The sequence below is a fragment of the Nelumbo lutea genome, chromosome 1 (genome assembly GCF_056320005.1).
Source record: "Nelumbo lutea isolate HS-2025 chromosome 1, American lotus-T2T, whole genome shotgun sequence".
Lineage (NCBI taxonomy): Eukaryota > Viridiplantae > Streptophyta > Magnoliopsida > Proteales > Nelumbonaceae > Nelumbo > Nelumbo lutea.
This window is the reverse complement of record NC_142684.1, coordinates 71,601,788-71,661,853: the sequence shown is the minus strand read 5'-3', so window position 1 is coordinate 71,661,853 and position 60,066 is coordinate 71,601,788. Positions and strand designations below refer to the sequence as shown.

The window sequence follows — 60,066 nt, the reverse complement described above, 5'->3', positions numbered from 1 at the left end:
ATGCCCCATCTGATGTGATAAAATCCGACGCCAATACAAACATAATAAATAAATAAATATCTGATCAGAGATCATGAAACATTCTTTTGATACATAATTGGGCTTGTAACCAGAACAGCTTTATATTGGATCTAGAGTAAGTCTATTGGAGTCGGATAAATCTAAAAAATCTTATCAGAGGTCAAACTCGGATGCATTATTTGTACATAAGATCAAATTTTGGATTAGATGCCTTTAACTCCAGAAGAAATGGGAGTATGATGCATGGTGAAAGTGGAGCAAAACAAGAAAGAAAAGAGGGAGTGCCAGAGAGAGAGAGAGTGGGTGGGTGGGGCACGAAACGCTCTTTTTATTCGTTCAGAAAGTTCCAGTTAATGGATTTTAGACCATGTCTTACACGGTTATCAGTTTCTTGATCCCATATTCATTAATTTTCTTGATCGAATAATCTACTGGTTACTTCAAATGAATACGTCAATATATCTACAATGTTTTATTTTTTTAGTCAATGCAAACAAACCTCTAAAGAGTATCCAAAACTGATGGCCCCAAGAAAACCTAGATCCAGGGTCCATCCTACCTTCAGTTGAATGAAGCTTGTATTCCAAGTTTTCAACCTTAGTTGTAGACCTCCAGTTGCTGGAAAATCTAATAAGAATAAAATAAGAGACTGGACAATTTTTTTCCTCAACAATGTAGTAGGAATAGGAACTGAAAATAACAATTTTTTTAAAAAAACATGTTGGGTGATCTTACCTTTTTAACCTCGTATAATTTGTTTATGTACCACCTCTGTCAATGAAATTCTAAGGGACTCTTTTTTGAGCGAGGGTTGGGGGTTTGGTTTTTCTTATCTGCAATACTAAGTAAAGCCTTCCGGCGGTTCAATGCACTCTCAATGTATTCCTGGACCGGTGGAAGACGCCCTTGCTGTGCATCACTTGGTACTTGGCCTCGAATTATCTATAAATCAAGCATGGTTTATTGATCAAGCCACAGAAGAAAGAAACAAAGTAAAAGTGATGAACAAAATTTATACCTTTGAAGCCCAATGTCTCTCTGCTTGTTGGCAAATATCCCTGATGTCTCTTCCTGACATTCTAAAAGTGGGAGGCATTGATTGCCATCAGAGATTGTGTTTTTTTTCTTTTTGTCAGCAATATGAGTGCATTTAACAAGGGCCCATGATATAAAGATTTTATTCTCACCAAAGATACATTATCCATTTTACAATCAAGGTAACAGAAAAAATTACTAGCATTTTCAGACATATGGGATTGGATGCAAGGAAACCTTGTCAACACCAAGGACCTTAGAGGAAGTAAAAAAATTGACCTATCGTAACCCATCTGATTCCTAGATTAATCACCAGATACTTTTTAATTTACAAGGATCAACAAACTAATGTGAAGTATTGATTCATGGTCTCCCACTGCAAGTAGGACGAATTCAGTTCAGTTGAGTTTAAAAGCCACACCACCCTAAGCCCACCACTTGGTGGGAGAATTTATTTGTAGAAAAAGGGGCCATTGCCCAAGGTTGGTCCTGCCTACCTGGGGTCTTTGGAGGGGAGGACCCAATTTGTCATTTCCTAGCACAAAGTGGTGATTTTCAAATATAAACCGGCATTATCACACTATTGTCAGGCCGAGAGTCGCTGCTCAACCAAGCAATGGCCCCTTGAATGTATTTGTAGAGATATTTATTTTTTCCTCAAGGGGAGGTCACATGGTCAGGAAAAGGCTTTGCAAGTCCACAGTTCCTAGATGCTTCTATTCAGAATATAGGTAAAGGGTATTCAAAAAGCTTACTCTTTTGTAACCGAAGCAAATTCAATCAACTCAGACTTTTTAAGGTGTTTTGCATACTGTGCTGCTATTGCCTCACGGTTATGTTGATCAGGTAGACCGAAAGTAATCAAGGAATCAAACCGACTGAGAAATCATATTAAGAGACATAATTAGTTACACAATATTAGTTTAGGTACAAACAAAATAAAGAACGAAGAAAGAAAATGCAAAGTTACCAATTTACCTTATCAGGGCAGGATCAAGGTCTTGCTTTCTATTCGTTGCAGCAATTACCACCACTCTCCTCTCCTGCTCAAATCCATCGATCTTCCCCCACAAAAATAAACAATGCATCAAGGACATCATAGAAATATCTCTGTGCCAGATTCATATAAATACTGCCTAAATGTGTTAACTGGATCTAATGTCACTTTACAAAGGTATTATAAAATTCTTGCCACCTTTTAAGATAGGAGAAATGAATGTTAGGTTTTTAAATAAAAAAAAAAAAAAACCTGAATAATTACATTATCACATTCTGGCATCTGTGCAATACTGATAAAAAAGCCTAGCATTAAAGCAATGAAAGATATATCATCTTACCTGTCGTAGTAATACTGATAATATCCTACGTGTAGCTTCATGCATTTCATTATCACGAGCAGCAGCAAAAGAATCTACCTATAGAATTGTGAACAAAAATAAGAGGAAACAAATACATTTGAGGTCTCAATTACTATGCATAATACAAAATAACAAAAAAGGAATGTGAATGGTCTAACCGTAAGTGGAAATACCTCATCTAAAAAAATGATTGCACCATTAGGAAGGCCATTAGCAAGCGAGAAGACGGTCCCTAATAAGCGTTCACTTTCACCATAATATTTTGACATAACAACCTCAAGTGGCACATATAGCAAGGCGACACCCTGACATAGAAATTTGTTACTGAGAGTTGATTAAATTGCCTCATAAAATTGCAGCATCCTGCAGATTTAGGAAGAATAACTACACTGCAATAGCTTCTTCATTGTTTATTTAGGTCAACAAAACACATCCTCTATGCAAACAGATGAAGAATAGATAATACAGTATAGTTGTTTATTATTCTGTACTGTTTCATGATATACAGTTATTTATATTCTTTTTCGTTTAGTTCCTGAAGGGGCTATGTTGTACTTATAAATACTTTTCCTTTTAATATAAATAGAACTTTCCGAGTGGGGTTTGACTCGCTTAGACACTCCATGCAACCTTCATTCCATATTGGACCTAGACGTATCTAAATGCAAATACACATGACATGCAATTAAACTCTACAAGGTTTGAATATAACCACATGCTATCTAAGATTTTATTTTTGTAGATTATGTCACAATGAGGACAAAATTAAATAAAAAGGTCAGAAATAAAACACTTAATCTGCATCACATCAGACAAAAGAGGAGATATCAAGGATAGCAGCTTGATAAGAGATCAACTGTGAAAGTACACCATTAAACTATGATCACCCAGTATTTTTTTTTCTTCTCTTATTATTATTATCATTTTCTTTTTGCCGGGGGAGGGGGGGTGTCCAAGGGGAGGGAGGTTAATAAAAGCTTACCCACAAGGAAATAATATACTTGTCTTCAACCATTCCTTGCACAAAAAAATCCTCATAAAATTTTCATCAAGGGTATGCGGTTATTCTTAATTAATCCTAAGCAGTCAAAACCACTCATTTTAATATTCTTAACTAATCCTAATGTACACGATCAGTAAAAATCAACAGAAGTAGTTTTCTGAAGCAAGGAAGTTTATCTAAATAAAATACTTCACATATTTGATTTAGATTGATAGTGAAAAAGAGACTGGAAATTATTATGGTCCAATAGGACTAAAGCTCGAAAATTTTCCATTAATGAGAGGAAAAAGAGAAAATCAGATTGCATGAAAGCTTCACATTCCATGTTCTGGGGAAAACTTTCCCTACACCCCCACATTAAAATGGGAAATAAAAGAAAGAATATGAAATATGAAATTCCAAATTCTCTTAAGCAGATTATTTTTACAAGAAGTTACAACTCTAATACAAGAATCAATATGGCCCCAAAACATTATGACCTATCAAAAATATAGATACGACCAACAGCCAGACAAATACATGGGAAGATATTAGATTTTTTTGTGACAGATTGAACATTCTGAGTTGGTAACAAGTTTCAGTAAGAAGCATTAAATAAGATTAACATCATATAGGTATCTGAATTTTTATGTGAGCAACATTGAACAGAAGCATAGGAAAAACAATGTGAAACACAGAAACAAACAAAACTAGTAGTTCAGCTGACTGAGAAGATCAAATATGAAGTGCAAAATGCTTACCGCTTGGTTAGCAATTACCCGAGCACAAGATGTCTTCCCTGTCCCTGAAAGTCATAGCACATTATGTATAAATTTGGTTGTCGTGCTGCAGAACTTAAAAGGCTATCATAAACCAAAGTGTGGGGATCGATGAAATTTATAAAGGGTGGCACTGGAAGGTACAATGGAGATGCAGATACAATCATACAATCAAAGTCATTGGTCCTTCTCAAAAGAGTAGAAGTGTAGAACACCTGGATATGCTTAAATGCACTTGTACCAACAAGTTTTCATATTTGCAACTAATAGCAAGTTTGTGTATTACTACACCCAATTTTTTATTTCTCCACTGATAATAAGATAAATTCAGAATATATAGAACACAAAAACACTAAGAAAATTTGATGGCAGTAATAGGGAAAATCCAGGGCCCTCAGGAGTGGGAGGCATTTTCAGGAATGAAGCCCACGTAATTGCATTGTTCTCGGCTCCTATTGCCATTGGTGATTCTTTAAGGGCAGAGATAATGGCTATATTGAAATGTGTGCAAAGAGCAAGGATATGAACGTGAATAAAATGATTATTGAAGGAAACTCACAACTGGTAATAGGGTGGCTCCAATTTATTATTATTATTATTTTTTTTATCAATAACAATTTCATTAATTCACCAAAGAAGTTACATAAGGAAGACAAACACACTCATCTTCCAAGTACAATCAAGAAAACAAAAGAATAGGTAGAGACAAAAAAATACAACTTAGCCCAAAACATTGAATCCCTTTTTGCCCCTTGTTTAGCTAAGCCATCAGCTAGAAAATTGGTTGATCTTTTGACCCAGCATATTTTAACTTCCATCTCCTGCACCAGCCACTTAAATTTCCTCCTCTGATTACTGTACCTCCATAAACCATTGCTGTCTGCATTCAGCCACCCTATCACCACCTCCGAATCCCCTTCAATTAAGATTTTTCTGATGTTCATTTCCTTGGCTTTCTGGACTCCTTCCATAACTGCAAAGATCTCAGCACTAAGGGAGTCACCCACTCCAATTGGGCCAGAGAACAAGGCAAAAATGACCCCATTCTCATCCCTAAAGACACCCCCAATCCTTGATTGTCCAGGGTTCCCCCTACTACTACATCAAAATTTAATTTCATGAACCCAGCAGGTGGAGGTGTCCAAGACACACTCATTACTGACTTGGTCTGTGTGCATTTTGCTATTTCACCCCACTTCCTCAACATGTCATCCACTATATAACGTGTGAATAGTTCCAAAGATTTCAGCCACTGTACAGCCCTAAAACGAATGATAGCCTTTAGTTCTTCCACCCCTCTCTCAGCCGCTGAGAATATCCTGAAGTTTCTTTCTTCCCATATTGTCCAACATACTACAACCCTCAGACCTCTCCACATAGTCCTTCCCCTTTTCCTACGCCACCTGAAGACAGAAGGGGGAAAAAGGCCCTGCAGATCTGATGGAGGGTTCCATCTACACTCAAAGAGGGAAAAAGCCCAGTCCCAAATTGACCTCACAAAATGGCAAAACACCATTAGGTGAAAACTAGTCTCACAATCCGCTTTACATAGAAGACACCAACGGGGTGACAAGTGTGGCGAAATATAGAGGGAGGAAAGAAGAAAATTTTCTTTATTGATGACTAAAACATATTGAGCATACAACTTAAATAAGAAAATATAGGAAAGAAAAACCCCTAGAATCTCTCACAATCAGGGATAGACTAAATCTTTCCCTTAATCCTAGGATATGACTTTCCTAAATTTATACAAATCTAATCCTTCCTAAATTTATTCAAATCTCTTAACCAATCAAAGCATATCTTTCTTAATTTGCCGCAAATCCTATCTTTCTTAATTTGCCAACACTCCCCCTCAAGTTGGTGCAAAGATATCTATCATGCCCAACTTGCTAACTTGAAGCTCAAATGGCTGTCTCAACAAGCCCTTAGTCAAAACATCTGCAACTTGCTGCGTGATTGGTACAAACGGAGTGCAAATTATTCCTTCTTCAAGCTTCTCCTTTATAAAGTGTCTGTCAATCCCAACATGTTTAGTTCTGTCATGTAGAACCGGATTATGAACAATGCTGATAGCTGCCTTGTTATCACAATACAGTTATATAAGAAAACTCATTGGTCTCTTAAAATCCGGTAGCACCCTCTTTAGCCAAAGAACCTCAACCCCTCTCTTCTCATTTTTCTTGAAGAAGAGTCCTTTTCCTGGTGTGCCTTTTAGATACTTAAGATATCGATACACAGCTTCAAGATGTTCTTCATACGAGGAGTGCATAAATTGACTCACCATGCTCACAACAAAGGCAATATCAGGACGTGTATGTGACAAGTAAATCAATCTTCCTACTAGCCTTTGGTATCTACCGTATCTACTGGAACCCCATCTTTAACTTCTCCAAGCTTAGCATTAACTTCTATCGAAGTGTCTGAAGGTTTGCATCCACTCATTCCAGTTTCTTTCAAGAGATCTAGAATATATTTTCATTGTGAAACCACAATGCCCTTCTTTGATCTTGCCACTTCCATTCCAAGAAAGTACCTTAGCTGGCCTAAGTCTTTAATCTCAAATTCCTTGGCTAAGCTCTGCTTCAGTCTGCTCATCTCTTCAATATCATCTCCAGTCAAGATTATGTCATCAACATAGACAATCAAAACCGAAACCTTGTCTTTGGTGGATCTGTTTGTGAAAAGAGTATGATCAGATTATCCTTGACTATATCCTTGACTTTTAATGAACCTTGTGAATCTTTCAAACCAGGCTCTGGGAGACTGTTTAAGTCCATATAGAAACTTTTTTAGCTTGCATACCTTAGTTCCAAACTTCTCAATGAAACCAAGTGGAGGCTCCATATATACTTCTTCTTCCAAGTCTCCATTCAAAAAGGCATTCTTCACATCTAGCTGATTCAGTGGCCAGTCAAGATTAGCTGCAACAGATAAGAGTACTCGAACTGTATTTAGCTTCGCCATTGGAGAAAAAGTCTCAAAGTAGTCCACTCCATATGTCTGAGTAAAGCCTTTAGCTACTAGGCGAGCCTTGTATCTTTCCAAGGATCCATCTGAGTTGTACTTCAGAGTAAACACCCATTTACAACCAACAACTTTCTTTCCATCCGGCAGATCCACTTTCTCCCAAGTAGCATTCTTTTCCAAAGCTCTCATCTCCTCAAAAACATTTTTTTCCACTCAGGAACATTTAGAACCTCCTGGATACTATTAGGATGGATACACTAGACACTTGTAAAAAAAAGGCACAATATGAAGGTGAAATATTTTTGTAAGATACAAAATTTGACAAAGGATGTTTTGTACAAGACCTAACACATTTCCTAAGAGCAATGGGAAGATCAAGCTGACTAGAAGAATCAGAATTACCTAGAGGAATGTTTTCAGGAATTTTTGGAGAATTATCATGAATTTCATGATCCAACCTCTGATCAGATTCTTGTTGATGTTGCGGAATAGTGCCTCTCCTTTTCTGTGCTAGATATTCCCTTGAATATACAAGGCCTTTATACTGTTTCGCACGTATCTCTACTGTTTCAGCTTTTTCATTTTGAGATGGCATCACTGAAGGTTGTTCATTGCTAGACTCAACATTTTCAATATTTAATTCATTTGTTTCCACTAATTTTGTATTTTTTGCCTCTCTTACGGTGACCGGTTGTGAGGAACATCATTATGGACAAATTCAAACATTAAATCAAAACCATCTAAAAAACCATCTTTACTAGTGTTGCTCTCCCCCTAAAGATGGGAGTTGTAGTACGAGGTTCCTTCAAAGAATGTGACATCCATAGACACAAACATCCTTTTCAAAACTGGCCCAAAGCATTTGTAACCTCTCTAATTAGTGGGATAGCTTGCAAAAATACATTTATGTGCTTTTGGATCATGTTTTGAACGTTTAGGATCATGGTTATGAACGAAAGCCACACTTCCAAAAATTTTTGAGGGAATGTTTGTCACTAGCCGAGAGTTTGGAAAACAGTCAGTGAAAACCTGTATGGGTGTTTTAAAATCCAAAATTCGTGTAGGCAGTCTGTTAATCAAATAAGTGGCTATTAAAACGACTTCTCCCCAAAGATATTTAGGAACCTTAGTTTTAAAACTTAGAGCTCTAACAACTTCAAGGAGATGTTTGTTTTTCCTTTCAGCCACCCCATTTTGTTGAAGTGTATTATTACACGAACTTTGGTGTACAATTCCTTTCTCAGCAAAAAAATTCCCTAACACATTGTTTAAAAATTCCTTTCCATTATCACTTCGAAAAATTTTAATATATGTCTGAAATTGTGTTTGAACCATGTAGAAATTTTTTAACACAGTTTCAGCATCGGAATTCTCTTTTAAAAGGAAAACCCAAGTGACCCTAGTATGATCATCAATAAAAGTAATGAACCAATGTTTTCCAGAAAGAGTTGTTACTCTAGAAAGACCCCAAACATCACTATGAATCATGGTAAATGGTTTTGATTTTTTATATGGTTGAGACTGTAAAACAGCACGATGATGTTTTGCTAATTCACAAGATTCACACTGGAAAACTCAATGATTTTTATTCATGAATAACTTGGGAAATAGATGCTTTAAATATTGAAAGCTAGGATGTCCTAATCGATAATGCTATAACAAAACTTCATTGTCACTAGAACAGAGATAGAACTGAAACAAGTCTGTCGGCCTTGCCTTCCAAAGGTTGATCCTTTATTAAAGAGGTAGAGGCCACCATCCTGTTTAGCACCCCCAATCATCTTCCCTGAGGTTAAATCCTGAAATTCACAACGAGAAGACCAAAAATTAACTCAACAACTATGATCAAGGGTTAGTTTACTAATAGACAAGAGATTGTATGATAGGTTAGGAACATGCAGAACATCTTTAAGGTTTAGAGAAGGGGAAATAGACAGTTCCTTTCCCAGCAACAGTAGAAAAGGAACCATCTGCAATTTTAACCCTTTGATTCCCTGCACAGGGTGTATATGAAAAAAAGAATTGTGAAGTGCCGGTCACATAATCAATGGCACCTGAATCTAATATCCAGGAGCCATTAGATTTGGTACAAGCAATGGCTGCAGTGAAAAAATTACCTGACTGAGCTAGAAAACAGGATGGGTTAGAGTTTCCTAACAATTGAAATTGAAACATTTTATATAAGTGCTCTATTTGTTCCTTTGTGAAAGGAAGAGACTCTGAGGATGATTGCTGCCCTGGATCCGAATTGCTTACTTGAAGCGCGCGAACATCTCCCTCTGACTTGTTGTCACTGCCTGATTTTTTCTTCCAACCCGCCGGTTTCCCATGCAGCTTCCAGCACGTTTACCGAGTATGCCATGGCTTTCTACAATGATCACACCAAGGCCTCTGCTTTCCTCCTCGTCTATCTCCGTCTAAGTCTGCACCTTGGGCCACAAGAGCGGACCCTTCATTCTCTGTTTTTGTTTCACTAACACTCTTCAACATCACTTGTCGCCGTGCTTCTTCTCTACACACTTCTAAAAAAACTTCTATTATAGTAGGCAAGGGCTTTCGCCCTAAGATACGTCCCCGAACCTCATCGAGTTCTTTATTCAAACCAGCCAAGAAGACAAAAACCTGGCCTCTCTCTATCTTCTCTTTGTACCGAGCACTGTCACTCGGACTTTCCCATTCTTCTTCAAATAAATCCAACTCCTGCCAAACAGCCATCATCTCATTATAATAAGCTGTAACTTCACGTTCACCTTGTTGCATCTTCCACATTCGAGTATTCAGTTCGAACTGTTGTGAATGATTGTCCAAATCTGAACAGGTTTCCCTAACAGCTTCCCACACATTGTGAGCCGTCGGCAGGAACATGAATGGTTTTCCAACCACCGGATCCATGGAGTTGATCAACCAGGCGGTAACCATCGAATTTTCAGAACGCCACTGCCTGTACTTTGGATCATCAGTGGCTGGCGGTTTCACTTCGCCGTTCAAATAGCCGAGTTTCCCTTTGTCATCGATCACCAACCGCACGGACTGAGACCATTCAAGATAATTTTTTCCATTCAATTTGTGAATGGTAATTTGAAGAGAATTCTCAGAAAGAGAAATAGTCGCTAACTGAATACCTCCCTCCGAAGACGTCACACTGTTGGTAGCATCCGAAGAGGTTGAACCAGAGCCAACCATGGCGGCCTTAAAATTCATGATCGAACCCTAAAGCTTTGATACCATGTGGCGAAATATAGAGGGAGGAAAGAGGAAAATTTTCTTTATTGGTGACTAAAACATATTGAGCATACAACTTAAATACAGAAAAGACAGGAAAGGCAAACCCCTAGAATCTCTCACAATCAGGGATAGACTAAATCTTTCCCTTAATACTAGGATATGACTTTCCTAAATTTATTCAAATCTAATCCTTCCTAAATTTATTCAAATCTCTTAATCAATCAAATCATATCTTCTTAATTTGCCACAAATCCTATCTTTCTTAATTTGCTGACAACAAGTATTGGGTCGCTTCTTTTGGAGTAGATCACCCAAAGAGAGAGCTGCTTTATCTATGAAGAAGAAATTGTATTATATGTACTCTTCCATGTTTGGAAGCTATCAATAAAAAAAAAAAAAACTAAGAAATTGGCATCATCATTATCTAGTATTGCTTCCCAAGTTGTCAATGTCATCATCCAACATATCACCATTGTTGCACTGAACTGTAGAACAAATCCTTTTTGTGAAAACCATAATTACATGATGGATTACAGGGTGACATTTCTACAGTAGACACTTCCCCTAGATGAAGAGATGATCAACATCAATGTACTCAATTCAAGCATGATAAACAGGATTCTCTAACAGCTGGATCACAATTTGCACTCACAAGTCACACCTGCCACTCAATTATAGGGTCTGCTTCACAAACACTTGCCATATTCAGTGTCCAATGTGCCAGTCCCTGGATTCAGGATCCATCATTTATCTCAAGCCTAATTCTGAACCAACTGCCAAGTACCAAATAAGCATACCTCTCCAAATATTGAAACTCAAGAAGGGAAGTAAATCTATGATCTTCCTGATTTTAAACTCACTCTTATATTTGTCATTTTTTAAGTCATACTTTATCTTTTTTCTGGAAAACATATCAATTTTCATATTCCCAATTAGTGCTGATTACTTGTGGGTCAAGGATGGAACCCCTTATATCATACTTGGACCTGTGCCTGACAAGACCCAGAACCAATGTATGTATAGGCTAGTCCTTGCCAGAATGGTTCAAACCCCCTACCCAAAACCCATGCAACAGCAAGAGTTGTCATCTGCAGTGCATTTAATATCTCTACAGTCCACTTGCATAATCTACAGTTCAAGCTCTATCAGATAAACTACTCCATCTTCAGATTGTAAAATAAATATTCAATGCAGTAATTATCAAAACATTAATATATTAAATGCTCTCCTTCACAAATCAATTAACACATCATCTTGAGATATCCAATATAGTTGATAGGAAAGTCAACAAGATAAAGAAATTTTTGAAGATTGCCCCAGTTTATATTATATTATTCCAGGATTGACAGTCTCTCAACAACAGGACTTTATAAGCTCCCCCTAGATTCAACTTTTTTTATCCTTATGGGAAGCAATTTAATACAAAAACAAATGGATAATCATCAAGTGATGTGAAATACAAAAGGAATTCAAAGGTTGAAATGCTGATATAAATTCTTTTTTGTGTACTCGTGATACTGCTTAACAATTTTGCTATGTTCTCTATAAGATGGCAAGTTAAAACTTTCTTGGTGTATACTTCATAATGGGCTTTAAATAACATTTTTTGGGTAAGTAAATAAAATTGTCTTACTAAATAGAAATGAAGAGGTGCTCCCAAGGAATATGAATGATAAATTAATGGGCCTCTCTCACAGTATTCAATTCCTACACCTATCCCATGGTCATTTAGGGGGCATTTAGTTTACTACAGATAAGTACTTTTGGAAACCAAACTATTGAATAACTTTGACAAGCAACTTAATGTGATAAGTTACCTTTTGAAAAGTAACTTATCATAAATCTACTATGAAGATGGCCCATTTTTTTCACTTAGTAGCTTATTTTGGTTAGAAGGCAAACCTGGTGGGCCTTCAAAAAGTACAGCTCGAGGCCTGTTTGTCTCAAATTTGCACCTAGTACCACGGGCAATGTCATCATATACTTCAGGACTATGTAGAGCCAATAGTATGGTATCCTCTATTTCTCTGTACAGTAATAGACAAAAAAATGATTTTCTACAAAAGAGTTTATTCCAAGTTGAAAAATAACTAATTTGACCATGCACATAATGAAAGTATTTGCAAATTGCTTGAGTGTCAAATGGAAAAATGAGGGGCAGTTCAAATTTATGCATGTTAACAACATACTAATTCTAGAAGAAAAAATTACAAGATTGAAAAGCATTGTATCATCTAAAACAATGTAGGATGGCTATCTAACCCTTTTTCATCTTTAACCAAATCTTAGAAATTGCCATGTTCCCTAATTGTTTGCTAAATTATCACCCATAGTTGTCAAGGTGTCACCTAGGCACCCGCCTAGGCAACAAAAATGACAAGGTGGGTGCCTTTTATAATATCATTTATATTGTTGTATCTTATTAATGTATGTGTTTATACATTTTATTATATGCTATATATATATATATATATATATATATATATATATATCAATTATACTTTGTTTTAATGTTTTACTATTGAAATTTAAAAAATCAAAGGGTTTTGAGAAGAGAAAAAGAAAGAAAGAAAGAAAGAGGAAAGAAAGAATAGAATAATAAAGTTATTTTTTTCTATTCTATCTCTAATTAAATAAAAAAAAAGGGACTCCATCCTTGTTTTTTTTTTCTATTTTACTTTCCATCTTAAATACTTATCATATAAAGTTAATGAACTTCTTTAGCTGCTAATTAATATGAATTTGCTCTATTAAATACTTATTATAGTAATATTATTTTTGAAAATAATGAAATCAATATATGTAAAAGACTTTTATCTTTTAGATGTGATGATTATTCCACATTTTTAGAGGAAATTTAATCTTCTTAATAAAAGGAATTGCTATTTTTAAATTAACATACATGCTGAATGGTATAGAAAACTAAGAAACAAGCCAAAAGTCCACTTTTTATATTATAAAATTTGTATCGCCTAGGCCAGTAGGCACCCCAGTGTCACCCAGAATCGCCTAGATGCCTTGAAAACTATGTTATCAATCATCTTTTTCTTGCTATTTGAAACTTAGGGGTTATGGCAAGAGAAACTTAAGATATATTACCACACAAGGAAACCTTGATATATACGGAATTGTTTCTAACTCAAGCCAATGTTATGCAGACAAGTACTCACGATTATGGATAAGTAAACTAAGCATCTAGAAGAAGACATCTATGGTACATGTTTACTGATGGTAGTCTTTCATTTCTTTTTTTTTTTTTTTGAGAAAGATTACTTTCATTGAAAAAAGATACTTTAATTGGAGTCTATTGCAAATTGCTTAGAGTGTTCCATCCCGTCTTGGCCCTTGACCTATTTAGGATTCCCCCTAGGTGCTAACCCAAAGGACAGCCGGTTTTGGAATCTAGTTATGGAAAGTTTGAAAAAAGATTGGCGGCTTGGAAAAAGAACTACATTTCCTTGGAGAGTAAAGTGACTTTGATCAGGGCCACACTTGGCAACCTACCAGTTTACTTTCTATTTGTTTTTAGGGTTCTTTCTAAGGAAGCTAAGAAGATAGAATTATAGAAAAGCTGATAGGGACACTTTTTATGGGAGCTAGGGGGTAAGAGAAGAAGGATCATTTGATTAGGTGGGAGGTGGTTAGTCAAAGGAAGAAGGGGGTTTGGAGTTAGCAAATCTTACTCATAAGAATGAAGCTCTCCTAGGGAAAAAGGTTCTAGAGACGATCTTTAGAGAGGGAGAGGTTGTGGCACAATTTGGCCGCTAGTAATCATGGTGTTCTGAAAATGTTGGAATGTTGGGGTATCTCAACGAGCTACTCCAGCAACACCTTGGAAGACAATACATGGTATTGCCTATAGAAATCATGTTCTCTTTCAGGAAGACATTTGGGTGGCCAATCAACCTCTCAAAGATCTATTTCCCTCTCTTTTTTCCATTTCCCTTTATAAAAAAAAAAAAAAAAAAGTGTCTATTTATGGTTTTGTTTCTAATAAAGTTACTTTACCTTTTCAAAAAAAAAATTCTCTCCTCCCCAATTCCTCTGTCTTTAAATTGGGATTTTGGATTCTGAAGAGGGTTCAAGGATGATGAATCCGATTGTGTTTTTGAGATTTTACTTTAATTTGACTTTGTTTGTTTGGACCCTCTCAAACTTGATAGAAGGATTTGGACCTTGACCTCTAAAGGTTCTTTTTCTTGCATTTCTTTTTTTCAAATCCCGTCACTCTAACTATGTTCCTTGGGCATTCCCAGTCAAAGAAGTTTGGTCTATGCCTATTACCCCTAAATTAGTTGTTTTTTATTGGAAAGTTGGCTATGGTAAGATTAATAGATTGGAAACTTGCAAAAGAAGACTCTGTGTTTCTCCCCAAATTGGTGTACTCTTTGCAAAGCACAAAACGGGGATTGTTACCATTTATTGATATCTTATTCCTTTGCTACAACTATTTGGAATTGGGTTTTTGTTTTGTTTGGGTATAGGTGGAACCTGCCATCTAAAGTAAATATGTTGTTTAATCCATCTACCTTTGGGTGGCCCATGAAAAGAGGAAGAATTATGTTGAAATGTACTAAAGCAGCTCTCTTGTGGACTATTTGGGAAGAAAGGAATTCCAGAATATTCCAAGAAAAAGAATGCATATTGACAAGGGTATTTCTTTGGCTGAAATCTTTAAAACTCTTTAAGAGTTGCTCCTTTGATGCTATACAGAGGAGTTGGTTAGCAGTGGCTATTACTTTTTCTAAGAAGAATAGAATTTAAACAAGATGGACACCTCCTAATGGAGGGTTTTGTAAAGCTAAATTTTGATAGTAGTTAGGGCAATCCAGGACCTTCAAGCATAGGAGGTGTTCTGAGAAATGAGGACAGCAACATTCTCACTTTATTTTCAAGCTCAATGGATATAGGAGACTCTACAAGGGCTGAGCTTTTCTAGCTGTTGTACAAGGGACACAGATTGCAAACCATCTTGGAGTGGAGAATTTACTAATTGAAGGAGATGTTGAGGTTGTTGTGGGGTGGTTGTCGAACCCAAATACTGTCACTTGGGGCTATAGGAACCAAAAAAGTTCAGGGAAAATCTCTTAAACTACCCCAACTGTTCACAATATCCCTTACATTACCCTTAAGTTTTCTGACAATTGGCATCGCCATTAAACATTAACAGAAATATTGAAAATGTCTATTTTACCCTTCATTATTCTTCAAATTTTCAAATACATGTCACACCTTTGACAGTGTTAGAGCAGCAAATCTAAATGAAAACCTTCAAAATTTTCAAATACATGCCCTCAAAATTTTAAGGCAAAATTGGGTTCAACTTGATTCCCCTGCCTTCAAGATTTCTTGCTACCAATTCCCTCATTCATTATCAAAACCTGTCAAACAAAGTTCCTTTCTGAGTAATAGGTCCACAGTTGCACCCATCCCACACCATATTGAAGCAAATTAAACGGAAATATACCCTGCCCCTAGTATAAGAGCTCATTTGGGTAATTCATCCAAGCTCAAAGCCTCATTAGAAGTGATAGTCAATTCCTGCCCAGGGATGTGTATGCTGGGCTATGCCATGCCAGTGGCAATCAGTATATGCTTTGTAGAATAATACAGTTCAGTGTCATCTATTTGTATCACATCAACTTCATGAGGGCCAATCCGTTACCTTCAAACAATTTAACCCCGGAATTTGGCATTAACCTCTTGTATATTCCATTTACTCTTAGTATCTCCCCCTGAAGTTCACCTTCATAAGATGCTCCAAATACCAATATCTTTTTAAAAACACAACCATGAATAACGCACGTTCCGCCAATTCCACCTTTTTCCTTCTGATCTGATTGAGTTAAATGGAAGCTCACAAATTGAAACCTTAGCTCTGAATCCAACAGAAGTTCTAGTGGTGTGCACTCCACCGCTTCCAGTGCTGATTACAAACAGAGCAAAATCATATTGTGCATCTTCTTCATTAGAGTTGCAGACCTCTTCATCAATGAGCATCTTCCTCGACATGGTTCTACAACCAAATAAACTGAACAGAATCCATCCAAATTTGCTTTTCTTTGTTTACTTTTACAAAGAGAATCAAATGAAATAGTGTTTGATTGGTCAATCACAAGTTCTAAACCCACTATTGGAAACAAAAAAAAAAAAAAAAACAAAACAAAGGACAAACAAAATGTAGCAGTCATTGATATGTGAAAACCTATTTCCAATGAGCACATAAAATCAAATTCTAAATAGATTATTTAAAGTGGACCAAATCAGCCAACTACAGGAGCAATTGTAAGTAACTTTTCTGCAGCCATTTGGAGGAAATGATGGAGACCCAAGAATAGTCATACGAGGAAACCCAAAAAAAAAAACTATGCAGGGATACAGAATTGGGTAGCACCTTGACAATACTGGGTATTCTTGAAAATATTTTCTTAAGACCCTACAAAGGAAAATAGCAGAATTTTGACTCCTTCGGGTTTCTTCTCTTGTGCCTCATTTTTTAAAACCTTAACTCAACCAGTTGCTTCTCCTGGCTTGTCTTTCCCTATTAAAGAGGTTTGGTGTACGCCTATTCCTCCACAGGTTGGGAGTTTTATTGGGAAGTTTTCCTGGAAAGAATCAACACAAGTGATCTGCTTCAAAGAAAGAGACCCAAAAGTTGTTTATCCCCACATAGGTGTATTCTCTGCAAGTCTAATGAGGAAACTGGTTATCACCTATTTGTATCCTACCATCTTGCTAAAACTATTTAGGAATGGGTTCTCTCTCTTTTTGGGTGTAGCTGGAAACCCCCACTAAATGTGCAAAGCTTGCTTACACCTTCTTACTTCAGTTGGCCAATGAAAAGAGGAAGGATTATGTGGAGGTGTGTAAGGGTTGTTGTATGTTGGCCTTTATGGGAAGAAAGAAATTCAAGAATCTTCTCAGGCAAGGAGAGAATCCTTGAGAATATCATATAGCTAATCCACATAAGAGTGGCATATTGGCTGAAATCTTTGGACTTGTTCACAAATTTCACTTTGGATGAATTACTAAGAAACTGGAAAGAGATTGCAAGTCAATGGATTTATAAAACTAAACTTCGATGGTAGTAGCATCAGGAATCCAGGGCAATCTGGTATTGAGGGGGTTTTCAGGAATGAGGATGGGAATGTATTAACTATTTTCTCAGGCCCAATTGGAGAAGGTGACTCTCTTAGGGTTGAGATCCTAGCAGCCTTGGAAGGAATTCAAAGAGCTAAAGAATTGAATATTAGTAAGTTGGTAATTGGAGGTGACTCAGAGATGGTAATAGGTTGGTTAAAAGAAGACAAGAACAAATTGTGGAGTTACAACAAGGAAAAGAAGAAACTTAAATGGCTCACTACGGACATTGAGGTAAAGTGCAGTTAGGCAAAGAGAAGTGCTAAGTCATTTGCTAATGGTTAGCCAAGCAAGGGGTGAATAAAGAATCCTTGTTCTGGGCTCACTTCTAATTGTTTTTTTTCTTTTTCTTTTGGTGGTCTCAACCTCTCCTGGGGGAGTTAAGATTGTTTATCTCCCCCTTCTTGTACTTAAAGCTTTTGATTAATTATTTGTTATTGATCAAAAAAAAAAGAGAGAAAATGGAGATTATCTTTAGAATCCACTACCTTTCTTGTCGTTAAAAAAACAAGACATGCTTAAGTCAAAGGATAAACAATATCACCCAATGAGTGCATGCCCGGGTGAAGGCATGTCTGTTGTTGTTACACCAAAAGATACAAGAATAACCCACTACATATAAAATAGAGGCTACCTCTAGGATATATTACCAAACTTAACTATGACAATCAGGTAATACCAAGGTAGCTTAATGTGTAGAGTGATGCCTAGGCAACAAGGCACTCATGGAGGGTTGCCTTAATCACTAAAATGTTTTTCACACGGTGCTGCTGGATACTTTTGTTTTCTTAACTTTCAGAGATTATGATAATAAACCAGACATTATTAAACTGATTTATTTAATTTGAGTTAAAATACTAGTTTATTATTATTTTTCTTATTTGCTCAGATTCAATCAAAACTTTAAAACCTGAATGAACAAGCATGGAAGAACTCAAAATCTTGTCCAATCAACAAATAGTGATTTTCTTGTTTCATCCTTTCTTTTTTCTTTTCTTTTCTTTTCTATTTTTCCTAGTACAAAAGTAGAGATGGTTGTTGTTTGCTGTGCAACAAGAGGAATTACATTAGGATTCATAGTTTTTATTCAAAAAAATCCCATCACCTAGGCAACTAGGTGACAAGGCACCCTCTATTGCCTAGATTTGCCTTGGTGCCTTGAATGCTATGGGCATCACACAAAGTGTTTCATTACCTAGGCATGTAAGGTGTAGTTCATAAATGCAAGAAGCATAAGCCTCCTCAAGAGGAAGAGGAGTTCTTGCTTTTCTTGTTTCTTTTTAATGAAATATGCCTTGTATTAAAAAGAATGAGGATGCATAACACTAGAAGAAAGGGTGCTAAGCCCAGACTTGCGCATGATCATCCCTACCCAATGTCCACCAAAACAAGAGGAAGTCACGTCTTTGGTTTGATCTTGTGGGTTAAAGATTAGCAACTTAATTTGTAGAAAAACGCAAGTTTGCTGCTCAGAGAAAGGGAAAAGGAAGAACAAAAGAGTCATATGGAAAGAGAGGTCAAATATTAAGAACTTATGATTTAACAAAAGCTATGGCCCTAGATAGGATTGAATGGCAACTCGGGTTCTAAGCATATGATTGTCAAAAGGTAAAGTTTCTGACAACTACGTTTCAGTGCATATGGCATTTCATTAATTTCTTGTAGTGATATTATTGGAAGTAATAAATTATTCATGACAACTTTTCCCTTTAATGAAATATTTATTTCACTATAAAAACCCATGTCAACTATGGTTGCAAAGAAAACTAATCCTACTAAAGTTTGCATCTTCAATTCTGTCCCAAGACCCTATCATATAGTGCACTGAAATCTTAATATAAAGGAAAGCGCAATCTAAAAAGAATACTGCATTCAGGAGCAACTCGAGTTGTAGTAAAAATATCATAAATATTTCTTTCTTTACAATACCGTTTTTGCTCATCGTATCCTGCAATGTTGTCCCATGATATCCCATCATTTGGGGAGCCAGCAAGGGGTTCTGTAAGTCCAAAAATTCTCACTCCCATGGCCTCAAGAGTAGCTATAGATTTCTCTGTAGAAGGTAACTGTGCAGTATCTGCTTTCTCCCGTTTATCCACATATCCCCTTGGCCTTCTTTCCAAAGGTTTCCTTGCACCTGCTCTTACGCCAGCTAATTTTAATGCAGAAACTAAAGCATCAAGTTCCTTTGCACTAAAACTCCCCTTCTTGATGAATTCAATTTCCTGAAACAATTCATATTATTTATTATCTTTTCTTTTAGGTAAATAACATAATCCAGTATCAGAAACTAAAACATAACAAAGTTCATAATCATGTAAGGATTCAACCTGAAAAAAGGGAAAACTGCTTCAAAATATATTGCTGCTGAAAATATTAGAAAAAAAAATATGAACTAACCGCATTGTCAGCACTAATGAGCGACTGAAACACAAGAATGCATAGATCTCCCCCACATTCATCATTGGCATCTATAAATCCCCCATCTCTTCCAACCTCCTGCTTTTGGGGCTGACGAAGTGTTAGCTGCCATGCAACTGCACTGAAATATGTAAAAAAAGGGGGGAAAAACTTTTTATCAGTTCATAGAATCAAACTTATTTTTTATGAGACATATAATTTCAGTTTTAAATTAAAAATATATATATATATCAGCCATGTTTAACTAGTAAAGAGTGAAAAAACAAAAGAATCAAAAATTGCTTCAGGGAATTTTAGGCCGACTCTCTTTCAAGAGAGTAGTGTATTATCGTGTTCTCTTGCCAACTACACTTTGTGATTGCTCTTAGTGGGCATTGACTGACTCTGATATTGAACTCAAACCAATGTCAGCAAAAGCTGTGCTGCATCTTGTGTTAGGGAACCATTGGTTTGGTGATATCAGTGATTTAAAAGGCACGCCTAGACGCAGAGACGAGGCGCATTTTGAGGTATGTGCATCGCCCAGCTCCTAGGTGCACCCCTTTGAAAAGGCGCACCAGGTGTGCACCGGATGTGCCTTGCACCTCAGCCCAGGTGTGCGCTTTTTGCTTTTTTTTAGTCTAAAAGCTGGGTACAAAGGCGCGACCCATAGAATCAAGAATGCAATATGTTTTACATCACATTAGCTACTTGAAGCAAATAGGTTTTTTAAAACATTTATTTTAAAATTTATGTTTATATTTTTTATTAACATTATGTTTAATATTTTTTGAATTTTTGGCATTTTTTTTAATTTTCTGACTTTTTTCATTTTTTAGCTTTTTTTTTGTAAATTTGCGCCTTGCTTAAAAAGGCGTGTGCCTCGCCTTGCACCTTGCACCTCAGGCGCAAATTGGCCCTTGCACTTTTAAAACACTGGGTGATACAATCAGATATAACCATGCATCCCCTCTAATCCTTTTCAATAGACTTTGAGAGGATCAAGGCATTGATCTTTGTTTTCAGAAGATCATTACTGAGGGAAACACATAGATTTCCATTGGTTGGATGACAGATTTATCTTCAAGAACATAAAGAAGGCTTGGCCTCAGCTGTGGTGTCCAGACTTAACCCCTCATTCCAATGGGTTCCAAAATCCAATAACTTAGTTATGGATAATCTTGCTTCAGAGGATGTGGAAGAGTGTGTTGTGGGGGACTAATATTGCTGATTTAGAAACTTTGGGTTAGATAGGGCATTGTAGATCATAAGGGCTTTCTACCTTCCTTTCTTCTTCTTAATGCAAGACTTCTCTATTTGCCTTAGAAATTCCTTTATTTTGGTATTTCATTTTTTTTTTGATAAGTGTGAAAGTATTTCATTCAATAAAAGAGAGGGTGAACCATCCTCAAAATCATGTACAAAAAGATCCTTTACAGACATATCTTTAACCTCCAGCTATACAAAGGATAACTACATCAAAATCATAATAGAATCCCATCTGTTTAAGAAACCATCCAACGGGTGTCTCTGAAAGGAGATAAAACCTGCACCAACAGCCACTCTATTTTGCTGATAACACCATCAATGAGAGCAGCCTTATTTTCAAAAATGTGGCTGTTGCTCTCCTTCCAGACCCCCCAGCAGAGAGCAAAAAGGAAGAAGACCCCATAAAACTTTTTTCCTCTAGTAGAAAAACCTGCTGAGGGCCAAGAGGCCAAAAGAGATGGCAAATCAAGGGGAAGCACCCAACTTCTGGAGAACATCTGGAGAAAATGTGCCCACACTGAATAGGTAAATGAGCAATGAAGGCAGATGATTCACTGACTCTTGCTTAGAACCACATAAACAGCACAAACCCTCTAGCATGCCTCTATTTAGGAGATGATCAGATGTTAAAGCCTTGGCCCTTGCTGCAGTTCACAAGAAAACCACATTGCGTGGAGCTTGGACTTTCCATAACCAGGCCCAAGGGACAGTGGGAAGTGAAGGTGATAACACCACATTGTAGCAAGACTTGGTTGAAAAAAGACCAGATCTGTCCCCAATCCAAAGTCTACAATCTGCCTCCTCAGGAAAGATGCGGAAGGCTTGTAACCTGGCCAGTAAAGCACTAAGATCCTCCATCGAGGGGAACCAAACCAGCCAAGGGTCAGTGTTGTTGAACTTGGTCCTTTGCAGTTTGACATCACATTGAGAAACCAGGTTTTTTCTTTTTTTTCTTTTTTTTGTGGAGAAAAGGTAATGTAACTTTATTAAACTCTAGAAAGAGCAGAAGTACAACAACAACAACAACCCCCCAATACAAGATTAGATTTCAATTAAGCTCCTTGACTTCAACAGAGACCCTAGGCCAGAGGTCTGAAGCCCTTTTACAACTGAACCCCAAAAAACCAGTTTTCCAAAAGAAAAGGAAATTAAAACATCCAAATCTTTAGAGACATTATGGAACAACCGTCTATTCCTTTCAGACCTGTTAGTGTCGAGTTTGTAGGGGTATTTCTGTCTTTGTGTTTGTGTTTAAGTGCTGATGTGTAAGTTCATGTTAGATTTAATGTCCCTAACTTAAGTAGGGGCATATGTGATTTTTCCACATTATTTTAGTAATATAAAATACATTTGGCCGAATGGGAGAGTGTGCTTTTTCACTCATTCGAACCAGAATCTTTTCTCCTCGTTTCTCTTCTACTCTTCTCCTTTCTCTTTCTCTCTTTCTCTCTCTCTCCTTCTCTCTTCTCTCTCTCTTCCTTGACTGTTATCGGTCTAACAGGCAGACCGAACACTAACATGGTATCGGAGCTGAACTGAGCAAATCGGATCTGCCCAGAATTCTGTTATCTGCACACCCAGCCTAGGGTTTTCTCTTGTTTTCTTCGCCATCAGCTAGAGATAAGGGAAGGGGCTGAAAAGGAGTGATCGCCCTCTTCCCTTGGAGGTTTCTATGCCTCCAGTTATGGTGTTTGTGGTCGGTTGGTGCAGTTTCTAAGAAGCCCTCCCCTAATCGATGAAGAGAAGAGGGCTGATTTGTGTGATGCAGTGGGTGTCTTGTGTGGTCTGATTTTCGGGTGATAAGGTAAGAGGCTTTATGCATTTTTTCTTGGTGTGAATCAAATGAGAAATCTATTTCAGACTGTATGGTGGGATTTCAGATTGTAGTGTGCTAGGGTTTGTGTACCCTTCAGTATCATTTGAAGGGGGGGGTGTTTCTCAAACAATGTTGTGAAGTTTCAGGCAGTCGTGGAGTTGGGTTTGTAGTGTAAAGAGCGCAATTTGCAGCAGTAGTAAGTGCTCAAATCAGTGTGTAGTGCGATCTAGTGTGCAGTTTGCCGAATTCAGCCATGGGAGACAACAGTGATAGCAAGACTAGTGTGATGGTCCCTACTGACTACCTAAATGTTCAAATGACCTCCATTAAGCTGAATGGAGAAAATTATGTACCTTGGGCCAAATCTATAGAAGTCTTTCTTAAGGCAAAGAAGAAGGTGAAGCACATAAGGGACGAAAAACTTTCCACCGATTCTCATGAGTATGATGATTGGGAGCAGGCAGCACATGGTTATGGAATAGTATGGAACCCAAGATTAGTGTAAATTTCATGTACCTTGATACTGCCAAAGAAGTGTGGGACCATGCTAAGAAGCTATATTCGGGTCAAGACAGCACAGCCAAAGTATATCAGTTGTACTAGGAATACTTTAATCTACAACAGGGTAATCAGAGTCTTGAGGAGTACTATGCTAGTATGAGAAACATTCGTAATGAATTGAATGTTTATCACCCCCTCACTTCTGATGTCAAAATTCAGCAACAACAAAGAGAACAGCTTGATGTGACTCGGTTTTTTGTGGGGCTGAAATCTGAATATGAACCAGTGCGGGCTCAAATACTAGGAGGGTCAGCTCTCCCTTCCTTAGAAGAGGTGTTTGCTCGACTCAAGAGGATTTCCATTGGATCTACCGAGAACCCTAATATTTCCGATAGATCAGCCCTAGTAGTATCCAGAGGCCGTGGTGTTAGAGGTGGAGCTCGGGGAGCTCAGTCTAGCCGTAGTGATAGTAGTGGACCAGCATATGGCCGGAGTGGTGGTAGTGGACCTACATACAACCGTGGTGGTGGTCGTACTGGAGGTTGAGATTCAAGGGGAGCCCGTGCCAGAAGACGTAGTTCGGGTCCAAGGAGGTGTACACACTATGGTATGGATGGACATACCATTAATTATTGCTATGACTTGCATGGTCCACCTTCAACTTGGGCCAATCATGTCGTGACCAGTGACAATAGCTTCAGATAGGAGAGCCATTCAGCTGATCAGGTACCTCCTACATCCACAGATGTTACTGAAAGAATGGTAGTATCCATCTAATGGACGCCAAAAAGATTGCAGAATGGGTGGGCGAATTTCAAAAATTTTCCTACCTTCTCCCAACTGGGAATCGTATTCCCTAAATTTAGAATACAATATTCAAGGATCCTACTTGAACCATAATCGAACCAGATCTAAACCAAAAAGAAAAAAGGGAGAATTATACCTAATCCGGAGAAGCAGTATCTCCCAAAGTTGGTGTTCACGCCCAAAGAGGATACCAAGATCCGCTCCTGCTGAAGATGACACCACTGTAGGTGGAACGGAACTAGCAGAGTGCGTCCTACACACTGGATCCTTCTCAAGAACCCTCTGGAAACTCTGAGCACCAAATCTTTTACAGTCTTTTCTACAAGACTGATGTCAAGAATTGATTTCTTAATTTCTTTCTTCTGCAAAGATCGAATCTTGCAAGAAGGAATGGCGGCGGCTAGAAGAGAACTCCAAGGACGAAGATGGCTGAATTGCTTCTCTTCTCTCTGGAGTGTGTATGAAATCTAATCTCAATTCCCATGATGCTTTCTTGCTTGAACCCTTGGTTCGAAAAATCTCTTTTCTCCCTTAGGGTTTCTCCTCTTTTCTTCTTGATTAAGAAACCTCCTAAATTAGGAGTTATCCCAATCCAAATCAGTATTTGGATAGGGAATTATCTTAACCCTATCTCCAGATTCAGTTAGCTTACTCCTGATCTTATCAGGAGGTTACCAGATTCAAATACGATTTGAATTTGGTCTCCCAGAGTGGATAAGGTTAAAGGCCCAATCCTTTTGCTAACATTAATCTCAGATCCGCCCCATAGATGGATGATCATATCAGCCCAGCTCGAAATGGGCTTTTGGCCCATTAAGTTTTCAGTGCTTAACTAGTTTCCAATCTGCTGCCCAGTTGGACTTCTTTGTATGGTGTGGGACCCAAGCATTGATCTACACACCAGCCACATGGGTTCGGCCCAGCCTTTATTACAAGGCCCAGCCGAATTCACTGAAAAACTCAGTGAACCCCTGAGCCCATCACATGGACCCTATGGGCCCAACACTTACATTAAGTGGTCCCTGGGCCAAGCCATCTTATAAAAACCCAGGGACTGTGAGCAGGTGCAAGATTAGCCCATCAAGTACTATCCTAAATGGTCTTACACTTAACCTCTCAGCCCTTAATGATCAAGCACTGCCCGACAAGAGAGGACGTTTCCCTTGGTTGCAAGGGACAATGCCACACTCTCCACTCACATGGATCCCGGGAATTAAAACCATTTGCAAACATTTTGAAACCGTACAAATATATATATAAGTATTTATTAATTTTGCAAAATAAAATTCCAATGATTGAAATCAACTGCCGGCAGTTTGGTTTCCATCAGAGAGAGTGCATTCCCGATCATTACCTTTGTCCGACAAAGGGGCTGGTCTTGTCACTATGATCACCCACTCAAATGAATTCTCAGACTGTTCCAACATGCCCAGGTTTTGATCCCCGCTAAGGATCTCACTGATTGGCATATCAAAGACCGTCCGATCCGACACCTAGTGAAGTGTCATAATCGAGTCTAGGGGTCAGGTGTAACTTTCCAGATTTGCCTATCTGTCTCCAAGGTCCAGGGCAATACTGAAAATCTGGTACGGTTCAAGGATTTGAGTAATCTCATACTGCATGTGCCTTGGGTCTTACCCTGGTGGCCGAGACAGGCCATCCCAACACTTGGTGGCACACCAATATCAGCCCTGGCAGGATAAATCTCCCCAGACTTGTCCAATCGGCTGTGAACATTTAAAACTAACACGAGTCTCTATAAGTGTCCAGTTTTAGGGTCTTACACAGAATTATACCAAACAACATGAATCAAACATGCACTTTATTTATTTACACTAAATAACAAAAGTACATCAAATCGGATTGAAGCTAAGAGCATACAAAACTGTCTAACAGTTACTGGGAAAGAGATGATGAGTATTTCCCGTGATGAGTATGAGAATTTGGTGCAGGCGACATCTCAACATATATTAGGGACTGCCTAACTCAGGGACTCTTTCGAGGGAGCCTGCCTCCTAAATGAGAGAGAGAAAGAGATAGAGAGAGAGAGAGAGAAAGGGAGATTGTATTCCCAAATCGATAATCCCCTCCTAGCTTCCTTTCCTTATTTATATACTGCTATTACAATTCTGTTATACCCGCCTCTCCACTTGTCCAATTTGTTAGTTAGTTTGTTCTAGTGGTTGGCTGTTAGTTACATTCTTTAAAGGCTGGCATGGCCTTTTCTTGTACACTTGTATTCCCTTTATTTGTGTCTCAACAATCCCTCCTCCCTTGAAAGCGACCTTGCCCTCAAGGTCAAGATGTGGAAATCTATTCTGTAAATCCAAGTAAGGTTCCCAAGTTGCATCCTCAATTGGGAGACTTGACATACCACCAATGTCTCTGGCTCGATGTGATTCCCTTTGTGTATCCACCTGAAATCAGTTCCTTATGTTTTTGGAAGATCACTGAGAACTTCTGAAGTAGTTGTTGTAGTTGTGTGCGGCCTTCTTCGGATCTGCTTCCTTGGGCTAGGATGGGGTCGTTCCCGTGGGAGTCTATCTGCATTAATATGATGTGGGTTGGGTATGCTGCCTGTTTCCTTAGGGAGGCGAGACTAATAAGTCCTGGACCCTCGGACAGCTGCCCTTGAATATGCACCTGAGAGCTGCCCACTTGAAAATCCATGGTGAGACGGGCCCAATCACATATCACCTGAGAGCTGCTTGTCTGGCATCCACACCCCATCCTTGGATTATTGATTCTGGAGCCTCTGATCACATGATTGGAACTCCATGTGTGTTTTCTTCCCTCTCTTATTGCCCAACATCACAATTTGTTACCCTTGCTAATGGTTCCACATCCTCCATTTGTGGTATTGGTAATGTTGACCTGGAGCCTGTATCTCTATCCTCGGTTTTGTATATCCCTAAATTTCCTTTTAATCTTATGTTTGTTAGTAAGTTAACCAAGTCTCTTAATTGCTCCATTACCTTTTACCCCTCTTCATGTGTTTTTCAGGATCTCAAGACGGGGATGAAGATTGGTGAAGGGCATGAAGCCGGTGGATTGTATTATCTTGATGGTGGTGGAAGTACGTCAACCGCTCTCCAATTGTCCCTCTCTCCTCTCTAGTGGCATTGTCAATTTGGTCATCCTTCACTGAAAGTTTTGAAGTCTTTGGTTCCTTCATTAAGTCATCTTTCTATTTTGCATTGTGAGTCATGTCAGTTGGGGAAACATCATCGTGTTCCCTTTAGTCCTAGAGTTGATAATTATGTATCGAGTGTTTTTTCTTTGGTTCATTCAGATGTTTGGGGTCCTTATAAAGTGATGTCATACAATGGATATAAATATTTTGTCATTTTTGTTGATGATTATTCAAGGATGGCGTGGCTCTATTTAATGAAAGAAATAAGTGAATTGTTTACCATTTTCAAAAAGTTTTATGCTGAGATTTGCAACCAATTTGGTGTTCACATTAAAATTTTTCATTCTGATAATGGCCGCGAATATCTCTTCATCATTTCAAGACTGCCTAGGCCAACATGGCATTATCCATCAGACTTCATGTACCTATACCCCACAACAAAACAGGGTGGTTGAGATATAGAATCATCACCTCTTGGAAACAGCTCGGTCCCTCATGCATCACATGAATGTTCCCAAATCCTTTTGGAGTGATGTAGTGCCTACTTCCTACTTCTTGGTTAACCAGATGCCCACACCTATCCTTGATGATCATTCCCCATTTACCACTTGTTTCCTACCTTGTCTCTGTTTCCTCTCTCTCCTTGGGTTTTTAAATGTGTTTGTTTTGTTCATAATCCGGGGCCAGGAATGGACAAGTTAGATGCACGGTCTATTAAGTGCATCTTCCTTGGCTATTCTCGGACTCAGAAAGGGTATAAGTGTTATCACCCTAGCTCTCGACGTTCCTTTGTATGTGCTGATGTTACTTTCTTTGAGTCTACTCCATTCTTCTTAGGGTCCAATGATGTTTCCTCCTCCTCACCACCTCCTCCCCTTCCTCTTCCAGTTATAGACTTTGTTCCCCTTGTTCCCACAGTGACCAAGTCTTTGCCTCTAGTGCCACCCCCTATTGAACGACCACCGATCCATCACGTGTATACACATCGCCCACGTGTATCGGCTCCTCCTCCAGCTTCATCATCGTCAACAGATCCGGCAACTGTTACCACACCAGCCCCGACCCCAGTATTTGATCTTGATCTTCCCATTGCCTTACGGAAAGGTAAGCGCAATTGTACCCTTCATCCTATTTCTAATTATGTTTCACTGCTCACCTTTCCACTTCCCATCGCCAGTTTATCTCTTTGTATCCTCTGTTGTTATACCTAAGGATGTCCAGGAAGCCCTTGCCTCTCCAGGATGGTGTCGTGCGATGGAAGAACTCTCAACTCTGGCTCATAATCATACATGGGAACTCACCACTCTTCCTCCTAGTAAGCAGGTCGTTGGTTGTAAGTGGGTTTATGCAGTTAAGTACTTACCTAATGGTATTGTAGAGCAGCTAAAAGCTAGATTGGTTGCCAAAGGGTATTCTCAAACCTATGGTTTGATTACACAGAGGCTTTCTCCCTAGTTACTAAGATTGGTTCAGTCCGTGTTGTGATTTCTCTTGCTGTGATGTATGATTGGCCCCTCTATCAGCTTGATATCAAGAATGCCTTCTTGCATGGTGATCTGCTCGAGGTCTATATGGAGCAACCACTGGGGTTTGTTGCTCAAGGGAGGATGGTAAAGTGTGCCAACTACTGAAGATCATTTATGGGCTTAAATAGTCTCCTTGAGCATGGTTTGGCAGATTTAGTGAGGTAGTAAAGAAGTTTGGTATGAAACAGTGCCAAGTTGACCATTCCGTCTTTAGTCATGACTCTTAGGCAGGGAAGATCCTATTAGTGGTGTATGTAGATGATATTGTCATTACCGAGAATGATAAAATGGGCATTGACAGGTTGAAGATCTTTTGCAGGAACATTTTCAGACAAAGGACCTTGGTAAATTGAAGTATTTCTTGGGGATAGAAGTAGCAAGGTCCAAGCATGGTATTAACTTGTGTCAGAGGAAATATGTTCTTGATTTGCTTGAAGAAACAAGTTTGTTAGGTGCTAAACCAGCTGAAACTCCTATGGAAACAAACACTAAACTGGGCAGTGATATGGGTGAAGTGTTTGAAGACCCTGGCAGATACCAGCGGCTTGTAGGTAAACTGAACTACGTAACCATCACTCAGCCAGACATTTCATTTGCAGTTAGTGTGGTAAGTCAGTTCATGCAGAAACCTCTAGTTCCACATTGGGATGCGGTTATAAGGATTGCAAGGTATTTAAAGGGGGCTCCTGGTCACGGTTTGATATACAAAAGTGGTGGAAAACTTGAAATAGAAGGATATACTGATGCTGATTGAGTCAATTCTGTATCTAATAGGAGATCTACTACAGGCTATTGCACTTTTCTTGGGGGTAATCTGGTGACATCGAAAAGCAAGAAGCAGACGGTTGTGGCAAGAAGCAATGCAGAGGCAGAATATAGAGCTTGACACATACTACTTGTGAATTAGTGTGGCTAAGGAACCTTCCATAGGAAATGGGATACACTGTTGATACTCCAATGAATCTCTACTGTGACAATAAGGCTGCAGTTCACATTTCCACTAATCTGTTGTTTCATGAGAGAATCAAACACATAGAGGTTGGCTGTCACTTTGTTAGAGAGAAGGTGCTGAATGGAGTGATAGACACTGCATATGTCAACACAGGGAACCAGTGGACAGATTTGTTTACTAAAGGGTTGAGTCGGGGGAGAGTGGACTTCATATGTAACAAGCTAGGATTATATGATACATACTCTCCAACTTGAGAGGGAGTGTTAGTGTCGAGTATGTAAGGGTATTTCTGTCTTTGTGCTTGTGTTTAGGTGCTGATGTGTAAGTTTATGTTAGATTTAATGTCCCTAACTTAAGTAGGGGCATATGTGACTTTTACACATTATTTTAGTAATATAAAATACATCTGACCGAATGGGAGAGTGCTTTTTCTCTCATTCAAACCAGAATCTTTTCTCCTTGTTTCTCTTCTGCTCTTCTCCTTTCTCTCTTTCTCTCTTTCTCTCTTTCTCTCCTTCTCTCTTCTCTCTTTCTTCCTTGACTGTTATCAGTCTAACAAGCAGACCGAACACTAACAAGACCAAATGGTGCTTATCACTGTATCCCGAATAGACATCCGCACACTACTTGCAACATTTGAAAGACCTTGAAGTTCTCAACACCACAGCAGCTCCAACACTTTTCAGGCATGACCCAAGCTAACCCCAGGGCTGAGAAATAGTGTCACAAATAGAGGAAGACACAGGGCAATGGAGGACCAGGTGATTATTGTCCTCGCAAGCTTGACCACAAAGCACACATAACTGATCCTGGACCTGCACCCCTCTTTTAGCCAGGTTAACTTTAGCTAAACACCTGTCCAACACAGCTGCCCAGACCAGAGAATTGACTTTTGAGGGGAAAATCAGATTCCAAATTTTGGAGGCGGGCACATCAGCTAAGCTTCTTTCTGAAAGCTTAAGGACAAAGGATTTGACTGAAAAAAGGCCATCTGCAATCGAAATCCAGCTCCAACTATCTTCGATACTCAGGTCCAGGGTCTGAAGAGAAAGCAGCTCCGCAACCTTGTCAATTTCCCAATCCTGGAAGTGTCTTCAGAAGGAAGGGCACCAGGAAACAGAGCTGCCACTTACTTCATAACAATCAGCCACGGCAGCATTCTGGTTATCAGCAATCTGATATAATTGTGGAAATAGTTTGATAAAGGCCTGCTGCTACACGACGGATCTTTCCAAAAAGTCAGCCTTTGACTAATGCCCAGTTTAGGACTTAACCCTCTGCTGAATATTGGAAGAGTGTCCATGGTTTTCCTCCATATTGAGCAACCTAAGGAGGTCAAAGATGAGATGGTTAACCAGTCACCTCCATCTGTATTGTATTTGACTGCAATTAAGTTTCTCCACCAACTTCCTCTTTCCTTCTCGAATCTCCAAATCCATTTACCCAACAGAATGTTATTAAACATCTTCATTCTCCTGATTCCCAGGCCCCCTTTCGACTTTCAAGTACATACCTGGTCCCAATTGACCAAATGAATCTTTTTTTTTCCTCCTCCCACCCTTTCCACAGAAAATCCCTTTGAAAGAAGGCAAGTTAGAAAGGGAACTTTTTTAAGAGGGTCATTCTACCTCCCAGGGATGGATATTTGGCTTTCCAAGAGGTGAGCTTCTTTTCCAGGCACTCCAAGACTGGGTCGCAAACCAATGATGAGGTGCATTTAGCTCCCAGAGGAAGACCCAGATATTAGATGCTAGTATGAATTCATTTAATTGAACGATTAGATTAGTAAATAGAACTTGTGATGAGGAAGAAGTTGGCACATCTTACCAATTAGAACTGTTTATTGTATTTTGAGATCTCTATATCCTGGAGGAGTGTAGGACAAGGGTTAACACTCATGTTGCAGTTGGAGTATTCGATGACTCCCATTCTTTCTGTAGTTAACTTATTCCTGATTATTTCTTTCATTGTCATATCCATTGTTAAATTATGAACACTTAAATCATTTCTTACTACTTTGACCCATGTCCATTTTGATTTACCCCTAGCCCTTCTAGCCCCTTCAAATTGCATCCGATAACTTCTTACAGATGCTGTCAATGGTCCTCTATACACGTGATGAAACCATCTTTTTCTTTCACTTTCTCTCATTTTATCACCTAATACCCCAAGGTTCCTTTCAATGACTCCATTTCTGAGCATAGCCTTTTTAGTTTTTTTTTTTTTTTTTATCAATAAGCCTTTTTAGTTTTTTCCACACTCATCCATCTCAGCATACACATTTCTGCAACCCAGTTTCTAGATATGTTGTTTCTTGACCACCCAGCACTCTGCTCAATACAGCAATAATTGGCCTTACAGCTGTTTTATAGAATTTTACTTTTAATCTTAGCATTTGCCTATCACATAAGACTCTGGATGCACCCCTCCATTTTGCCCATATGACTCAAATTCTATGAGCAACATCCTCTTCAATCTCTCCCTTTTTTTGAATTGTCAAACCAAGGTACCAGAAAAGGTCACATTGAGTCATCTCTAGGTCTCCAATCCGAAGCGACCTTGGTTTGTACTCCTGTTATTATTAAATTTACATGTCATACATTCTATTCTAGTCCTACTTATTTTCAAACCTCTTGTTTCTAAGGCATTGATCCATGCCTGATGGTTCTCTATGCTATTTTCTATATAAAAAGAAAGAAACAAAAGAATTTTGTATAGCTGCAAGAAATGTTTGGTGTGCATATTTTCAGATGTTGGGTTTTTTTATAGATTGCAATTTGGTTCTTGATGATTTCAAAATTCTCAATTATAAAGATCTCATTTCCAATCAGCAATATGTTTAGGATGAAGAGGGTGGCAAACTGCAAGGTCATCATTTTGGCTACAAGCCTTTCTACATTTTCACAATTATAAGTCAATAAATTTCTTCAACTACTCATAAGAAAACAAGATGTTTTCTATTATCAAAATTAAAAAGGCACCAAAACTGAGGCTTTTCAACAACCTGTCCCAAGCACGCAAAATCATATCTGAACCACTACCATGCTCATCAGTTTTCAGTCCTAAATGTGACACAAGATCCACAATTAGATGTGATAGTTCACACGTTGGAGGAATTTGGAATTTGACAGTGACCTACAGTGTAGGACAAAAATGAGGTATATCAGAACAACAACAGATTAAAGAAGTAATTTGATTCATATAAATCTAGTGTCTAAGGATTCAGTCCCTTTTTAATTAAACGCTGAGACTTTGCACGGTACATTTCCCTTGGAGAGAACTTCAAAGTCCAATACAAGATGGAGTATAGACTATAGAGTTGATGTTGACTAGGGAAGGGAAAAAGTGTGGCAGATCCAGCCCCCCCCCCTCCCCCATCAATATCCAGAGGCCTCCTGGCAGCTGGCTCCTATAAATGAATAGTAAACCTTTTTTCCAACATATACAGCCTGATAATTACTTCATAGCAAGGAACAAGCAATTGCTGGAACAAAGGTTTACCTCCCATGGAATTTCAAAATAAAGCAGAACTCTCTTATCAGAACAATATTTGTGAAGTTAACTATGGAGTGAAAGTGTATCAACACCCTTGATTCAATTCAAAACTATCCAACCATTTTTCAAGATTGCTTAATAGCTATTATACAACTTCTAAATCTCAGCATACACTTTCTTTCACATTGATCAAAATAAAAAATGCATGCACTTTCTTACACCTTAAATCCTTAAATGGTTCAACCCTATGACTAACTTAGCTTTCTTCTTATCTTTTTCTTTCCACTCACAATGGGCTATATGCAAATTCTACAGAACACCATAAAACTATAGAAAGATATGAAACTTGCAAAGCATTGTATTTGTATGGATTTTTACTTTAAATGTTCTCATTTTCAAGCATTTCTGCTTTCTTCAATGGCTTTTCATGTGATCAAAACAAAGAAAAATAAGCCCTAATTTCCACTTTCCAGGAAATGCTTGACAAGTGAAACATTTCCAACCAATATATTTTGGCATTCTGAGATGGAGCAGAATCAAAAGCAAGTTACTGGGTAATTCATGAGTCATGCTTCACAATGCTACCTTTTCTCCTTTCACAGCAACAGTAAATGGAGGATAAGAGCCATAATGCATTCCTTTACTTCTGAGCAATTCCTCTAGCCGACTCCTCTCTTGCTTAATAAATTTCTCTGAATCAGCATAGGTAGATGGAGCTTGTGAGGATGAAGGAGCTTTAGAATCCACCTAGAGAATCAACAATAAAATCAGCTTAAAATAAACACATAATGAGAATACATGTTGCATACAATTCACACAATCCATGATTCAAGGAAATATTGGTATTAAACTAATAAGTAACCTGTATTATCAATGAAAAAGAAAGGACAAAACTAGAAAGATAATATAATGAACTGAAAAACTAAAGACAAGAATGATACAATAAATTCAACATTACACAAAACTACTTCCTAGAAATAACACCATGCAAACCTGATTGGCATCAGCATGAGTTTCTTGCAATCCCACTCCAAGGATACCAACTAGGACAGCTGGCAATATTGAAAGGAATCCATAAAACTCACATGTTGATTTAAAACGTGGTCCTTCAGATGTTTTGGGATGGATGAAGTATTCAAAAGGCCCTGCATGAGTCAATAGAGAATATAATTAATCCATCTCAGAAGCACATCAACTTGCACAAACTTACAAGTGTAAAGAGAATGTACTCAACTAATATTGAATAATTATTATGAAACTTTAAAGCTCGAGCAGTATTTCCAAAGAGGCAATAATTATTAAAATGAAATAAGGAATAAGAAATAAGAAAAAATGAAGGTAAGCAATTGATACTGTAACTATTGTTTCTTTTTTTACTTTTCATCATACTATAATTGTTGAGGTTTTTTTTCAAAAAAAAAGGTAACATATTGAATAGTTTTATGAACAAAGGGTTACAACCTAAAGCTATACACAACCACACCACAATGGGACCATACGAAAACAGTTAGAAAGAAGTTGACATATAAACAAAATGTCCCTATCAAAAAATCTGGAATAGTCTAAGTTCCTGAAATCCCTATGTACTGACAGCCACAAGCAAAATTTCCTTTCAATGTAGCCCAAAACTTCTTGATCTTCTCAGATACTGCTCTCTAAAGTCCGATCATTCCTCTCTCCCACACACGCCTAAAGAGAGCCATAGGAAGAATACCCCACACCACCTTGTCCCTTTTGCTCAGGCCTCCATCCACCTACTCTTGATTCTTTTAGTGCCAAATTTTACATGGAAATTCTTGTGCTGGTGTCTAACTCAAGTTCCCCTCATGATCTTCTTCACAATTGTCACCTTTTAGTGCCAAATTTTACATGGCAATTCTTGTGTTGTAACATCTCAGTATCTTAAATGTAATGATCATTTAGTGCAGTACCTTCCGAAGAGTGGCTCTTAATCTTGGCAACACGGTACCAAAGCATACAATTCCAACCATTCTATTATGAAATTACTAAGTTATGACTTTCTCTCCAAGCATACTACAACTAATAATGACCTCAATGAGCCTAAAACATCAATATGTCTGCAATAGTCTGCAATAGTAATTCAATTTAGTAATGCATCCCATTCCCAAAACACCACTCTCAGGTGAAAATACAGTAAAATGCAGTTAATGTAACCAAGATAATTGTATACGCATTAATTCCCAGGCAAAAATATATAAAACAACAAAGTGTTTCGAAAAAGGTCCTCTTTTCTCTTTTTTTTTTCTATTTTCCTCCCCAACTCAAAAAAGAAAATGGATTATGGATCATGTGAGATGAGACATAACCGACAACTTCGATTGACCAAAACAAAAATCATGTAGAAACTCTTGTTCTTAGATTCATCCCGCCGGGGAAAAAGTAACATGATTTCCAATACTTACAACGGTATTGTCGGTGTAGAGAGTTTCGAGTTGCAGGAGACGAAGAGGTTAGGGATTTAAGAGAGTTGATCGTCCACCATGCCTGGCCTGGTTTCATAAGCCACCTCAGAGATGCCATGTTGCCCCCTTCCTTCCCTATGACTCTATTAACAGACTTGGAAGCGCTTCAAATTTGATGATTCCTTCATTTCTGTGATTTGTGATTCATAAAGCTTTATAGCATAGGGCGGGACTGGAATGTTCGAAGTTCGAACTTCAAATATAAATAGCAAATGAGAACAAAGGTCGCAAGTCCCAAGTCGCAACCCGCAAGCTATGAGCTGCATATCGAAGTGGAGGTAGGGCTATATAAACAGTTCGGATTCAGATCACATGCCCTAGATTTGAATTCGATCCTATTAATATTCCAATTCGAGTCAAATCTTGCCCGTCGGATTTTTTAATCATATTTCTTTTGAATAGGTTATTATATGTCATTAGGTATGTTTGGTTTGAAGGAAAAAGGTAGGAAAACTTGTACGAAACCTTGTATGAATTCCTATCTTTTCCTATTTTTTCCTTCAAACCTCTAAAAAAAAATTATGATGCGAGAAAGACATTATATCAAAAAGGCTTTGACCAATTACAACCTCTCGTGAATTTTGGTGAAAAACCACCTCATTGATTCCTACTTTTATGATGTCAGTAATATCATTAATAATGTTCATAAAAAATCCAAAAACCAAAAATCTAAATCAAACAAAAAATGTGGCTAATTGAACCAATCGGTTCGATTTTGGTTCTATATTTCTGAAAAACCAAAGGACCAATTCAATTTTCAGTTAACCTATAAAATAAATCAAAATAAATCGACCGAACCAACTGGTAAATATATTTATATGTATACTATATATTTTTAATATATATTACATATTATCTATATATAATATATATAAATATATATATGCATTATACATAAAAATATATACATATATTATATTTATAATATATAATACATTAGCATATATTATATATCACTTCTTATTTATAATATAATATATATTATAAATATAAAAAAATTGATGAATCGAATTGATAAAAATTGAAACAAGTCAACCAATTAACCAGTGGTACTAATTTGGTTTTGGTTTAAGAACTGCAAAAAAAATCAGCAGGACTAGTTCAATTTCAAAAATTGCTCACAATTTGGTTAACCAAACCGTGATCACCCCTACATATCATTAATAAATTAAATTAAAAAAACTAAAATATTAATTTTGTTAAAAATAAATTAATGATAGAATATATAAAAATTACTTTCTTGAACTTCCTAGCTTTAAAAATATATATATTATCAATCTTATTGATTTTTCTGAAAGCTTTCAAAAAAATAATATTAATGGTAAATATATATATGTTAGGTTTATATAGGTAGATATATACCAATGTTATCTAACTTACACATATTACAAGTGCAGCACTAATTGCAGGTGGTGACTGGTAAGTGGAAGAGATGTAAATTGGTAGTCATGGACTGGGCCTAATATTGCCACGCGAACCCTACTCCTTTCACTCCCTTTCTATCAAACTAAACACAGCTGGTATCAGGCCCATTTAATAAACTGGCCAAATCTATCAATAATACAAGGGACCAAGGGTAGACGATAATTAAAAGAAAAATATGGAAATAAGAAGTAGAAAATGGAAGGGGCACCACGTCGATGGCCTCCTCGGTCGCAAATGGGAATCACATAGTAACTTGTCGACCTTTTTGACTGTTTGGTCGATGCCTTTTGTGAGTTAACTTGGGCTATTGGGGATGAGAGCGATTTTAGATTGGACATGTTACCAATTTTACGTCCACGTGTCTATGTTTATGGTTAAAGAGAAATAGGGTGCAATTGGGTTAACTTTGTCTGTTGGGGCCAACAGCTGTTGAAAGAGTTCCTGGGTTGGGCTTCACCAATTCACATGCATGCTTTCGTTTTTTTGTCAAAAATAATCAAAATGCAGTTACTAATTTGCCCACTCTCATGCTAACATGCCCAAGCCAATAACTCTCTCAATAGGAAAGGCTGTTGGGCCTTTTTCTGCCTTTTGATGTTTTTATGGGCTTTGCCATTGTTCTGCCTGTGACACAATATGGTAGAGTGCAAATCCATGTATTTCGTATTATTTAGTATGCATTTGCAATGTATATATTTGTATTTGTACCTTTAGCTCAGTTTGAAAAGAGTGCAAATGTCCATTTAGTGTATATTTTCACTTTGGTTCAGTATTGATAGTGTTTGATAAGAATGTATTTAATCATTTACAATGTTTTAAAAAATGACTCGGAACCAGAATTATTATGGCCACCAGTTTTTAAGTCGGTGGTTCGACCATCTAGTTTGATCGGACAGCTTGTTCTAACAAAAAATTAAAAAAATAATTTAAATAAAAAATGGTCAAAAACCGTTTAACAGGTCGGCGATTCAACCACCCAAATCAACGAGTCGTTGACTGATTCAACGGTTTTTTACCAAGGACCAAGTTTGGGGTAAAATGAAACCAATTTCCTAGACGGTTCTCTGTCCAAATGGTCCAACCGTCCAGATCAATGGTGATTTGAAAAACATGCCATTTACTATTATCATCATCTCATCTTTGATAAGAATGCATTTACTACAATATTTTCAACCTGCCATTGACTCAACTGGTTGAACCATTTGAACTGTCACCCCATCAAGATTCTAGGTCTGGTTTACTCAAGACCTGCTAGATAGCCAAAATTGTTGATTTGGTCAAGAACCATCCGACCTAGCCAGTTCAACCATTGACCCATTCGACCCAGTGACCGGGTCGCGGGGTTGCACACTCGATGCATGTAAACTTTCGGAGGCCATAACTTTGCACTCTGATATCCGATTGAGGTGATTATTTTTATTTTGAGTAATTTTTAATTTTTTTATTTTTTATAAATAAAAAATAAAAAACTAAGTTAAATACAAAAATACATATGACATATCTAAAACATATTTATACATTATTTATTGATAACATATATATTTATACACATATTATACATACACACACAATACTTTAAATACAAGTGGAACGATCGAACTAGTGAACCGCTACCTGGAGGCAAAAACGGTTTGGCCTCCGGATTGGTGTTTAAAACATTGATTTACTATTCTCTCCATTGTGGTAGAGAGAGATTATGCCTTCCCCTTTTTATGTCTATCGGGTTGTGTACCATGTATTTTATTCAAGGTTCAAAATTTCAAAACGTATTGGGTCGTATCGACTGATATGTATCATTTTGACAAGAGCCCGATACACAAAACGTGTAGAAACCATCCGTTCTGTTTCTTTTCGTATATATCGCACCAATACAGGCTCGTATTGGGTTATTTCGTCTCTATATCGGCCTATATGGGCTCAAAACAATATGATGCAGCCTAATACACTTGATTATTTTTGGGTGCCCTTCATTCATTAATCTCTTTAATTATTTCTAATTCTATATTTAATTCTAACTCCCCTTTCATTAATTAGTCAGTTACTCCTACTTTAAATTTAAATTTGAATTTTAGCACCTAATTTGAATTATATTCTCTTTTATTAATTCCACTAATTAATGATACAACCTCATTAATTCCACTAATTAATTATCATGTCTCAATAATTTCATTTTGTTAGTATAAAAACTACAGACTTTAAACAATTGTTTGCTATGGTCATATGCATTATTATTTTTAAGTAAAGTTTCCCTTTTTTTACTGGATATTTATTAATAAATGCTAAAATTAATTATTAAAATTTATATGCCAATAAATATTAATATAAATTGATGTACATACATAACATTATATTGGTTATTTGAAAATTTATGTATACACATTCATATTTTAGTTTTTTTTTCTCATATGTTATTTATTCCATCATTTTTCAACAGTTATTAATTATAATTATTTATAATTAAATGATTGTAAATATGGACTTTTACATTTAAATAACTTATTTAAAATCATTTAAAACTTGTAATTATTGTTAGTAATATATTTTTAGGATATATTTGAATTTCCTAATATATTTATACGTATCTTAATTTTTCATCAGTATCTATGCATATCCGAAATATATCTCGATAAATCTCTTAAAATTCTCTTTCCAATATACCTTGCGTTTCTGATATTTTGAACCATGATTGATTTTTTTCTTTTTTATTTGTTGCATAGGACAAATTTGCCTAAGTAATGGCGTTCATCCATTTTGTCTTTTTTTTCTTTTAGTCCATAGGCACCAAATCTTCCAACAATAATACAGGTGTACAAAAGGAGAGAGCAGTAGACCATATAGAGCCGACAAGCATATTTAACAGTTAAAACGAGCATCTTGATTACGCCGATGATGCAACAACTGAGAGTCTGAGATGTCACAAGTGCAAGGTGTGATATCAAACCTGCATGGGTATAAATTCTCTTAATACGTAAAAGCACCAAAGAAGAAGAAGAGCAACTTGATTGCCATCATGATGAATAGGGAGATTGAAAAAGAAGAAGAGCAACTTCAATGATCTACAGAGTGTCTTGTGTAAAATGCAATGCTCTCATTATATGTCTATCAATTGGGTATTTTGAATGATTCCAAGGAGACAAAATTTTCCACTCATCACACTAGTTCCTTCCAATAGGGGTGCAATTTTAGTTACATTGGATTAAGAGTTTGTTAAATTCTCAATAGATACAAAACCTGGTTCGAGTCTCAAGTGGTTGAAATTCTTCAAATCGAGCAACTCGACTTGAAACCCTACCTTCCCGTTTGAACTAAAAATTGATACAATTTTCGACTGGCCCCATCTGCTCAAAATATGATTTTATTTTCACTTTTACTCCTTCTCCCTATCCTCTTGAGCACAAGAGGCTTACCGGTGTCAGAGGTGTGTTTAAAAAATGAACCCCTCCACCTCCAATCGAAGGGAATTGCTTTAATGGGCAAAACAATAGCGACGGGTGTTAGAGTTGTGTGATCCTTCCCTATGTCTAATGCGGCAAAGGGGTGTGTAAACATGGAGCCTACAGTAATAAACGTTATTGCCACGTCAAGTGCTGAAGTGGCACATCCATACCAATCTATGAAGATTAATTAGCCAGTACTCAGTAGCAGTACCTTTCTTTTCTTTTTTTAAAGAAAATTTTAGTAAGCTTTCGTGTATTCTTTTGATCTTTTCTCTTGCAAGGATGATGTCAGTCCTTTAGAACTAGCAATTAGGACATACCTTATCCCATAGACCATTTACTCCAAATACAATCATACAACTACTATACAAGCCAATTTGTGCACTGTACTTTACACTTGTATATAGTTTAATGAGTTCTAATGTAACCGTTTTTGGTCACGTACCATTTTTTTTCATGATGTATCAATTTTTGGTTAAGTACTTCGTTATTTGACCTGCTCACAGGTGGCCTATGACTTGGAGGATGATGGAGTTCCCTGGTGGCGAACTGCCTGGCGGTGAGCTACTTGGTGGCAAACTCCCTAGTGGTGAGCTACTTGATGATGAGCTCCCTGGTGGTGAGCTACTTGGTGACGAACTCTCAGGTGGTGAACTACTTGGTGACGATCTCCCTCGTAGTGAGCCACCTTAATTAGCTACTGGGTGTGTTGCCTTGGTGGCGAGCCTCTCGGTAGTGCAACCCAACTGCCCTCTGCATGAAATGATCTGCTCCTCTTTGTAGACGGCTGAAGCCGAAAAACCTGCAATAACTGAATCAGAGGACTCAACGAGGCCACTCTAATGGCTAAATTAGCACTTTGATAGTAGAGTGCTTGAAGATGATATTAAAGAAATGAAAGAGCTAAAGAGCAGGGGTTACCTCAATTTTTCCTCCTCCTTCCCCTCTGGGGGGTCGGAGCTCTTATATAGCGGTGTCCTGACAGATCTGGCGTAACTGCCTTTGACTCTCTGCTGCAGTCGTTACTTGCCAAGGCTGAGCTAGTGGGCACAGGTAATTGTTGCAGGGTACGGCCCTGTCAGACATGAGGCGTTGTCAGATTTGGCAGGCACGATGCCGCCTGGCCCTGGGTGCAGTCTCCAGATCTGGCAAGTACGGTTGTCAGGTAGGAAATCTTCTTGCGATATGCCGAGCTGCTCTACAACGAGCTACTTTTCACCGAGCTGCCGGTAATGTGCCGAGGTGCTTCTACCCGAGGCAAGTCTTCATGGCCTACTAGGAAGCAAGCTCTTCGTAACATGCCAGGCTGCCTGTGGCGAACTGCCTATAAGTGGCTAGCTGCTTGTGGCGAGCTATGCTGAGCTGCCTGTAAGTGGCGAGCTGCCTATGGCGAGCTATGCCGAGCTGCCTGTAGCTAGCTCGAGCTGTCTAGTTGTCAAGATACTACACTTAATTGGCATGAGGTGTCAGGTGTCACAATTTCACTAGAGAGGGCCAAATCCGCCCTCATCAAATTCAATATACTATACTGCATTTACAAATAAATCTAAATTTCAATAAAAAAAGTTAATCAAAATTTCAATCAATTACATTTTCACAATGTGCGTTTACCCTCAAGACTTTAACAATATTAAAGAGGTTATTTGTGTGGCGTCAAAATAAAATGTTAATTGTGACATTTCATCTCCTAATTAGTTCCCTTTTTCTATTTCATTGTATAGTTCATGCACCATAGATTTTGCACAAGTTTTAATAACTATTAATTAAAGAGAGGGAAATGTTCTTTTTTTTTTGTTTATTGAAAAAAAAAAAAAAACAGAAAGAAAGAACAGGTTACTTTTGCACAAGCTCCTAACCATACAAGGGAAATGGGTTATCGAGCAACACCCCCGTCCGACTGTCCCTGATCCTTGTGTTGGGTTTGTAGTAACACCTCATTAGACATGTTCATGGGCCAGGTAGCCCATGGCCCGGCCCGGCTCAGCCTGCACCCCGATTGGGCTTGGTCATATAATTAGGTCCGCGGGCTTGACCTCGGGCCTAACACAGTAAGCTTGACTATGTTTCGGGCCGGGCTTGGGATTTGTCAAAAAAGCCCGACCCAGCTCGATTCAGTATTATATATTTTATAAAATATATAAAAATATAATATTTATTAAAATATATATTTATAATTTAATATATATATTATTCTTTTCTTTATAATTTCAATATCTCTCTCTATTCAGCCGCTTCAACATTAATAATAGCAATAGTATAGGCTAAATTTGGAGCTCGAGCTCAGGCTTGGGCTTCAGACTTTTTATGAGGGCCGGGCTCGGGCTTTTAACTCCGCATGCATGGAATTGCCTAACAAACCATCATACTCAATTAATTTCAGAAAGTTGTTAGAACGTTTAATTTCCAAGATGCATTTGGCAATCCCATAATGGATTTTATACAGGGACAAAAGAGGTATATGTGTTGAAGTTTCATTTGATCAGTATGGTGAGGACTGGGTATTTGTGGGTGTATCAGGTCATTCTGAGCGGAAGGCAAGAGAAAGGGCTGCAAGAAAGGCAGTATAAAAGACCATAGATTCTTCTAATTTTGTTGAATACCAGTACTACTTATGGAAATCTAAATCTCTTGACATAGAAATCTATCGCTTAGAAAAGCGAGTCGCAGAACTAGAGGAGGATCTAGATAATCGCCCAACTAAAGAATACGTCCACAACTTAGAAGACCAACTGAAAGCTCTTAAGGAGCATTTTCTTGTTACCCCATCCGATGCTGAATCTAAGATAATATAAGAACTGTATTGAAACCAAGATCCAGATATTTTGTTTTTTGAGGTGTCACTATTGGATCTTTTTTTATGTTACCAATGCCAATATATCATGGCAGTTATTTTTTTTTTGGATTAACACATTTTGTTGATCGGTGTGTGGTGTTGCATGAAGGAGTGCTTCTTATGTCATAAATGCTTTTTGTATGAATAGATTTTTGAAGGTCTGAAATGTTTTTTTGAGGTGGAATGTTATGTCTGAAATGTTTTTTTTTTTGAGGTGGGATGTTATGTATGGATTGAACGACTAATTTTTGAAGGTCTGAAATGTTTTATCCATTGCTTCTTTTAATGAACATTAATATTTTTTTTCTCCACTTACTGATAGAATAAAAAAATCAGTCATTCAATCTCTGCAAGCAACACTCAAGCACAGTAGCTCCATTATGTATTTTTTATCTTGATTCTTTACAAAATTCTAGGTTTACAAAATTCTAGTTTAATTGGGATGATGTTGATATTACCAATAGTTCCACTGTAATTGTAATTTAGTAAACTGTGTAGGACTCCACCCACATAATAATTCTATAACAAAAAATGTATACATATATATATATATATAAAGACATTGAAACTCTTGAGAACTCTTGCCAAGGTAGCAGCCATGAAAATTTAATCCAAGTATCTCTTCAGTGATAGATAGTTCAACTTCACTTCCACCATACCAGATTGGTTGTACAATCTTACCAGTCTCACATACTTTGATCTTAGAATGGATAGTTTTCAAGGTACAATTTCAAATGCCATTGGTAACCTTGGATCACTCAGACATGTCTACTTGGACGTCAATGACCTCCAGGGCAGCATCCAATTCAATGGTGAGTAGAGGAATGCAGATGGTTGATACAAGTTGTTCTTTATTCTAGATGCCTTAGAGACTGTTAACAATTTGCTCCATTATAGTTTCTCCCCCAGTGTATGGGCAAGGATGCTAGCTTTATTTGTACTAAGGCACTGTTTTCCTAATTCAATAATTGAGATGTTGAAGAGTTGGCAATTGAGAAGTTTGAACAAACAGGCATGGGAAGTGATTCTGACAACTGTTTTGTGTTCAATTTGAAAGGAAAGAAATTCTAGAATTTTTAAAATCAAGGGAAGCACAATTGAGGCGGTTAGATACAAATTTATGGGGAAGGTGTTATGTTCGCTGATGATTATCAAACTGATTAAAGGCACAAGTACAAATTCGTTTTGGATTCCCTCTTATACTCCCTGTGTATAAAATTAACCTCTCTAAGGCCTACGATAGAGTGAATTGGAATTTCCTTATCCATTGCATGAGCTTATTGGGCTTCTCAAGCGAATTTTGTTCTTTGATTAAAGGTTGTATGGCCTCTCAAAGGATTTAAATTGGGCTCATATGACTTCAAACTGAGCCATCTCGGTAATCTTAGATTGTAGATCTCTTGCTAGGTCATTCTCTAATATAAATTTTTCTGCCATACTTCTCGTTCTTGTAATAGGGCAGCCCACGGGCTGGCCCAATTTGCGCTTAAGCACCAATACATCCCAGGTGTTGGTCCTTCCCCTCGGTTTGTATTTATTGAATGGTTTGTGCCTGATAAGGCTTCAAAAAAAAAAAAAAAAAGAAAAAGAAAAGACAACCTTCATATAAGTTGGATTTGCGTCGTTTTTCTTTGGCGCCAGATAGCTCAAGTTGTGGGTTGGATTTTAAATTTAGAATTTAAAAAACCAAATTCCTATCAACTAATATATATGCTGTGAGCTGTGATAAACAGTCACATAAATCAAGAAGCACTTATCCAGATAAGTAGTAAACCCAAAAAACATTTCATCACCATCCACTAAAGGCAAGCATCTCATCAGTGATGAGTGATGAGGCAGGCTACGCCTACGCCGCAAGCACCTAAGGAAAAGCATAATAATAATAATAATATTAATATTAATATTATTATTATTATTATTATTATCTCTCCACGTAAGACGTAACAATAAGTCAATAAATAAGCAAAACGACCGTGAGGATAGAATACCTACCCATCCCCGTTCCCCAATGCCCATGTGCCCACACCTATCATTCATGCGTCATTATTTGGCCATTACCCCTCCCCCAGCCCCCTACGTAGATAATGAATGTAGGGGATGCGACGGATGGGATATTCCGGAAACCATCTTTCTCCTCTACCAGTAACTTTTAGCCCTTTGCACCACCACCATTCCGTAGGCTAAGGCCACTATGGCACAAAGTGAGGGGTCCACTTTACTTGATACTCCCACGTCCCAAGCCTCATGTTATTGCTAGATCAGCATGCTGATCCATAAGCATAGATATTTATAAAATTAGGTCTTGATTTATATATGCATTAATTATTGGAAGAAATTTAGATTTTAATGTTATTTTATAATTAAATTTTAAGACCGTTTAATAATTAATAAATAATTTATCAAATATTTTTTTCGATTTTAAATACAAATAACAGAAGTTATACCAAACATATACAACGTCTTTCTCTCCCCCTCCCCCCCCCCCCCCACCAGTCCACGCACTCTACGCTACGCTTTACCTTTGGGGTTCGGAGTTGATTGCTTAGAAATTTATTAGATAACAGGCTAGACCCTAGAGGAACGAGGATTCAGCTTAAGAGGCTTTTGACCCGGAAAAGGAGGACAATTTGCTGTTTGATCACCACAGAAAAAAAAATCTGATTTTATCCTTTCTACTATATACCTACCCGACATTATATTTATTTTGAATTCTAAAGTCTCCAAGCTTCCTCTACTCTTCTTCAATCCAAATTCCACTCCATTTCTTCAATTGGATTATAGTCTATGAATTAATTGAAAGGAGATGGCCAAAAGCTCTCCCACCGTGTAAGTTGTGAAAGGCTATGACTGCCAGCACAAATAATGGAGAAATGAGAAGATACTCTTCACCTCTCTCCATGTCTCCATCTATTTCTTACAGCTAATGAATATAGCATGGAATCAATTGCCCATTCACCGAAGGAGAATTGGAGAAAACGACTTTTTTTCTTTTTAGTGCAAAGGAAAAAACAGCGAAAATAACATAATAAAAGAAGTAATTCAGATTTCAGATTAAAAAAAGTTAAATTAATTACACGGAATGGTATTTACGCACAAAGAGAGAAGAAAAAGGGAAAAACCAAGCAGTAATAGGTGTAGACCTTAGAGTAGAATCCTGTGGTTAATAAAAGCTTTTAATAGACCTTCTTAGAGAAGAGGGAGCGGAGGCTAAAGAGGTTACCCCCGTTTCCACCGTTACCGGGGCCACCGCCGTTGCTCTGTTCACCACCGCCGCCGCTATTCTCATCGCTTCTACAACTCATCTGAGAACGATAGCCTATACACATCGGAACATTCAAATTCAAAACCCTAGCTCTAGCTCCACCGCCACCACTTCGTCCACCAATACCACCGCCGACAATATTCTTACTCCGGCGAGCCTCTGATCCTTCCTTCTTTGACCCCTTATCGGCATTCCGAAGCAGAGGCTCGGAGCTTCTCGCGCCAGTGCCTCCACGCCGTACCTGCCAAACCGGGCTACTCCTCCCCAAATGGACCCCACCTCGACCGGGGCTACTCGGCCACTTCCTGAACTTGGACTCGCCCGTCGAGTTACTGCGTGAACAAGGGGCACTACTCACCTTCCGGGTAGTCGCCCCATTAGCTGCCATCTTTGGCCGGTTGCCGCTATTTCCAGCCGAACGGCTCCTGGAGAATGGCCATATGTTGATGTTGAGCTCCGCAGCGCTCGCGCCACTGCTGCTCTTTCTCTCTTTCTTCTTCTCTTTATCTCTGTCTTTTTCTTTGTCCTCGTGGCTGTTGGTGGTTGTGGAGGTTGCTGCGCCTGCTGCTTTCTTTTCACCCTTCCTGAAAATGTCTCTCCATCGCTTGGATGTTGATACCACGGATGGTGCTGACTCGGGCAACGCGGCTGATGACTCTGGTCTTGGTCCGGGTTCTGGTTCTGGCTCTGACTCTGGCTTTGGTTCTGTTTGTGGATCGGGTGTTTCTGGATTGGCTTTGGATTCTGAGTCAGTTGGGTCGGAATGGTTTGACGTAGAAAGGAGATGAAGAGGGAGAAGGACGCCGTCAACGAATAATTCATCAGCGGAGAGGAGGTTAGGTTGTGGGAAGGATGGGTTTCTGACCATCCAGAATTCGAACTCCGGAGAGTTAGAAGCGCTACTTCTCCTCCCACTACTTCTCGGTGAGAGGATTGGATGGGGTGTAGGGGTTTGAGTCTCTGGTTCGAATCTGGGACTCTCCATGGATGAGAGGGAGAGGGGAGAGGGGAGAGGGGGGAGGGGGATTGGGTTTGTGTTTTGTACTGAGATGGGTGGTGTGAAGTTTCTTTCTTTCCTCGGGAGTCAGCACATGGTTCCTTGCAGGGACCTACAGGCATTAAAGAAAAGGAGAATTGAGTATATAAAAGCTGAGCGGCTGAGCCTCGAAAAGGCTCGATACCACACGCAGTGAAACGAGAAGCGAAAGGGATATATATATATATAGAAAGAGAGAGGGAGAGAGAGAGAGAGTAGCGCGTAATGCGTTAGGGATGATAAATCATAAATCCCATTGCCATCTCTATCCACGGAGGGACCGCATGGGAAAACAAGAAACATCAAGTTCAATGACAGAACGATATCACAACCATGTGACGAGTGGGTCCCACCTCATCCCCATCTTACACGATTTTAGTTTAACGAAGAATCCCCGTCGATATCGAACGGTCGGATCCTGAGATCGATCTCCATATGCTTCCCGAAACTATTTTCATCAATCAAGTGACTGAATCTCGTACTGGTGGTACTTAACAGAGTCCGCTAGTTTTCTGACATCATAAATTTTGATGGACGGATTGATTCCCCCCCGCGAATCGACCGCGGATGCTAGAAGATCACTGGGCCCCTCCCCTCCCGCAGTGGTGTATGGTAACAGGTAAGGGATTGAATTTGGAATTCATCAGACTGATGTCATGTCGAGGACTCGAGGGAGGAGGGACCACGGATATATGTGAATTGAGTAATCGAATTTATGTATGTTGGCTCTTTGTGAGTGAGATGTGAGGTGTAATAATACGTGGCGTTGACATCCACCATTGTTACTACAGATCCTTGTCCTCAAATGGTTTCTTACATCCCTTCATCTTAGGAAACTATTATTAAAAAAAAAAAAGAAATTAAAATTACATTACAACTGAACTACGTGTGGAGAAAAGGAGTGGGCTAGAAAGAGATAATACATTAATTTTATGTTTTGTATAGTAATGTCAATGCCACGTCAACTAATAGGAGAGGATTTTAGTAAATATTCAAAAAAATAGGAAAATTTTTAATAATTACCGGACAGTAGGGGAAAAGTTTAGGTAAATTTCACCAAAGTGGACAATCTGAATTTAATGGTACTTCAGGCCATCTGATAACGGTTGAAGCAACTGAACCATATGCATTTGTCTTTTAGTGGATGGAATAGTAGTATTATAAAATATTTTCAAGGGTATAGAATTCAACACAGAAATGCAGTTCAGCCATTGAATAAGCCATATAAGCCATTCAGTTTCAGCTATTTCATAGGTGGATGCTTTCTTTCCTTGTCAATACTCAAATTTCTATTATTTAATTCACCATCTTCATCATCTAAGCTTTGTCCCACCTATATGGGTTCCTTGTCTCACCATTTTGTTATGTTTAATTCTATATCCAGTGTAAAATTATCCATTTTAGTATTTTAATAATCCTTGTTCTAGCCCTTTTGGCACCTTTAAGTGGAATAGATCACTTTTTACGGGTGTGGGTGATGTATATGGTCTATTATTTAAATCATTTATAATATTATTTTATTACTAAGACTATTATCGTCATAATCGATGCCTTATCCCAATTATATGGGGTTGGCTACATGAATCCTTTTTTGCTAATTCGTTTTATTTAGGGGGCGTTTTTTTTTTCTAGAATTTAACAAGGGGGAAAGTTGGTCAATCGGATTTTGATTTTTATTGACTCATTGACCGAAAAACTTATATTTTTTTTTCAAATTTATGTGGAGACCAAGGAAAGTTTATTTTCCTTATCCATCTCCTAAGTGGGTAAATAAGTTTTCCACTTTGAGGGAAAGTTGTCAATATTGGATGAGACATAAATGCCTCATTTGATATTGAATTTTTATGGCTAAAATGGTCATTGCCTTATTTACATGAAAAATAAAAGAACATGGGTAAATCCACTTACCCCAAGTAAGAAAGACTTACTTGGATAAATGCATTTACCTGGATAAGTAACTTATAAAAAAGCAAACAGAGCCTTAATGCTATATTCACTATTAGATAATTAGTGTTTAAATAATTTCTTACTAATGTTCATGTTCTGTTTGGTCTACCCTAAGCTCTTTTAGTTCCTTCAATGTATTTTCAATCATTGCCAAAATATAAAAATTAAATAGTACTATTGCAATGGTAAATCAATTAAGATACTAACATCTTGTTGGAAGTGTAAACCAGATGCTACAGTTAGTAGGAAAATCATTGTTAACAAGAAAAATATAATTAGAGAGAAATCAGCTGTGAACGGTTTTTCAAAAACTGTTACAAAGAGTTTGGGTTTTATGGTTGTCACAAAATCACTTATAGGACACGAAAACAAGAAGAATCAAGTGAAATGCGGTTGCAAATCTTTGACTAACTAATTAATAACATCGTGATCATTGTTCTAATCAACTCCATTTGAATTTGCACCAACACAAATGCATGGGAGTGTAAATTCTGGTACACTTTTACTCCAAATTTTACTTTGTTTCAGGCTTTATTTTTCTGTTGTGCCTCAAACAAACAAAACCAAGTAGGGGTGACAAATGAAACTAAACTCTTGACAAATAAAGCCAAGAACACTTATTTGCATAATACTTTCTCCAATATAAATGAGTTAGAAGTTTAGCACATATTAGCATTAGGGATGCAATGAAGCTGAGTTGAGCCAAATTTTAGCATGTCTTAACTAGGTTAAACCAAAATACACCCATATTCAAGCTTGAGTTTGATTTTGAAAGTTGAAAAACTAATTAAGCCAGATTCAGCAATCTTTAGGGTGGAATATTTTATTAGTTGAATTCAAGTTCAAAAAAAAAAAAAAAAAAAAAAAAGAAAACTAATCAAACATACTTTGAGATTTAGGGCCTCTTGGTTTGTTCTAGGGTTTGACATTTGAAAGTGCAATAATTACATTAAGGCCCCATTTTCTTTTTGGTAAGTTATTTATCCGAGTAAATGCACTTACTTGGGTAAGTCTTTCTTGATTTTAAGTGCATTTACCCATGTTCTTTTATTTCCAATGTAAATAAGGCAATGGTCATTTTATCCATAACAATCCATTATTAAAAGGGGCATTTTTGTTCTATTCAAGTGTTGGCAATTTTCCCTTATGCACTTACTTGGGTAAGTCTTTCTTGATTTTAAGTGCATTTACCCATGTTCTTTTATTTCCAATGTAAATAAGGCAATGGTCATTTTATCCATAACAATCCATTATTAAAAGGGGCATTTTTGTTCTATTCAAGTGTTGGCAATTTTCCCTTAGGTGGAAAAGTCATTTATTCACCTAGAAAATGGATATCACTTATCCGGGTAAGTGATACTCAAGAAAATAAGCTTTCCTTGGTCTCCACATAAATCTGAAAAAAGAACATGGGATTCTTGTTCAATGGGAATCAAAATCCCATTGACCAATTCCCCCCTTTCAAAATCCAAAAAAAGAACACTCCTAAGAGGTATATTGATATTGGTGAATTTTTCTTTTTTTTGAACTCTAAATGTAGAGAATGTTGTTTTTAATTCTAAAAATTATCAAATATCCATTTTGATCCCATTTATGAGAGTTTTTGTTTGTCTTTTTGGAGTTATCACTAAAAACAAAAAATTGTATGATTGCACTTTAAGAAATAAAAAATACGGAGAAACAATAACCATTTTTCTTTTAAAGTTAAAATATTCCTCTAACAAATAAGAGTTAATAGAAAACCAAGAGGCCCTTAAACTTGAATTCAGCCTAATCAAATTCCAACCTTAAACCACAATTTAATTGCACCCCTAATTGGTAGTCAAATGTTCTTAGATTTCTAATTCATAATGGGGCCCGCCAGAGCAGACAGAAATGCAAATATCATCTTAACTATTAGTTAAGATAGTACAGTTTCGTCTCTATGTCTGGTGCCCTGTCAAAACTAACGCCTAATAAGGATCACATGGGTGCCTAATGACACCAGAATTGACATGCAGTGGTGCTGCTAAAAAGCTACTTTTTCTTGATGAGCCAAAAGCAAAATTGATGGATTTTCATTGGGAGTTTGGGACTCTTTTTCCAGCTATTCCTATCCTATGGAATGCTCTTGAGGAGACCCTACTCAGAAGTCGCAGTGAGCAAAGGAATGTAGTCTAATCTACATTCATTGGGTCTTACCTCTCCAAGTGTACACTTTATGTTTACGAAAATCTGGCGTGTCTCTATGAATTGGTTCTGTAGCCCATTGTATCTTGTATGGCTCATCCTGTTCCAAGGGTGAATCAAGGGATTTTTTTTAGGTAAGAATGTTGAAGTTGAGGGTTGCAAAATTGGCTGAAAAGACCTAAATTCAAATTGGATCCTATCGATTGGATTTAAGTACTTAAGAGATTTACTATGTTTTATCTAGAGAATGACCCCATGTTAAGGGGCAACTACATGAGTCTTACATCTTTGTAATTGACAATTTATTTTGATCTCCTTTGTTTGAAAATCACTATTAATTTATGTTGTTTTTAGTATAATTTAAGAGATCAAATGAGGTCTTATTTGTAAACAGTAACCCGCTTTAATTGGTATTTACTATTTATTTGATAAATTTAATTTTAAAATCTAGATTAGGCTAGACTTCCAAAACAAGTTCAATCTACCTTGCAATTAATAAACTATTTCATCTAAAAGAATGAAACTCACACCATTTGTATTAATTGTTTTGCCATTTTTATGAATTTCATTTATTTTTATCCATTTAATATTTTGAATACTTTTAAGTTGAATTATTTGTTTAATCATTACTTTTAAAATTGTTGTACTTGAATAAAATTCAGTTACTACCATAACTTTTGAAGTGGCCACTTTTTAGGAATTAGGATGCCACTGTGTGAATTTTAAGAGAGAGTGGAGTTATCACTTTTTTTGTGAGTGGATATACATTTTTAAAGAGTGAGAGCTTAACCTATTCTAAAATGCAACCATAAATTATTTAATTGATGCTGCCATAATCCATGTCCATGTCCAACAGACTGACATGTGGCAGGATTTTATCTAATTGCATCCTTGGTTGGGCATAACTCATATTGAATAACATCACTATGCCATCCTATTATTTAAGCTCTCTAGCACTCTTCAGTTCGTCTTGCACTCACAAGCATGGCTCGTAGGGATCCATTGCCTTAGACCTTTCGTGCCCACAAGTCGCTGGATCGCATTAACTTGTCTAGCTCACTAGTTCGATACACTTCAAATCATCTAGTTCGGGACAGCATCGGTTCCTGTCATCCCCATCCAGTTGCCATTTCTAGGGATTCGGATAAACTGGAGACAAGGTTGTACACACCGGACTGGGCTATTTATCACGAATGAACACACCAGTATTCACTGTGGGCCCCATCTGTACTGAATACTGGCTTATTCACTAGTGATATGTAACCCAGGCCGGTGTTCATGGTTTTGTCTCCGGCTAATTCGAGTTCCATACCTAATTGTTTGTTTACCCACCACTATTAGGAAGAATCTAGATGGTATGAGCAGGCTGGTTGGTTGGGATTTGTTTGGCCAAAATGGTTATGCATGCTTGACAGCACAAGAAAACAATCGAGGTAATCCCGTGTTGTAGCTAGGTTAAATATTGAAGTCATATAGTGTGGAAGATAATGATAAAAATAACTGTGTTTGGTTGCAGTGCAATTTTATTTGCACTAGCACAAATGTATGAAAGTGCAAATGAAAAAAATACAAATTCTAATTTAATTTGGTTTTGTGTTCTACTTTATTCTATTTCATGTTTTAATTTATTTTACTTACATTATAATCAAACAAAATAAGCTAAAATTTAAAACAAAAATAGATTAAAATTTACACTCAAATAATTTGTATTGCCATAATTTTGCATCAGTGCAAATCTATTTGTATTGTAACCAAACACAGCCTAAGCTATATTGAGAGATATGACTTTTTTTTAAAGCGGATATATAACTTATTATATCTTTCTAGAGTAGTAGTAATGTAGTATGTCATACATGACATCAATCCTGTGGATGTATTTTGTAATTATATTGATCATGGTCATCGGTTTCTCACTAATCATTAGCATACAATGAGAACATCTTTTTATTAATTTAATATACATGTATGAGAGATATTCCAATTGTATGCATTGTTGTGAGATTTTGCTTACACGAGATCCGGTTACAGTTATGCCATTATGCTCTCAATGCCTATCTGCTTGCTTAGCATTAGGTAAACCCCAATATAACTTGGGGTTAAACTTGGTTTTCGTTTGATTAAAGTCCACTTAGTTGAGCATAGGGCTGCAATTAGCGTTGGTTAGCCCAAATCCGACCTGAAAGAGTCGGGTTGAGTTGGATCAGGTTGAAATTTTGGTTAGGGTTAGAGTTAAGTGTGAATCTAAATTAACTTTAAGTGGGGTTAGGGTTGATGCCTTCGTCAATCCAAACCCAATTTAACTTCAGATATATATATATATATATATATATTGGTAACAATTTTAAGTTTAAAGGGACTTTTTTTTTTCAAAAAGCATGATAATTATGTTCTTTTACATATATGATGCTAAAACTGAATTGATCTCAATATAACCTTTGGCATTTTCATACAATGTTATCCCTCTCATACTGGAACCCACTTACTCACATTTCCACACTTGCCAACTCAAGATTTTACCATTTTCTAATGCATATAGGAATATGTAATGTTATTTTTAATCTCCTTTTGTCTTTAACAGGGAACCTTTGTTATGTCACTTAACAGTAGATCTAAATGTACAACTTCCACACATTAACATGGGCGATGATGGAATTAGGGATGACAATTTTTCTTATGCCCGTTGGATACCTGATCTCTTCGACCGATTGGGGAGGGGGATTAATAGGAATTTCCAATCGGGGTTGGGGTTGAGGATGGGAATGAAGTTCTTACCCCGCGTCGAACCTGACCATGTATATGTATATATTAAATATATATTATTATATATATATGATAATATTTATAATATATATATATATATGTATTAAAATATGTTTAAAATATAAATTAATATTTTAAAATTTTATTTTATTTTAAGTAATTATTTTCCAAAAATTCTGTTAATTAAATAATTTCAGAGATTCAGATCCCTGTGAGTGTGGGGAACCCACCATCATTGGAGATTGGGGATGAAGGACAATTTTTATCCCTACAGGGATCAGGGTCGGGGATGAGAAATATGATTCCCACTCTGAATCCACTTATTGCCATTCCTAGATGGAACCCACGTCAAACAGTTTTTTTTTTTTTTTTTGAGAGAGAGATTAGAAAGTTAGACAGAATGATTCTCAAATCTTTCACATGATATAATGGTCGATATATATGGGTCCAACTTGGGCCACATATTTCAAACCCATTTGGGATTGGTGCGAAGTTGGATCCGATTAATATATGAAATTATGAAAATTTTGGAGTAAAAAGAGCAAATCCACTTTTACCTGCCAATTTAACTCAGTTATCTAAGGGTTTTATTTTACTACAATGAATAGGTTTGATGATTAGGGTAATCTCTTTTTTGGGGGGATATTGGAAGCGATCCATTTGTCGATAGGCATTGAGGCACAACTTTTGCTTTCAAATGGAAATTTGTGACTGAATAATGATTTGAAAACATAGTGGACCACCGAATACAACATTGTTATTAAAATTGATATTATATTAAATTTAACATTATCCGTGTGAATTGATCATTTAAAAAATAAGTATAATAAATAAGAATTATTGTTATTAACGATAGAGATGGCTAAAGTACAGAAAGAAAAGGAGAATTGATATCACAGTTCCACTGGCCAGGTCATTGGATTATTATTGATTAAATCAACATATTATTTTCAAGTAGATGTTTTAGGGGTCAAATAGACCTAAGAAAATCTGATTAGGTGAAGGATCGAGTGGTCAGATCGACCAGTTCAATTGCAGGTTGGAAACACTGAAAGTGACTTAACTATAGAATTGGATTTGAATTGCATATTATGTATTAATGAATTAAAACTTCAAATGGCTAGAACACTATATATTATAAATAAAAATATCTATATATGCTTATACTACCATATATCATGAACAAATACATTTATTATTATTATTATTATTATTATTATTATTATTATTATAATGGGCTAAAAAGAATCTTGCTGATGAATATACTTGAATTTTTATATAGCTATATGCATATATTTGTAATATTATCAAATTTAAATAGAATATGAATATACATAGAATGAACTTATATATCTTTAACAAGATTGGGTTAAATTTGACTGATACTACTAACTTACACCTCCAGACAGAGAGGAATAATAATAATAATAATAATAATAATAATAATAATAATAATAATAATAATAATAATCCAGTGTTTTGAATTGAAAAGAAAATGGGATCTAGACCATGTATATTGGAGATTGTAAGAACATGTTGAAGGATAATCAGCCAACAACAAAAAAAAAAAAACTCTATAAGCTTTTAAAAATGGAAAAATGTACAAAATGAAATTGACAAAATTGCAGCCACAAAACAATAGGTTGTGTTTGGTTTGATAAAAAACAAAGGAGAAACATAACGAAAAGTTATCAAGGAATTTGATAAAATTTGTTGACAACTTCCCCTCAATTTTCTTTTTCTCTCTCATTTTCTATAAATTCAAACATAACCTAAGGAATAAGGATCTAATAGGTGGGTAAGTAGGAGGTTATGGGATCTTTATTTTCCCACGTTGTTCGTGATGCTTACATTGTTAGACTTGATTGGATTAAATGGTTAAACCACCAGACCCTGAATTGTAGCGATCATGGTTTTTAGGGAGCGTGAATTCTGTGGACCTTCGGTTCACAAGAAGCGTGCACCTGCCAATGAAAAATGAATACATCATTTAACACGAGTTTAACGGGGCTGCTTGGTTAATAATGGTCTAACTGGTTGAACCAGCCACTAAAGACAAAAAACAATAAAACCCAATAATACTTTTGTCTCTCATTCAAACTCCCCTCCCACTGTCTCTCAAGTCTGAACATACTGTAACTAGACCACCGGCCACTACAACAATTGACGTTCAGCATGAGGCATCAACAGACGACTAGAGATTGACGATAAATTCTTCTTCTTCTCTTTCTCCTCCACCTTCTTCTTCCCCATTTCTTATTCTTTTTCTCACTTTTATCAACAACAATCCTCTGGATTCTTGAGGCCGAACACCTCTGTCTGTGCTAATGGCAAGGAATCAACCGCTACTAGTTGATCTAACGGCAAGAGCATTCAAGTAGGCTGAGTTCTGACATTTGAGGGGGAGAAAAGGAAAACATGAATAGCAAAAAAAAAAAAAAAGGCAATCAAAACTACACGGTTAAACCTCATTTTTAGTAGCTTTAAAGAATTCCCCAATCCTCGCTTAGTACATATAGATTTTTCAAGAGAGCATTTAAACACTTGGACTGGACAATTTGAGAAGCAATTGACTGTAGCACATTTATATGAAGTTTGGATTACAATCAATCTAATCCCGACACACAGAAGTTGGTAGCAAAAGATTATCTTAAAGCCTGAATGCTAGAGTAGAAAACATTGGTCTCACGATGCATGAAATCAACTAATATGTCGATGGCAATGCAAGAGAGTGTTCCAATTGATTTTGGCCTTCTTCATTGTTTTTCAATTTTTCTTTTTCTACCTACATATCCTGCACTGCCATTCCATTTGTGATAGGAAGAGAAGAAGAAGAAGATTTTACGGCCGATCACCGATCATCGGTCTCCCAACTTGGTTGCTGTGATTTGATGCTAAAAGACTGTGAGGGGGGAATTTGAATGGAGGAGGTTGTCATTTTTCACTTTTTTGTCTCTTAGTGGTTGTTTGGACCAGCCTTAATAGAGCGATTTCGTTAAATTCCTTTTAGCTTAATAAGGTGACATGCTCATTTTTCATTTGCAGGTGCACGCTTCTTGTGAACCTAAGGATCCACAGAATTTGAGCTCGTTTTTAGGTTGGTTAGTACTTTTTAGGTGCTGTTGGTTTTTCTTTTGGTCATTTTATCCCTGTAAATGCAATTATTTGAGTGAGTGCATTTACTTATCTTATTTTATTTCCTAGGTAAGTGAGACAATGACCATTTGACCCTTAAAACGACAAAGTTAGAAAGGATAATATTATCCCATCATGTGTTGTTAATTTTTCCCTAAGTTACTCCCTTAAGAAGGATAACTAGGGAAAATGACTTTTACATTGGATTCACATGAATTAACAAAAAAAATGGGAAAAATGATCAATGAAAACTACGATCCCATTGGCTGGCTTTCCTCCTTCATAATCTGAAAAACAAATGGAGCGTTATTTGAGAGAACAAAACGATCAAACCAAATGGCCCGTTATGTAGGGATTGACAAGATTGATTTTGGTTTTGGTTTTCTTTCATTGAGATTTGATAACGACCAAAAGTCTCAGTATCTAAACTGGTATCTTGAATGAATGACACGCGCAAAGAAAATATTTTATTTCTGCATATATATATAGATATAAGGCTAACTGATTTTGGACAAGTGGAAGGCCACGTGGCTTATTTACAAAGTTGTTGTAACGGCCTATGTTTTGGCTAACACCCCCCTCTCAAGTTGGATGTGGGAAGCAACGCCCAACTTGGATAATAGCTGTTGAAATCAATCTGCATTGAGAGCTTTGATAAGGTCAATTGGCTGAAGGGCTCCAGAAATATGGAAGGTCTGAATTTCCTTCTTCTGGATATATTCGCGTACAAAGTGACAATCAATGTCAATGTGTTTCGTACGCTCATGAAAAACTGGATTGGCTGCAATGTGTATTGCGGCCTTGCTATCACAATGGAGATGCATGGGTGCTAGAAGGGTAATTGTAAGATCGGCAAGGATCCTCTTAAGCCACAAAAGTTCGCAAGTAGCAACAGCCATTGCCCAATATCCGGCTTCTGCAGAGGAGTGTGAAATTGTATATTGTTTCTTAGTATTCCAAGAAAGTGGTGAGTTTCCAAGAAAGGTGATACATACGGTGGTTGATCGCCGAGTGATTGGACAGCTAGCCCAATTAGAGTCACAGTAACCTTGAAGCTGGAAGTCATTATGTGATGATAGAAATAGTCCATGTGCCGGGGTGGCCTTGAGGTAGTGAACAACATGAAGGGCAGCATACAAGTGTTCCCGATGAGGATCTTTCATGAACTTACTAAGAGAGTGTACTGCAAAGCTTAACTCAGGTCGAGTGACTGTAAGATAGACCAATCGACCCACTAAACGCCTGAACCGGGCAGGGTCAGAGATGGGCGGACTAGAGTCATCATGAAAATGCTTTTGTTGTTCCATAGGAGTTGGGCTTGGTTTACAGTCAAGCATGCCTGCTTCAGTAATGATGTCAAGGATATATTTATGTTGATTGAGGAAGATTCCATCAGTAGTTTTGGAGACTTCAATGCCTAAGAAATAATGTAAGGGCCTAAGGTCCTTTGTCTTGAAGCAACTGTTTATGTGGCTTTTAAGAGAAGCAATGCGAACTGGATCATTCCCAGTGACGATCAGGTCATCCACATACACAAGGACAATAATGTATGAGTTGGACTGGTGTGATGTGAACAAGGAATAGTCAGCCACTGACTACTGGAAACCAATTTCGAGGAGAGCTTGTGTAAATTTTGCGAACCATTGCCGTGAAGCCTGCTTAAGGCCATAGAGTGACTTATTTAACTTGCAAACACGATGATCATTATAGGTAAGAAAACCGAGAGGGGCGTCATGTAGACTTATTCATGGAGGTCTCCATGTAGAAAGGCGTTGTTGACATCCAACTTGTGCAACTCCCAACATTTTGCAACGATAACCGCAAGTAGACAGCGCATAGTCACCAATTTTGCAATAGGAGCAAAGGTATTATGATAATTCAATCCTTCAACCTGAGTGTAGCCCTTTGCTACAAGACGTGCTTTGTAGCGATTTATGGACCCATCTGGCTTTAACTTCAATTTATAGACCCATTTGCAGCCTATGGCTCATTTTCTAGAAGGGGGATTTGTTAAGGTCCAGGTATTGTTACAGTCCAATGCTACAAGCTCGTCAGCCATGGCTACCTGCCAATGAGGGCATTTGGCAGGTTAAGAATACATTGTAGGTTTGGGGGGATGATGGGATGTAGGGGTGAGTAGGGCATGGTGGGCCGTGAGAGATGTAGGGAG

General features: G+C 37.4%; 2 protein-coding genes across 5 annotated transcripts; both read right to left on the bottom strand.

Moving 5' to 3' along the window:
• Positions 1–329: 329 nt before the first annotated feature.
• On the bottom strand, positions 330–36,212 carry LOC148875257 (P-loop containing nucleoside triphosphate hydrolases superfamily protein). Of its 4 annotated transcripts, none has more exons than XM_088964334.1 (15): positions 35,833–36,212; positions 34,403–34,554; positions 33,995–34,156; positions 32,919–33,049; positions 19,911–20,052; positions 19,440–19,735; positions 12,273–12,397; positions 4,158–4,201; positions 2,588–2,719; positions 2,394–2,471; positions 2,035–2,117; positions 1,812–1,934; positions 1,040–1,100; positions 757–963; positions 330–648 (listed from the first exon to the last, which is right to left on the bottom strand). In XM_088964334.1, the coding sequence occupies exons 1-14, from the start codon at positions 35,948–35,950 to the stop codon at positions 796–798; spliced, it is 1,815 nt and encodes a 604-aa protein (XP_088820460.1). In that variant the 5' UTR covers positions 35,951–36,212; the 3' UTR covers positions 330–648; positions 757–795. The 4 variants fall into 4 exon arrangements, 2 of the variants coding, with proteins under 2 accessions (XP_088820460.1, XP_088820461.1); XM_088964335.1 differs by having other exon boundaries at positions 330–639; positions 35,833–36,210; XR_016104940.1 differs by lacking the exon at positions 1,040–1,100 and having other exon boundaries at positions 35,833–36,210.
• A 10,393-nt stretch (positions 36,213–46,605) lies between these two features.
• On the bottom strand, positions 46,606–48,101 carry LOC148875256 (serine/arginine repetitive matrix-like protein). Its single transcript, XM_088965415.1, has one exon. It carries the CDS (start codon positions 47,832–47,834, stop codon positions 46,761–46,763), a length of 1,074 nt encoding a protein of 357 aa, XP_088821541.1. The 5' UTR covers positions 47,835–48,101; the 3' UTR covers positions 46,606–46,760.
• Positions 48,102–60,066: the final 11,965 nt, after the last annotated feature.

What these genes read in the sequence shown, in the direction of transcription:
- LOC148875256 (XM_088965415.1), bottom strand. Translation starts at nt 47,834, where the DNA reads ATGGAGAGTCCCAGATTCGAACCAGAGACTCAAACCCCTACACCCCAT.
- LOC148875257 (XM_088964334.1), bottom strand. Translation starts at nt 35,950, where the DNA reads ATGGCATCTCTGAGGTGGCTTATGAAACCAGGCCAGGCATGGTGGACG. An exon ending in CAATCATTTTTTTAGATGAG is followed by an intron (nt 2,472 to 2,587) that starts GTATTTCCACTT and finishes ACAATTCTATAG; the next exon opens with GTAGATTCTTTTGCTGCTGC. An exon ending in CTTGATCCTGCCCTGATAAG is followed by an intron (nt 1,935 to 2,034) that starts GTAAATTGGTAA and finishes ATGATTTCTCAG; the next exon opens with TCGGTTTGATTCCTTGATTA.